The sequence below is a fragment of the Macaca fascicularis genome, chromosome 8, assembly GCF_037993035.2.
Source record: "Macaca fascicularis isolate 582-1 chromosome 8, T2T-MFA8v1.1".
NCBI classification, from domain to species: Eukaryota; Metazoa; Chordata; class Mammalia; order Primates; family Cercopithecidae; genus Macaca; species Macaca fascicularis.
In genome coordinates, this window is record NC_088382.1 from 2,794,849 (window position 1) to 2,866,937 (window position 72,089).

Sequence of the window (72,089 nt, forward strand, 5' to 3'; positions counted from 1 at the left end):
GTGAAATGAAACCTAGCCCGTGCCTTGTTCAACCTGCCACTCAAAGTCGAGCTTTCCCACCACATATGGTCTCTGCTGTAATTTTCCCAGTCATAGGAAGCCCCCATTTCACAAAATGCTTGAGGGTCTCCAGTCATAAGTAATGAATTCCTTTCATATTTATTGGAGCATTTTCTCTGAAAAAATGCCAGTCATTAGCTGTAACTTACTTTCTGAAGCTGGACAAATCTGTTTAAAATCACACTTTCAATGCTGATTCTCAAACTCCTGGACTCAAGGGATCCATACAACTTGGCCTCCCAAAGTGATGGGATGACAGGCACAAGCCACCGTGCCCAGACTTAAATGTCCATTTTCATACATGTGTTTTATTGGTTTTGTGATCTCCAAACTGAAAAGGATAAAGGGCAGAGGGTGGGGGGAAATCTGTTACTGTGCGAGTATCTACTGGTGATACATATTTGATGTGTGTCTTTACTTAGTCCTTATAACTGACCTCCTAGATTTGCGTTGTAATGGCCTTTAAAGATGAATGCACAGACTCGATGGCATGAGGTGACACTGCCCTCAGCTGTTAAGGGCCAGAGTCCCATCCAACTAAACCTCAGTCTCTGTCATTTAATAGCACTTTTATCCCCACTAAATCATAATCTCCCACTACCCACACCATCCTCAAGAGATAACTTCAATGGATTTTTTCTAACATGTAAGATTGGACCACTTTTGGCAATCTGAAAAATCTTCCTGGAATTTTACTTCCTTTAATTAATTAATTTACTTTTAAAATTTAGTACTTTTTCTCTGGAAGACCCAGGGGAAAGCAATGGCTGAGATGTGAGGGAGCCCTGTGAAAAAAATCCAGTGTCCAGCACTGACTCAATTTGTATACCCTGCTGTGTCGGCCCCACTTTAGCCTCCTTTGTTTATCCTCTCTTGCTAAATCTTACACATTTACACTTTGTTTAGGCTGTTTTCCAGATTTGTATTTCAACCTCCCATCAAGTTCTGTGGGACTCTCTTAGGAACTTCCACTACTAGGACAATCCCAGGAGTCCCAGCTCGAGAGATTAAGACCTGTACTTATTTGGGAGGCTATTTAAAATGAATGCAATGAGCAGCATGTTCAGAACATACATAAAAAGAGCTACAAACTGAATGTAGGTGGTCGTCTCTGCTTTATCTTTTATTCTTGTAATTCTTCATTCACACTTTCTATATTTTTCTACATCTCAGCATACATCAGGATGTATCTTTACATATAGGACTATATCCTGAAACTATTGCAAAGAGGAAGCCATGTATTATAGCCCTCTTGCTCTTAATACAGCCTCAAGGGAGAATTTTGTTATCTCTGACCTGCCTTAGTTCCTGGGATTCAGTACAAGTACATATTGGAAACATAGTACATCCTGAGACTTTATAAGAAGCTGAAATATCTTTACCAGGAGAGAAAAAAAAAAAAAAAAAAAAAAAACTAAGCATACCTTCACCTTTACTTTAATTATTTATCTACAACAACACAGAAGAAGATATTTTGCTCAGTACCAAATTTATTCAAGGCAACATGCTCAGGTCTGGTCACAAAGAATAAATAATTCCTACCCAAGAATTTGCAGAGCAACTCTTTCCGCCCACCTCTCTGGAGAAACAGCTTGTTTTATCTAACTTGGGTTTCCACATGAGTAAGTCTGTCCCCATCACAGCATATGAAAATAGAAGTGTTTCTTGTTGGTTTCTCTGTATTTGCTGGATAGCTTTTTTCTTTTAAATAGTGTTGCATTAATCAAAATGCCTTCCAAGTTCCAACAACACATGACACAGTTGTTTTCATTATTCCACAGCTCATCTCCCAATTCCTTTCATACCTGAAGATTAAACATTCATTTTTTATAAGCATTCCAAGGTGGTGGATATGATATTGAATTTTTTTTCTTACTTTCAATCTACTATTCTGGGATATTTTCTTAGATCATTTCAATGAAAGTGTGATAGGCCCACATGCAATTTTGATATTCTTTATATAACCGTAAAACTTCAGTGAATAGTGATGCAAATTTACTATGCATCTAGAATATATTCAAAATCACAATATACTTTAGCTTAAATGCATGCACATGACTTATAAATAAGACATGCACAGAGTAAAAAGTCACATTTAAATTGCTCATGAAATCAGTGAAGAAAAGGAACAAAACTTTTAAGGCAACACACTTGGGTCTCGGCAACACAGCAGAGCCCTGTAGGTTCTGGGGAGGGACCCAGATGGCTAATTTGAAGTATTAAGAATAGGGAAGAAAGCAAGGAAAGAGAGCTGGGGACCATGGGGGTTGATCTTAGACCCACAAAAAGGAAGCAGCTACCTGCAACACTGTGTTTCCAGCTGTGGAGGCTACAGGGTGTGAGCTCAAATATTCTGAACACTGTAGGGTCACATCTAAGATGCAACTTGATAGAGTCTGTATATATTAATAAGGCTCCAATAAGACAGTACCTTCAAAGAGTCTTAGCTTTGAATGAAGACAGAAGGGGCCCTTTTACCCCAGAATAAATATTTAAAACAGATACGTTGTATTAGGAAATATTTTAAAAACATTCGCTTCCCATGCACTATACAAAATATGTTAGATTAATATATTAGTGTAGATTAGAAAGGCAATATAATTCTATTCATGTTTAGAGGCCTCGCCTCTGTTTAATGTTTTTTGTTGTTACTAAGGGAAGACTTTGGGGTGCTTTTATTCTTTTTTGTTGGTTGTATGATTATCTTTTGTAAGGTAGGTAACCTACGATAGAACATAAAGCCTAATGCAGATGTCTAGTAATAACACTCTTTCTTGAACTTGTTTACTGAATCAGCAATCAAACAGGGATTTTAATGCGATGAAGATATAAATGAGCAAGTATAATTCCGAGTGGCTGCCGAGCTCTTCCTGTAAGGCCGCTGACCTGCCATCATTTCTGTAGTCTGTGTAGAAGGAAAAATCCCACCAAAGTGGAAGAATAGAGTAAGCAAAAACCCAAGACTCTGTCATACAACCAGACTCAGAGAAGAAACACAGCAGCTCACAAGGGTCTACCTTCTACTATGCAGAAAATTCCTATTGACAAGCTAGATGCTTTTCCACCCAGACTGAATACCAGGCAAAGATGTCCACTCTCACCACTGCTATTCAACATTGTACCAGAAGTTCCAGACAATGTGACAAGGCATGAAAAAGAAATTAAAACTTAGGTATTGTGAAAGGAGAAGTAAAATCTCTTTATCCACAGATGACATGATTCTGTATTCAACAAATCACACATAATCTAGAAAAGATATCTATACGATCTTCTATATGAGTTTAGCAAGATAAGGCAAGTAAGATTGGTGTGCAAAAATCAATTGTAATTGTACGTCTCACAATGAACAGTCTGAAAACCAACTTAGAATAAAACAATGTCCTTCAAAATAGCATTTTAAGGAATAAAATATTTAGAAATAAATATTCCAGGAGAAACACAAGATATGTACACTGAAAACTACAAAACTTTAGTGAGAGAAATTAAAGGGCTAAATAACTGTGGACACACACACTATGTTCATGTATTGGAAGATTCAATATTGTTAAGATCACAATTCCTCCCAACTGGCTGTATAGTGTTGATGAAATGCTTATCAAAACTCCAGCAAGTATTTTTATAGAGCTTGACATGCTGATTTTAAGGGTATATGGAAATCAAAAGACAGAATAGCCAAAACTATTTTGAAAAAAACAAATTTTAGAAACGTGTACTACTTGATTTTTAAACTTTCTAAAATCTAAAATCAGCAGGATGATGTGATACTCATGGTAATGGCAGAAATTGCAATCAATGTAACAGAATAGAGAGTGGAGGTAAAAATTCTGGTAATTGATTTTCAGGAAAAGGCTCAAGACAGCTTAATGGGGAAAGGTTGGTATTCTAGACAAATAGATAATTCCTGTCCACAATTCATGAAATTTTAGCCAAATGGATCACAGAGAAATGAAACCCAACATAAACTATGGAGTTTTTACAAGAAAACGAAGGAGCAAATGTTTGTAAACTTGGTTTCAGTAAAGATTTTTTTATCTATGACACTAAAGCATGATCCATAAAAGAAAATGCTTGAGAAACTGAACTTCACTTAAAATTTAAATGTAAAACTATTCTTTTCCAAATACCTCACCAGTAAATAAAGGTAACACACACACACACACACACACACACTCACTCACATACACTTGCTGCAGATGAGAAGAAATTATTGAAAATCAGATAATACAGGACCTGAATTCAGAATATATAAAATATTATTACAATTTGGTAATAAATGAAAAGACAAACAACCCAATAAAAAGGGGCAAGATATTTGAATATATTATACCAAAGAAGTTATCTTCATGGTTATTTTGAATACATGAGAAGATGCTCAATGTCGTTAGTCATTAAAGAAATGTAAATTAAAGTTACAGTGATACGCCACTAGCAGTGACTAGAATGGCTTTAATGCAAAAGTCTGACAGTATGGCAAGAGTGCTGAAAAGCTGAGAATCTCTTACATAGTTCATGGGAGGGTACACAGATAAAGCCACTTTGTAAAGTATTTTGGAAAATTCTAAGCAGTTAAACATGTGTTTTCTATATGACCCAGCAATATTACTCTTACGTATGTATTTGAAAAAAATGAAAATACATTTCCACAAAAAGACCATAACTCAAATGCTTTGTGCTCTATCCAGAGAAGGGCAATAACTGGAATCACCCCAAGTAAGTGAGGAATTGGAAGACACTTGGTGTTGCATCCATAGAAGGGAATATTATCCAGCAGTCAGAAAGGGGGCTACTACCCTACACCACAACACAGATGAACCTCAAAGCCACAGTGCTAAGTAAAAGAAAAAAAAACTACATGTCTCATGGTTCCTCTTACAGAATAGATGTGGAAAACAAGACAAATGGAGGCAGAAAGCACATGGGTAGATGTCTGGGACTTTGGATAGACTTGGGATTAACTGAAAAAAGGCATGGCATGAAGAAGTTTTTATGGTGTTGATGGAAGTATTCTAAAACGGGATTGTTATGGTTGTGATTACCCACAGGTCACATGTGTCAGGGCTCCGGATTAACCTGCCTGGGGGAGTGCTTATGACTCATGGCTGACATCCTGCCTTGAGAAAGGAATCTTATCATGAATGCCTCAAATCTCTTGGTGAGTTCTTCAAATTGTCGTGCTGACATTGAAGAAGACACTGATTTGTTGCTAAGTCATGAAGTCTTCCGTTTCTGAATCATGAAGTTTTTCTGATTGTCTTGCATGTTTTAGCCTGTGTTTTGAAATCCATAGCCAGTGATCACGCCCTCTGCATTGTGTCCTCCAATGAAAAGGACAGCTCCAGTGTGGAGGGTGCCCTTCTCTTCTAAACTTTCCCATGAGAGCCTTCCAAGTTGTAGCAGATTCTGAACATACCCAGCTTTGTTAGTATGTCTTCCAGGGTCAGTCTTCACATTTGGCTTCCAATAAATTTTATCAAGTTATTTTTGCCTCAATTGCCTTAATTTCAGTATACAGTTGCACTTTTGTATACATTTACTAAAAATCTTTGAACTGTAAACCTACAATGAGTCATTTTTATTGTATGTAAATTATTCATCAATAATACTATTTAAAAACACATGGAGAATCAGAAATATTTAGAGAGAGTTGAACTTTCCAATGTCCAAAATCAACCAATGTGTTCTCTGCTTTGATCAATCATGCATTTCAACATCTACTTTTTATCATCGTATTTTCATAAAGCACCTTTATATGATAAGGTCAAAGCTTTGACAAAAATAAGTGGGCGTGTTTGTTTAAACGTGAACCAAAAATAAAAGTATTAAAAACACTTCAAAATGTCAAACAGCTGCATTAATAAAATTATTGACTCTTGTGATAAAAATTGGTTATATTTCATTCTTCACTAAACATGTTTTAGTGGCTATTAAAAGGTATCAGTACAAAAACAAGCTATAGGAAAAGGAATTCTAATTCAATAAATGGTGCTGGGATAACTGGCTAGCCATATGCAGAAGACTGAAACTGGAACCCTTCCTTACCTTTTGTACATGGTACCTTTTTGTACCATGTACAAAAATCAACTCAAGCTGGACTAAAGACTTAAGTGTAAAACCCAAAACTATAAAAACCCTGGAAGACAATATAGGCAATACCATCCTGAACATAAGAATAGTTCAAAGATTTCATGATGAAAATGCCAAAAGCAATTGCAACAAAAGCAAAATTCGACAAATGGGATCTAATTAAATGAAAGAGCTTATCCACAGCAAAAGAAACTATCAATAGAGTGAACAGACAACCTACAGAATAAGTGAAAACATTTAAGCTATGCATCTGACAAAGGTCTAACATCCAGAATCTATAAGGAACTTAAATTTACAAGAAAAAAAAACAACAAAAACAATCCCATTAAAAAGTGGATGAAGGACATGAACAGGACACTTGAGAAGAAGACATACATTCAGCCAACAAACATATTTAATTTTTATTTCCCTATAAAATGTTTATTTCCCTATTAAAAAACTGCTCAGTATCACTGATTATTAGGCAAATGCAATTCAAAACCACAATGTGATACCATCTCACATCAGTCAGAGAGGCTATTACTAAAATGTTGAAAAATAACAGATGCTGACAAGGTTGCAGAGAAAAGGGAAACTTTAGACATTGTTGGTGGGAGTGTAAATTTGTTCAGCCTTTGTGGAAGCAGGGTGGCAATTCCTCAAAGAGCTAAAAATAGAACCATCATTCAACTTAGAACTTCATTACCAGGTATACAGCCCGATGAATATGAATCATTCTACCAAAAAGACATCTGCACCCAAATGTTCATTGCAGCATTATTTACAATAAAAAATACATGGAATCCATCTAAATGCCCACCAATGGTAGACTGGATAGAGAAAATGTGGTCCATATATACCATGGAATACTATGCAGCCATGCAAATGAATGAGGTCGTGTCCTTTGCAGGAACATGGATGGAGCTGGAGGCCATTATTCTTAGCAAACTAATGCAGGAAGAGAAAACCAAATACTGCATGTTCTTACTTATAAGTGGGAGCTGAAGGATGAGAACTCATGGACACAAAGACGGGGGAATAGACACTGGGAGGTACTTGAGGGTGGAGGGTGGGAGGAGGGAGAGGAGCAGAAAAAATAACTATTGGGCACTGGGCTTAGTACTTGGGTGATGAGATAATCTGTACAACAGACCCTGGTGACACAGGTTTACCTATATAACAAACCTACACATGTGCCCCTAAACTTAAAATCAAAGTTAAAAAAATTTTAAAAAAAGGTATCAGTGTAAGTCTCAGTGTTTATTTCCCTATTAAAAAAAGTAAAAATAAGATTAACCAAGACACAGAAGTAATTTATCATGTACCAGAATAGACAGCATAGGTTACACTGCCATGACATGTGCGTCCCAAAACATGGAAAACGCCAACACAATTGTACTTTTCACTCATGTAATACTCACAGTGAATCCAGGCAGCTCTTCCTCATAACTTTCCACTGTATGAGTCACAGTCAGTGTCCAGACTGCTTCAGTCTTATGACAACTTTTCATCAATGTGTGCTTTTCTTAGCCCAGAATGGAAAAAGCCATGGGACAGTTGAATTTTGACAATTAAATGCTTCTATGGGAAAATAATTAATGTTGCTTCCATTTGCATTTCATTGGCCTACACAATTCCTATTTTTTTTCCTAACTTGCAAAGTGAAAAAAGAAAAATCATCCCATGTGCCTGAAGTAGGAGAGAATCTGATACCTGTGAACAGTCAACAATGTCTCCCCTGCAGAAATAATTTTTCAAAATGTATAAAAACAAAGTACATTTTCAAAACAGTAGCAAAATTTGACAGGACAGCAAGCAGTCTCTTAGTTATGAGTTAGTTTCCATGAAGTAAATATCCATCTATCAAATGCTCCGCGTCATGGATCCACAGCAAATGTTAGTGCTTCTGATGAAATGAAAAGAAGCCAAGGATCTGTCATCGGACGAGAAGGCATCACAATGAGTTATGATAATGCGTGTTTCCAGGTGCTTAGAGTTTGGACTCTGGTCAAGAACTTCCCTTGAGTTTCCCCCTATTTCTTCATTATTTGTATTTCCCCCCCCTTTTTTTTTTCTTTGCTTCAGCTTTCCTACAATATCAATACTATCTTATCTTCTAGAAAACTAAAGAATGAAAATGTTAAACTCTTCACATGGGCACTCTTCGGGGACAACAGAGCCCCACCAGCAGGCCTGCAGGGGCCCAGGAGAAAGCCCACCCCCATCCAGAGGCAAACGCAAGGACAGAACTAGCAGGGTGTCCACCCAGCTCCCACAGTTTTCGAGTGAGAGTCACTCAATAGGTGGTTGACATTTTGATGAAAAATTCTATGACTGTGCTGTAGATGAGGAGTATTGATAAACTCTACTCAGAAACGCAGAGTCGTGATGTCCTTTTGGTGCAGCAGATTGATTGGCCCTGGGTCCCTAGAAAAGAAAGCCTGAAGACAGTCACACATGCCAATGCATTTTGGGGTCAATTTCCAGGCATCTGGGAAAAAGGGAAGTGAGTCAGACAAGGAGTGAAGGCAGTCATTGCAATGTGAAATATCTCCTTTCAGGCACACAGGTCACCGTCCTTCATAACTCTCTGTCGAGACGAAAGGAAGAGTTGTTCCACTTGATTTTTTGGGTTTCAATATCTCAGGAGTCAGTGCATTCCATGGGTCAGTGAAAGCCCTTTGCTCATCTGAGCCGTGCTGCCGGGATCCTCTAGGAAGCTGAGGAGATGGAGGTCACATCCACAACGCAGAGTTAGGTCTGCATTCAGGAGGCTTTACCAACTCCATAAGGCTGGAGAATGAAAGATTCCTCACTGCCAGACTGCCGGACTGAAGCCAAGAAAGCCAGCAGTGCTTGGAGTGAGATTCTGGTGTCCACACCCCAGGGTGTTCCATGGAGCGGGCAGGCGGAGCTGAGGGAATCTAGGGGTAGGTACAGACTGGGTTTGATGTTTAGTTGTATCTTTCACATCACCAAATATTTAGATTTAACAGCAGGACTTTGATCCAATAGGAGGGAGAGATGTTTTGGGTGTGAAAGTCGGGTGGAAACAGGCCCAATGTCCGTGATTTTATCTGTCATCTTGAGATAACCACCATTATGGGGGTGTATTTCAGAGTATTTATGTAATGGCTTCAAATACAGCTTTAAGGTATAATAATTATTCCCTTAAAATGTGACATAAACATGCCAACTTCACCTACAATTTCAACTCAGCAAACTGTAAATTTGGGGTGATCTTCTTATTAGACAGAATATTTTTTTTCAATTTCAATTATTTTTAGTTTTTGTGCTTCTCTATTTTATGAGGGTTCTTATGGTAATCCTCATATCCTCATGCAAACTTAAATCTCTCCTTCAGTTTAATCCTTTAGTTGATGATTCGGAGGAGTAGACAAATCAGTGAATTTTGCTGCTTATGTAAATTCTCTTTTGATTCACCGCCACCTAGATATCCACCTAAACAATTAGTCATTGAGAATTAGGACATGGTCTTTATCTTGAAGTTTTACATCATTTTTCCCCTTAAGCAAAGACGTGAGTGATTTTCCAAAGTAGGTATTAGCCCTGCAGTGTATAGAGAATCTAGAATTCATGAAGGGTTTTGTTAGCTTACCTACTGAGAGAAAGGCATCCCATTTCCCATACTAAACTCCTCCCCAATAGTATATGTCTAACTTCAGAAACTAAGCAAGTATCTAAGGATGTCTTAATTATTTTCTCTTGAAAAACAATTATGTTTCATTACAAGGATCTTCTGGTTTAAATGCAGCAAAACAAAAAAAGTGTTTGATCGAAGCATAACTGTCATTCCCATAACCACACACTCCCAGATTGTACTAAAAACCTCAAAGACTATGCACAGAGAATCACAGAAATAAAGTTTCATTTGTCCTATGAGAAAATTTCTAAGATCAAATTATTATTATTCACAAATGTGAGAATAATGGTGACGATTGTTCTAATTTGTTCCTTTTATTAGTTCCACGGAGACATCTATGCTTACATTACGGAGTGTCCTAATGGTTCATATGGGTGTTTACCAGGATGTGACAAATGCATTAACCTTGAGGAAAAAAATAATGATTAAGGCAAATTGTATAATTTTCATCTTTATCATTACAATGCTGTTTGGGGGAAACAATTGCCTAATAATTTCACCCCAGGAGCAATCAAGGAATAACATGAGGATGACTAATGCTATGTTTAAAATGGGACTGAAAACGCCTTTGATGCACGTCTGCCTCCCTCCCTCACCACTTAGCCAATTATTCTCCAGGAGTAGGCACAGGAGTAGGCACTAGGGCTCTAACTGAGAGATGGGGCTGTGAGAGTGAAAACAGCTTAAAAGCTGGTAGAAGAGAGAATTCCGGTTTAGCATCAAATCCATGAGCAAATGTTGAAATCAGTGTCTGAAAACGTTAAGAGAAAATGATAGACGCTATGGGCTAAATAAGAGAACAAGCAAATTAATTCCATTTTATTCCTATGTGCCCCAATCTTACACAAAATTTAAGAACATAAAATCTTCACGTGCTGGTTTTAAAACACATGTGCAAGTTCTTTGACATGTCCCCCATCCAAAGGTCGAGCTGACATGGCTTCTCCTCGAGCCTGGGAGAGTCTTTTTAACTGCCTTGAGGAATAGAATAGAATAGAACAGAATAGAACAGAATAGAATAGAACAGAACAGAACAGAACAGAACAGAACAGAACAGAACAGAACAGAACAGAACAGAACAGAATAGAATAGAATAGAATAGCCTCTGTGTGACTTCCAAAACTAGATCAGAAAATGCCACTCAGCTTCTCCACTTTCCTTCAGAACCCAGTCACCACGGTGTGTGGAGGCCCAGCCCACAAGGAGGGGCTATTCAGGGGCTCTGGCCCCGCTGGGGTCCCAGCCAACAGATGGCAGGATGACTTCAAGAGAACTCCAACCACGTGTTCTTTAGAACCTGGGAAACTCAAGGTGAGGATCACATCACTAGCTAGACAGCATAGAACCATGAGAGATCATGGAAATGTGTGATTGGCTTGTTTTCTGCCCCTGAGCCCTGCGTGGGTTGTTATGTGACTATGGATACTATCCATAGGCCACTGTCTCCTGCTTCAGTTACGGGAGTATGAGGAGAGAGCCCTGAATGACTGGGTTCCATGAATTTCACCCCAATATTTATTTTTGTATGTAGATGAATGGTGATTTGCTCACTTATACTTCGGGTGAAAATTTAAAACAACAACAACAAGAACCCATGACTCTGTAGCTCTCTAGGGGCCATCAGAGAAAAGAGCTAGCAGACGTCTCTGGTCACGGCAATGAAACGGACTTTCAGTTCTCCTCAGAGATTGCTCAGTGCAATTCCTTCAGGTAAGACAGGGCACACGTCAGTTAGAAGCTCTTCATTTAACGAGCTTACATATTTGGCAATATTGCATTAATCCTCATCCTTCATAAATTTGTGGTGGGTGGAAAAAAATGAATGTACTCCACAGTCCAGCAGACACCAATGGTTGTCTTCACTGAATACCGTAATGTGGACTGGTTTGCTCACCCATCACAAGCTGTAATAATGAAAGCCTTAAAACTCTGGGCCACGTCCTATGGGAAGAAAGCAAAACCTTTGCACTGGGAGAAGATTGTGAGAGGGACACAGACCTATGATGGAGACAGGGCTTAGCATGAATAGTGGGACGTTCCTAGGAATGTAGTGGACTTCTAATTTTCTTGTCATCAAACAAATGTGCTTAAGGTAGAATTTGGACCCTTCGCCAGTTTCATATGCATAGCACAGATTGAAACATACTATCTTTCTTTTTCTTGTTAATTTTTTCCATTTCCAGAATGACCCAGAAATATAGGCTATTAATATAGTGAGACAACTCTTTCCCTACTATCAAGAGAAATTTAAAATTTTAGTTGAAAAACCTGGGCACAAGTTTGATACTGGCCATAAAACTGCATGTCTAGCACAGCCTCTATGGCAGGTCTCAGAAACGTGACCTCAGTCAGATTGGTTCTTTTTTGTTCTCAAACCAACTATATTTCTAAAGGTATTCTAAGTGGTTCCCAGTATCGATATCATAGACAAAAATAATAATAATTTAGATGATCAGTATAGAAAAGCATAGCATCTCTAAAGGAACTCTAATTTCTTACTCCTTCTTTCTTGAATTAATATTGAACTTTTAAAAAATACTAACATTGTAAATTTACTTATTGAGGGTCATAGGAGAAGAGAAAATCAAGTTCACCAGAGAGTTCTACACAAGAGTGAACTCTTACAATGAGTAAAGAAACAGAAGTCCAACAAAACTGAGATACACTGAGACAGATCTCACTGTTTATAAACTCCGAGGAAACAGTTGGAAAGAGCTGAATGTTTGTGATCCTCATCAAATTCATATGTTGAAATTGGCATTAGGAAGTAGAGCCTTTGGGAGGAGATTAATTCATGAGGGCAGAGCCTGTAAGGATTTGTTCCCTTATAAAAGAGGCCCCAGAGACCTTGCTTCTCCTTCAGCCATGAGAGGACTGAGAGAGACGGTGCTATGTCTGAAGAAGGAATTGAACTCTCAGCAGACACCAAAATCCACTGATGCCTCATGGACTTCTCCGTCTCTAGAACAATGAAAATAAATGTTGGTTGTTTACACACCCAGTTAGTGGTATTTTCTGGTAACAGCCCAAGCAGATTAAGATAAGAGTCCCTGGATGTAGCAGAGGGCACGATCTGTCCAAGCTCCACCCCTTCCTGCATATACGTATTGGCCATTTAACATTCAATCCCTTCCCACTGTAGGGAGGATGGGGCAAAGCTACCCCTCACCCGAATCCAGCTGAGGTTGTGCAAACACTGCTGTCCAGAGAGCCTCGAGTTAGCCCACTTGAGATGAGCAAAAGCGTCCACCGCACACGCTGACCCTCAGCCAAAACAGATCCCCAAAATAAATTATAATTGTTTTTCTTAGTTTTCATTTTATATTTTCATAAAAAATTTTTGAAATTATACTTTAAGTTCTGGGGTACATGTGCAGAACGTGCAGATTTGTTAACATAGGTATACATGTGCCATGGTGGATTGCTGCACTCATCAACCATAAATGTTTTAAGTCACTGACTTTAGGGTGATTTGTTTTAGAAACAATATTGTGTACACAGGTAACAGATAAAGTTGATTAATAAGGTATTAAATTGCCATGAAGAGGTTCAGTTACCATGACTGCTGGCTTCTTCCCTCAGTTAATCTCAGAGGAGTTGCTGAGCAAAATTCCTAGGAAATGGTGAAAAACCCATGAGTTAAAAGATCTGTTTCAAATTAGTGTGCTTGGTTTTTGTTTTTTGAGATGGAGTCTCACTCTCTCACCCAGGCTGGAGTGCAGTGGCACTATCTCTGCTCGCTGCAACCTCCGCCTCCCAGGTTCAAGTGATTCTCCTGTCTCAGCCTACCGACTACGTGGGATTACAGGCAGGTGCCATCGTGCCTAGCTAATTTCTATATTTTTAGTAGAGACAGAGTTTCACCATGTTGGCCAGGATGGTCTCCAACTCCTGATCTCAAGTGATCTGCCTGCCTCGGCTTCCCAAAGTGCTGGGATTACAGGCGTGAGCCACCACACTTGGCCAGTGTGCTTGTAATGGAGGGTGAATGTGGCATAGGGATGGAAGTGGACAGGCACAACTGTGGGAGAATACCCTAACAGGAAATGAGATGCCAGAGAGCCATCTTAGCTTCCTCTCACCTGGCACTTATATCTGAAACAAATGAGACTTAGACCTCAGGTACATAAGATTCTGAGTAAAATCAGAACCAGGCATGGTGGCTCATGCTTGTAGTCCCAGCACTCAGGGAGGCCGAGGTGGGAGGATCACTTGGATCCAGGAGTTTGAGACCAGACTGGGCAACATAATGAGACCCTTGTCTCTACAAACAATACAAAAATTATCCAGGCACGGTGGTGCGTGCCTGTGGTCCCAGCCACTCTGGAGGCTGAAATAAGAGGATTGCTTGTAATTTGAGGCTGCAGTGAACTATGATTGCACACTGCATTCCAGTCTGGGTGACAGAGTGAGATCACGTTTCTAAATAATAAAAATAAAACATAGAAATAAAACCATATTAGCTTAGACGATGAGCTGGGAAAGGCAGATGATGTGGTCAGATAAGTTTTAGGAGGTTAATTTCTCAACATTTCTCTTCCACACCCCATAGCTGATTCATTCAACTCTGAGTTGTCTCTCATCCTAATATTGCTTCTCCTTATGCAGCTAGTTTGAGTTCTAAACAGAGTAATTTCCTGGTGGCCGATGCTCTACACTCTAGAACCTGTGTCTTTCCAAACACAAGAAGGAGCTTACTGGCTTCTGTCATGTACATTACCTCCCAGAACAGCTGAAGGATGACTGATTGGAAACCAAAGTGAATGTTAAATTGCGAAGCACAGATATTTCAAGACAACAACAAACAGCGTTAAGATCTCATCAGCAGCAAACATATGGGAACAAGGCAAACACTTTAATATGTCTAAAAAGATGCTAATTGATAAAAGAAAATATAATAAAATATGAATATAAAATGAGAAAACATATATAAAGGCTCATGCATTAATATTTAGTTTTAAAAATGTAATGGCAGAAACAAAGTGCAGAATAGATAAGATAAATAGTAATACATCTATCATAGCAATATACAAATTGGGAACCCAGAAAGGTAAAGTTCTTAATGTCCAGCATCCAATCAAAGATGGACAAACGCGCAGAAAAGCAGGACAATATGACCCACAAGGGTGAGAAAATCATTCCATTCAGAAAGATACAGAGAGGACACAGATCTTACAAGTAGCAGAAAAATATATTAAAACAGTTATTATAACTGCATTACAAATATTTGTTAAAAAGTAAAATGGGGTAATGAAATATGTCTTTTTAAAAACTCCTAACTGGCCAGACACAGTGGCTCACACCTGTAATCCTGGCACTTTGGGATGCTAAGGTGGGAGGACTGTTTGAGGCCAGGAGTTCAAGAGCAACCTGACCAACATAGTGAGACCCCCATCTCAAAAAGACAAAAAAAAGAAGAACAAAACCCAAACTGAATTGTTGCAGATGAAAAATACAATGCTGAAGATAAACGATATAGTGAATGAAATCAATGCCACACTGAACAGAACAGAAAAAAGATTAGTGAACTTGAAGGCCTAGCGACAGAAATAATCCACAATGAACCACACAGAGAAAAAAATTGTTTTTAAATATCAGAGAATCAGTGAGGTATGGAACAACATCAGACAGCCAAATATTCAGATAATTTGAGTCCCTAAAGATGGATGGGAGCAAAAAAGTATTTGAAGAAGTGATTGCAGAAAGTTTTCCCAATCGAATCAGAAGTATGAGCCTACAGATCCAAGAAGCATTAAAATCCTCAAGGTGCAAAAATATTTTTTAAAATGTTAATGCATCATTTAATCAGATTGCTCAAAGTCAATGCAGATAAATTCTTAGAAGCAGAAAAAAAAAATACCCTTTCTATATGAGCACCAAAGAGCAAATATGGAAGATTTCTCAACGAAAACAGTGAGACTGTGCAATTGACGGAGACATCTGTGAAGTCCTGAATGGAAGCCACCGTCAACCCAGAATTCTACGCCTAACAAAGATATCTTCCAAAAACAAAGGTCATATTAAGACTTTTTCAGGCACACAAAGTTGAATGATTTTATTATCAGCTCTATTTTATGACTTGCACTATTAGAAACATGGAATTCCTCCACGTAGAAGGAGAATGATACCAGAGGAAGTACAGATAAGCACGAAGAAATAAAAAGATCTGGGAATCATAACTGTATAAGCAAATGTAAAAAATTCTTTAAGTTTCTTTTAAAGGTAAGTTGTTTATATACAGATAACAATATAGTGGAGGTTACAACATGTAAAAATAAAGTGTATAAAAATAATGAAAAGATGAGGAGGAGACAGCTAGAGGCACATTATTTTAAAGTCCTTTAATTATATGTAAAGTGGTATGATATCATTTGAAGATAAACTATGATAAGTCAAAGATGTATATACAACCAACCTAAGGAAATCACTAAAAAAAGCAATAGAGCATGATGATGAATACAACAATAAGACATAAAAGGTAATCACAAAACTGTTTGAGTGATCCCATAGAATGTACAAAAAACAGGAAGGGAGGCCAGAGAAGAGATGGGACCAATAAAATTAATTTTGCAAAAATGTAAATTTAGCACAGCCATATCAAATAATCATACTAAATGTAAATGATAAATATTTTCCATCTAAATTTCAGATTGTCATACTGAATAAAAAAGCAAGACCCAATTATTTGCTGTGTGAGACAAGCACATTTCAGTATAAAGATAAAAATAGGTTAAAAGTACAATAATGTATCAATGCTCAATTCTTTTTCATTGGTGAGTAGTATATGATGATATGGATATTGTATTAGTAAGTTCTCATGCTTCTGATAAAGACATACTCGAGAGTGGGTAATTCATAAAGAAAAAGAGGTTTAATGGACTCACAGTTCCACATGGCTGAGGAGGCCTCATAATCATGATGGAAAATGAAGGAAGAGCAAAGGCATGTCTTGCATGGTGGCAGGCAACAAGCATGTGCAGGGAAACTGCCCTTTATAAAACATCAGATCTTGTGAGACTTATTCACTTTATTCACTATCACGAAAATAGCATGGGAAAAACCCACACCAATGATTCAATTACTTCCCACCAGGTCCCTCCTATGACATGTAGGAATTATGGGAGCTACAATTCCAGATGAGATTTGGGTGGGGACACAGCCAAACTATATCAGATGTACAACAACTTGTTTAACCATTCATCTGTTAAAAGATAACTGAATGATTTTCAGTTTGAGACTATTACAAATAACACTTCTATAAACATTTGTGTACAAGTGTTTATAAGAACGTAAGTTTTCATTGATACATGCAACAAATTGGATGAATGCCTGAGAAAAAAAAAATGCTAGGTAAAAAAAAAGGTAATCCCAAAAGGTTACCTACTGTATAATTTTAATTATCTAACATTATGGAGAGAGCAAAGTTACATGAATGGAGAACATGTTAGTGGTTGCCCAAGGTTAGAGATGGAGCAGGTGTGAGTGAAGGAGGAGGGTGTAGATTTAGAAGATCAGCACAAGGATTCTTGTGATGTAAATATGTAAAATAAAATTTAAATGACTTTTTTTTAGGTTCACAGGTTCAGAAAAGATTCCCAGTGTTTAAAAGGTGACATATATTGTTGCATTTTTTAAATAAAAAGGAAACCAAGAAATGGGCTAGTCAAGAAATACTAATGAAGTAAGCACATTTGGCATTTTTTCTCCAAAGGGAGATGTATTTTCATGGTTCATTTGTTTTTTGACGCATATAAAAGAAACTGTCATTCAATTTTTATGCTACAGTTGGATTATTTCACATAATTGTTCAGTAACTTAATAGTTTTCAATTTATTAACTGAAAATATACAGAGTTGTGCTTAAGCCATTGGAGACTACTGTGATTTCTGTATTTTCAGCCAATTTTCTGCTTGCTTTATCTATAAATATTGGTTCCAGGTAACATCTATACTCTCTCATGTTTTTTCACTTTTTAACCTTCTCACTTGTTTTTATCACACGTTGTTATATCTTAAATGTATTGCCCATCTTTATCTTAACAAACACTACTTGTTTTTTTCAGAAAGAGATTGAGGAAAGCTTTTTCCTAGTTTGTCAGTAGCAATAACCCTAGATCCCTGCATCTCCCACATGGCACCTGTGCGGTACATTTCAGCCTTGTGTTTATTCCCATACTTGTTCCTCTCTAGTGCTTGCATGTATTAAGAATTCAAAAGCACCTGTTAAATAAAAGGCTAAATGAATTAGTCAGGTTGAAATGTAAGAAACTTATAAAAAATGTAAAGTTTTTTTTTTTTTTTAAATCCATGTCCTGAAAACACATATTTGGGCTCAGTGGGTTTGAAACAGAAGCACGCCAAAGGAAGACAACTTTGAACTCAAGTTTCCATATCATAAAAGCATTGAACTTCCAGAGCTTTTTATTCCAATAAGGAACTGAAGGTACATAATAAAACAAAATGAAACAAAAAAACCCCAATAAGATCAATCACGTCTTTTGATCTGAGTTAAAAAGCAATCAGCAATAGGAAAATTGTGACTGAGTTTAAACTTTCTAGAATGAGAAACACTAAGCTCCCTAATAAGAACTGAGAGTTAATATGTTCTTAACCTTAATAAGTCAAAGTTGTTTGCAAAACTTAGTTTTGATGTTGACATTTCAAAAACGACCCTACTTATCAGAATGAAACTTTCTAAAAATTATTATTTAATATTCTCTTTTCTGAGACTGAGTCTTTCAGTGTCACCCAGGCTGGAGTGCAGTGGTGTGATCTCGGCTCACTGCATCTTCTGCCTCCCGGGTTCAAGCAATTCTCCTGCCTCAGCCTCGTGAGTAGCTAGGATTACAGGTGCCCGCCACCACGCCCCTAATTTTTGTGTTTTTTAGGAGAGACATGGTTTCACCGTGTTGGCCAGACTGGTCTTGAACTCCTGACCTCAGGTGATCTGCCCATCTCAGGCTTCCAAAGTGCTGGGATTACAGGCGTAAGCCACTACGCCAGGCCAAAACATTTATTTTTTTATAAAGCAATGTCATATAAAGTCAGAATGTATCAGTATCTCCTACACTACATATCATTTTCAATTTCATTAATATTACAAAAACAAAAATTATTTGCTGCTTCTTAAAGGACTGGGCTTAACACCATAAATTGATTTTACCATGTCTAAGATTTGGAGAAAAAAGAAAAAGTCAATATAATGAACACAATCTTATAAAAATGTTTAAGAAGTTCTAAATCTAGAACAGTATAATTGAGTTAATAACTTAGATGAATGCTTCTGAAATATTTTTCTTAAAGTCTCTTTATACTATAAGACAGACCACTCTCATCTTTGGTGGTCTGGAGATGGAAACACAAATGTCGATTTCTTTGAAGTTTCTGCTATAATTAACTAATACTTGTAGCGTAGTTTCTCCTAGAAATACTCTTTTCCCCCCCCCAAGAAAACGCGTCTCCAGAAATAGCCTCATGTTTATCCCCTAGCAAAGTGCAAACCTCTGCACAGGTACTCCACTCAGGGCACGGGTATGGTTAAAACAGCCATAAATCTCTATTGCGTGACTTTTCATATTATTCCACATGTTTGAAATGCTTTATTATTAACTGCAATTACATTGACATAGCATTAGTAGAGACTATCTCTCAACTGTCTGCATTATTACACATAGTATGTAATTCGCTTGTACATTATACAGTTGACTTTTGAACAACAGGGATTCAAATTGCATGGGTCCACTTATACGCAGATATTTTTAAATACACTGAAAACTATTTTGGAGATGTGTGACAATGTGAAAAATCTCACAGATGAATTTTGTAATCTAAAAATAGTCAAAAAATTTAAAAGTTAAATATGTTATAAACGCACAAAATGTATGTGGATGCTCGTCTATTTTATAATTTACTACCATAAAAGATACACAAATCTATTACAATAAAATCCCAAAACCTAAGACACATGTAGCACCATTCACATTCGAGAAAAATGTAAGCAAATGTGAAGACACAGTATTAAATCGTAACTGCATACAATTAACTGTAGTACATTGGGCACTACTGTCATCATTTCATAGCCACCTTCTGTTGCTATTGCAGTGAGCCTGTGTTGCAAATATCTAGTTAAAATGCCCTGTGACGCTCATCACGTCTGCATGAGCAGTTTGTCTCTTGGGTAAATTGTGTATCACAGTAAAAAGTGATCTCTCCTGGTTCTCTTGGATTTTTCGTTGTTTAGTCAATACCACAAACCGTGATAACACCATGGGACCCATACTAAATGCCTCTCGTGATGGTGGAAGTGCTCCCAAGAAAGCGGGAAAAAGTTACGATGTTACAAGAAAAAGGTGAATTGCTTGATACGTCCCGTAGATTGAGGTCTGCAGCTGCGGTTGCCCATCATTCAGGTAGATGATTCATCTTATCAACAGATGCTGTAAACGTATGGTATTGATAAATACAGTGCAGTACTGTAAGTATGCCTTCTCTTCCTTATCATTTTCTTAATAACCTTTTCTTTGGCTTACTCCATTGTGAGACAGTATACAATACTTACACAGCATATGTGTTAACCGTTTTTGTTATCAGTAAGGTTTCAGGTCAACAGCAGTCTTTAGTAGTTAAGATTCTGTGTAGTGAAAATTGATACTCGGATTTTCTACTACACAGGGCCTTGGCACCCCTAGACCCTGCGTTGTTCAAGGGTCAACTCTGTTAGCTTGCTAGGGCTGGCAGAGAAAAGTACCCAGGCTCTTTTATAACATAAATTTTAAAGTGAAATTTCTCCCAACCCACTACATTCTGGTGTGAAAGCAGAAGTCAGCTCTTGTTGTTTTCATGCAGCAATTGAAATTTTGGATGTTTTCATTCTGTTTCCTGGGTTTGGACCTCTCCTTCATTCTTTTGTAAATGACTTTATTGATATGGAGTTCACATGCAATACCATGCACCCGTTTGAAGTGCAGACGTCAGTGGTTAATGCAATGTACACAGAGATGGGCAACCACCACAGTCAATTTTAGAATTTCACCAGCCTCAGAAGAAACCCTGTGTCAGTGAGCAGTTGTTTTCCTTTAACTCACCAGCCCCAGGCAACTGTGAACTGCTTTCTCTCTTCATAGTCACTTATCCTGGACATTCCATGTCTGTGGAATCACACAGCGGACTTCTGTGCCTAGCTTCCTCCACTTCGTCTAATGTTCTCAAGTTCATCCACACAGCAGCACGTGTCAGTAACACTTTATTCCTTAGTACGGGTAAATAATATTCTGTTTACGGACAGATAATATTCTGTTTATCCACTCAACTGTTGATAGACATTTGGGTTGTTCTCACTGTTTGCCTTTTATGAACAACACTGTTCACGAACATTGACTCATGGTTTTCGCGGACATGTTTTCAGTTCCCTTGGGTGTACACCTAGGAGTGGACATGCTGGGTCATGGAACGTTTATGCTTACAAGTTTTATGAACTGTCAAAAAGCTTTTCAACAGGACTGCACCGTTTTACAAACTCACCTGCCATCTGTTCACAAGGGTTCTGGTTTCTCCATGTCCTCCCAAGCTTTGCTGTTAGTCAGTCTTTTTGATTAGAGTCCTGCTAGTCGGTGCAAAGCAGTGTTTGATTGTGACTTTGCCCTGGTTTCCCTAAAGGCTAATGAGGTTGAGCATATTTGCATGTGCTTTTTGGCCATATCTTCTTTGAAGAAATGTTTCTTCAGCTCCGTGGACAATTTTTTAATAGGCTTTTTTTCTATTAATGTTGTTTAGTTACAAGATTTCTTAAATATTCTTTATACAGATCCCTTATTAGATAGATGATGTTAAATACTTTTTCCCATTTTGCGGATTGTCTTTTTACTTTTTTGATGGTGTACTTTGAAACACAAAATATTTTTGATTTCAATATTTGCCCAAATCTAATTCATCTAACTTTTTCTTTTGTTGCTCATGCTTTTATTGTTATAATTAAGAAACAATCTGCTAATTCAAGATAGTGAAGATTTCCTCCTACGTTTGCGTTTAAGGGTTTATATATTGGGTCTTATGTTTACATCCTTCAGCCAGTTTGCATTAATTTCTGTATATAGTGTGAGGTAGTGTCAATTATAACTTTATTTATTTACTCATTTTTGCATGTGAATATTCAGTTGTCCTCGAACCATTTACTGAAAAGAATATTCTTTCCCCCATTAGATTGTCTTGGCATTCTTGTCAAAACTTAACTGATGCTAAATATAAGCATTTATTTCTGAACTCCCAATTATTTTCTATCTATCTATCTATCTATCTATCTATCTATCTATCTATCTATCTATCTATTCTATCACCTATGTATCTATCATCTATGTATTCATCTATATCTATCTATCTATCTATCCATCTATCTATCTATCTATCATGTCTCTTAGCACATGCCTTTGATTATCGTAGCTTTGTAGTGCATTTTAAAGTCAGCTGATGTGAGTACTTCACCTTGGTTTATTTTTTAAGTACCTGTGTGTGGAGGGGGTGCAGGGAGGGGCTACTGTGGGTCACTTGCATTTCAATATTAATTTTAGAACAACCTTGTTAATTTCTGTCTATGCTGCTGCTGAGATTTGATAAGTATTGCATTTAATCTGTAGAGCTATTTGGCAAGTACTCCCATGTTCACTACTTTATGTATCCACATCTATGAATGCAGGATATTGTCCCACTTATACATATTTTTTAATTCATTCTATAGTAACTTATAGTTTTCAGAATGCAAGATTTGAACTTAGTTGGTGAAATTTATCCCTTCAGGTATTTTACTATTTTTTATACTGTTGTGAACGGATTTTTTTCTTAATTTCATCTTTAGATTATTCATTGCTAGTATATAGAAATTACATATTAATAACAGTTTGTTATTGTTAACAAACTTTAATAACATTTTAAATTAATAACAGTTTTAAATAGCAGTTTGTTATTTTGAACACACTGTTACCTGTTAGATCAAAAAAAAAAAAAAAGAAAAAACAAAAAAAAATTATTTCACGGTTATTTTCCTCTTCTCAACAACCTTCATTTCTTTATGTATATCTGAGTTTCTGACCTATATCATTTTCCTTTTTTTGAAAAACACATTTTATAAATTTCTTCTCAATTTCACCATTACAAACTGTGATACTTTTTTTTCCTTTTTTAGTTAAAACTTAGTTATTTCTTTATGGTTGATTTAAAGAAGTGGAATTAGAACACTTTTGTCAAAGGGAATAAAAATATTTACAATATTTCATAGAAGTTGCTAAATTATTTTTTACTAATAACTGGATAGATAAACTGAAAGGCCCAGAGGAAGTTGGTGGACACAGAAGGCTATAGGAAAATGAGTCCAATTGGACCAGCCGGTATTCAGTGCCTAGCAGGTTTGGTCCATGTTACAGTAGGTCTTAAAATCAAGGCACATGTTTCAACTGGAAATAGAAGGAAAAACAAGAGACATCATGAGTGGGAAAATTGAATGATAATAATATGTTTGAAACATCATCTAGCAGTGTTATGGATTGAATCTGACAGAAAGTCAGCAAACTTATTAGCCTTTGGATCCAGTAGGCTTTTTTCTGTACACCAGGTTGAAGAAAGCATTCGAGTTCAAAGTGGACCTACAGCATGCTTTAAAAGGAATGTAAACAACAACACTTAGTAAAAATCCCTTGCTGTGGAGACTTTAATATTTGTTCCTTTCATGCTGAGCATGACATTCCCTGCACAAAGCTTACGGTAATTAGCAGTGTCATGATCTAAAATTAAATTTCCCTTTCTCCACTCCTAAGAACATCTTTATGAAGTTAATAAAGCTACTGCAACTTTCTTTTCATTATTAGAGTTAGCATGGTATATCCTTCTCGATCCTTTTACTTTTAATCTATCTGTGTTTTTATATTTAAAGTGGGTATCTTCTAGAAAACATACAGTTAGGTCTCTTTTTCTGTTTTATTTCATCTTGTGTAATCTCACTATCCATCTTTTAATAGGTGAGTTTAACTGTTTAGGTTTGAAATTATTGTCTATGTGGTTAGAATACTATCTACCATATTATTGTTTTCTATTCATTGCATTTCTTTTTCTTTATTTTTTGTCTCTTATTGTTTTCTGTCTTCTCTGGTTTTATTTCAGAATTTTATATTGTTTCTTTTTTTCTCTTAGAATATACATTATGCGTCTTTTTATTTTGTTATATGTTTCTGTGGTTGCTCTTGAGTTTGCAATATACGTTTACAACTAATCGATCCCGTTTCTAACAACACAATACCACTTCCTGTGCAGTGCAAGTATTCCCAACTACTCCTTCCTTTCATATTTTAACATTGCTATCATTCATTTCAGGTATCTATAAGCGATAATCACCAAATATATTGCTATTAGAGTTATTTTGAATAAACTGTTATCTGTTAGATCGAATAAGAATAAAAAAATAAAGATTTCATTTCACCTTAATTTTCCTCTTCTCAACACTCTTCATTTCTTTATGTGTATCTGAGTTTCTGACCTGTACAATTTTCCTTCTTTTTGAAGAACATCTTGTAATATTCCTTACTAGCCAAATCTACTGGTGACAAATTCCCTCAATTTTTGCTTGTCGGACAAAATGTTTATTTTTTCCTTCACTGTTGAAGTATACTGTTTCCCAATAAAACACTCTAAATTGGTTTTAATCTTTCAGCACTTCAACTGATTTACCCCATTCCCTTCTTGCTTTTGTGATTTCGCAGGAGAAATCCAATGTAATCCTTATACTTACAATCTATAGGTAAGGTGTGTTTTCCCTTCTGGCAATTTTGTTTTGTTTTGTTTTTTAAGATTTTCTCCTTGTCTTTGATCTTCTGAACTTTGAACATGACAGGCCTCAGTAAAGATTTTTTGGTGTTTATCATCTTGGTGTTTTCTGAACTTCCTGGATCTTTGCTTTGGTGTCTATCACTAATTTTGAGACATAGTCATTATTGCTTAAAATATTTCTTCTGTTTCTTTCTCTCTTTCTTCTCCTTCTGGTTTTCCCATTAAACACAAGTACACTTTGTTTTTAAAATTGTCCCACAGTCTTGGATATTCTATTCCACCTTCTTCAGTCTTTTTTCTCCTTGCATTTTGGTTTGGGAAGTTTCTATTTACCTATCCTCAAGCTCACGGCTTTCTTCCTGAGCTTTGTCTAGTCTGTTGATGAACCATCAAAAGCATTGTTTATTTCTGCTACAGTTTTTGTTGTTGTTGTTGTTTGTTTGTTTTGAGATGGAGTCTCGCTCTGTTGCCCAGGCTGGAGTGCAGTGGCTCGATCTCAGCTCACTGCAACCTCTGCCTCCCAGGTTCACACCATTCTCCTGCCTCGGCCTCCTGAGTAGCTGGAACTACAGGCGCCCGCCACCACGTGCTGTTAATTTTTGTATTTTTAGTAGAGACAAGATTTCACCATGTTGTCCAGGCTGGTCTCAAACTCAGGTGATCCACCCACCTCAGCCTCCCAAAGTGCTGGGATTACAGGCGTGAACCACTGCAGCACCTGGCCAGTTACAGCTCTTTTTAACTCTAGTATTTCTTTTGAATTCTTTCGTAGAGCTCCTTTGCCTTTGTCTGCATTGCCCATCTGTTCTTGCTAGTGCTCACTTTTCCATGTCAGCCCTGGGCACATACTCATTGCAGTGATTTTAAATTCCTGGTGTGTGTCTGCCCCATAGCTGAGTTCTGATGCCTGCTCTGTTTCTTCAGACTGTGCTTTCCATCTTCTAGTGCACCTTGTAACTTTTTTGTTAAAAGCCAGGCATGATGTACTGGGTAAGTGGAATTGGGGTAAATGCAACTGAGGTCAATAGGTGTTTGTCTTGAGATTGTACCTTTCTATGGCAGGAGTTAGACTTTGTTTACTGTTTGCGGCAGCTGCTGGCGTCAGCAGCTGTCATTTCCTCTGGTGTCTTTGTTCTTGTCTCCCCTGTTTTCTCTGGGTTTTCCTAGAGACTTCTCCCGAAACTAGGTCTGAGGATGCGATTCTTTCAGATTGATTTCCCCTGTTGCTGGTTCCAGTGAAGCATTTTTCCGCAGTTAGATGTGATTCTCTTTATCTGCCTCTCAAATTCTTGTGGTAGCGTTTTGCCCTGTGATTTCCATTGTTTGTTGGATCTAGCAAGAGTCACTGATTTTCAGTTTATCCAGCTTTTTACTTGTTGTAGGGATGGCACTGGCAATGTCTAAGCTGCTTTCCTTCCAGCCTGGAAGCAGGAAGTTTAAGAGCCGTTTTATGAATTAGTCTGAGTACACTCAAGAGTGGGTTGACAGTAAAAACTCTGTGGTTACGTAGGAATTAAGAGGTCAACTCCTTCGGGGCTAAGAGCTGTAGAAATAAAAAGAACTTTTAAGTTCATCTAACCTAATTTCTTTATTATACAAATGATTAAGATTAACTGACCACTTCAAATGAGACACCATGTTTTCTGTGACAGAAATAGAGTGTAACTTAATTTTCTGAACTCCTTGATCATAACCTTTCAGCCACACCAAAACAGCTCTTTCCATCTTAGGTTTCTGAAAGGACTTCTCACACCTGCAGGAGAGCTGTAACTCTAACAATTATATGGTCAAAAAGGCAAAGAAGAAAAGCGTGAGGAATAACTTTAGAATTTGAAAGTGGGTAATCCTGGAATCTAAGTATCTTGAGTGAGATCATTAGAATTAGTTTTCTTTTTTTCTTGTAAGTCTGACAAGTGGGTCTTTGAATTTGACTCCATATCAATCCCTGAGCAACGGGAGGTAATTAGAGCTCAGGCTAAAATTCACCAGCTTGAATAGATGAATAGGCATAAACAGCAGAGTGAAAATCCCTTGAGAACATGTGGTGGGGTACAATTTGACACACAGGGAAATTTTATATTCACATTCTAAAATGAATTAAACAGCCCAATTTCTCTCCCTCTGTGTCTCCTCTCCTTTGTTCCCCTTTGTCTATTCTTTGTCTATGAAGAGTGGAAGGAAATATCGCCATCCTCAAGCACCCATATCACAAGACCACACAACATCTGCATCCTCTTATTCTGATAACACATCTTGAACGTCACTTAGAAAATGTAATTTGTCTGAGTCATAGCTCGTGTCAATACACATATGTTACAACAAGCAGAATGCTTTTTTCAGTTTTTAGAATAATAGTTACATCCAAGGTCATTTCTTTACTGCAGATCTGCACATCCTCTCCATAAGTCTTTGTTACATAATGATTAAAAATAGACTGTTTTCTGATGGTTAATAGCACATTTTGAATTCTTTTTTCACAGTACAGTATTTTCCTGATAAAAATATAATACATTTTATGTTGTAATAATTAGAATTCATGTAAAGAGGAAATTGTAAAGAGGATATTAGAAATGATGCATTATTCAAACATATACAATTAACCACTGGTAACATCTACTTTGGTACAGTTACCTCTACTTTTTTTTAAGTATACACAAGCAAACTCAAAGGCACAAAACCACACATTCTGCATTTTATTTTTCTCCGAGTTCATCCAGCACCTACCAGTTGATTGGTCTAACCTTTATCTTTTGCCTTGCACATTCTTGTTTTTCTATAGAGATAAATTTTGCTACCTATACTTACACAACAGCACTTTCCATTGAACTATGACTCTGACCCATTTGCTCTTGGCTTCCTGGGTGTAAAAATCGAATCATCCCCACCTGTGCAGTCTCACTCTGACCACAAGTCACTTGAGGATGAACCCAGGTAAGTAGAAAGGGGGGTAGTTAATGAAGAGTGTGATGACCAAGTAGCAAATTCTCCTGTAAAATGATGTGTGCTTAGTTGACAAAGACATCAGTTGAATGATACTGTGTACCTGAGTCTATCTATCTAACTTTATCTATCTATCTATCTATCTATCTATCTATCTATCTATCTATCTATCTATTTATCTGTCTGTCTATCTATCTGGATCTTACCAGCACTTTCCTGTGTCTTTGAATATATTTAAAATCTAAAACGTTTTATTTAAATTTGTCTTCCAACTTATTATTTTGATCATTTTCAAACAAGCAAAAAAGTTAAATCATAGAATCAACAAATATGCTTTTCACTTAGATTAAACAATGCTTAACATTTGCCACGTTTTTGTTCTGTCTCTCCTCTGCTCCTTTTTCTTTGTCTCTTTCTCTCTTATCATTAATAATTAAATTTTTAAATAGCAGAAAATATTTTACTAATGAAACTCCACATAGTATCATCTCTTAAAAATGAGAGCATTGTCATAAATAACCACAGTACCATTTGTGAAATCTAAGAAAATTAATAATAATTAAAAATGTAATATATTTAAATATTTTCTTTTGAGTTAATGATATTTCTTGTAAATTACATCCAAAATCTAATACTGGATCACACATTGCCTTTGCTTACTATGTATTTTTACTTTATTTTAATGGCAAATGTTCTCTCTGACTCTGTTTTTCTGTTTTTTTTGTTTGTTTGTTTGTTTTCACAGTAACAGTGTTCAAAGATTGAAGATCAATTGCTTTGTATAATTTTTACTTATAAAAATAAATTCACATTTGCCATATTGATTAATAGTTATAGTCACAAAAATATTTTTGGCAAGACTACTACTAAGTGATTCATTTTGCTTTTATTTACTTATGTGATGAGGCAAATAATATTATACTATATTAATCCACTGATTGGGTGGCTGTGTTTCCACCCAAATCTCACCTTGAATTTTAATAATACCCATATGTCAAGGGCAAGGCTGGGTGGAGACAATTAAGTAATGGGGGTGGTTCTTTCTTGTGCTGTTCTCATGATAGTGAAGAGGTCTCATGAGATCTGATGGTTTTATAAAGGGGAGTTTCCCCGCACATGCTCTCTCTCTTGCCTGCCACCATGTAAGACATGCTTTGCTTTTCCTCTGTCTTCCACCATGATTGTGAGGTGTCCCCAGCCATGTGGAACTGTGAGTCCACTAAACTTCTTTCCTTTATAAATTACCCAGTCTTGGGTATGTCTTCATAAACAATATGAGAATAGACTAATATACCCACTAATAGTGATTAATTTGATCTCTTGGTTAAAACGGTAGTGAATCAGTCTCTCCATTTCTCACTTCTCTCTTTGTAATCAAGAACTTATCTGGGAATGGGTGCAACTGACTTTTACCCCTGAAGGCTGATGTGGGTGCTCGCTTGCTGAAGGTCCTCCCTCCCAGCAGCAGTGACCAATGTTTGTTTCTTCTGATTTTTAAAGCTCATCTTTCTGTGTTTCACCTCTGTCTGCTTTGTGCTCTCAAGAATCCATTTCTACCTATCTTCTCCCTTTCCAGAGAATCCTTGGTCATTCTATTTACATAGAACGTGGTCCTCCCTCTTGCAGAATAAACACTCACTTTAATTTGAATTTCTTTGATAGAGACATTGAGCCTTTTTTTTATTTTTTTATTTATTTTTATTTTTATTATTATTTTTTTTTTTGGTATTCTTGTCAGCATCTGAATGTCTTCTTTTGAGAAATGTGTGTTCAGGCCTTTTGCTCTTTTTTAAATAGGGTTATTTTCATGTCATGGAGTAGTTTGAGTTCTTTGTCTATTTTGGATATTAGCCTCTTAATTGATAAAGGTTTGCAAGTATTTTCTCCCAATTTGTAAGTTGCCTTTTTACTCTGTTGTTTCTGTTCCCTTGCAGAAACTTTTCAGTTTGATGCAATCTCATTTGTCTATTTTAACTTTCATTACCTGTGCTTTTGTGTTCTTGTCCAAAAAAAATCACTACCCTGACCAATGTCATACATAGAGCTTTTTCTTCCTGCTTTATTCCAGTAGTTTTACAGTTTCAGGTCTTATCCTAAAGTCTTTAACTCACTTTTAGCATGGTAACTTATAATCAATATTAATATATAGATTATAGTTAACAATAATGTATTGCATATTTCAAAATAGCTAAAAAGGGGGATTTAAAATGTAATTACCACAAAGAAATGATAAATATTTGAGGTGATGGAGATTTAATTAGCCTGATTTCATTATTTAACATAGAACAAACAACATCTTGGAGAATATGCAATTAGTTTCACCTTCCTTTTATCTGAAAGATAGGTGATTGTTCAGCTGACAGCACAATGAAAACCAATTGCTTCAAAGAACAAAACACTTGTAAAGGTAGGACCAAGAAAATGTACTTTTTAAAACAAGGTTTCCCTTGTGCAGTCATACTTTATAACACAGCAATTCATGTCTATGTTATTTTCTGTTTTCCTGTAAAAGTCGTAAACAGAATTTCAAAACAAACTCAGAATTATATGTTTCCAGAGATTTGCAGTACTTGAAAGAGCACACATGTATTGAAACATTGCATTGTGTTACATCAACATATACAATTATTACTTGTCGATTAAAAATAAAACTTTAAATAAGAATAAACAAACACTTCCTCAAATTCACAGTCTTCTCTAACTCAGTCCTCTCTATTCTCTTCTCAAACAAACTCGAAAATGTTTTCTACAACTGCTGTTTTTCTGCGCCTACTTTGGCCTAGTCCCCAAGCCTCTGCAATCTGGTTTCTGCCCATATGATTTCCTTACGTAGCAGAGTTTCCTTGGGTGGAGAAGGAGCTCTGGGAGCACAACTGTCTTTTATCTGTTTTGGTTCTGAGGCAGGAGACTCCTTGTTGTTGAGTCTTCATCATCTCATAGAAACTTTTTGTGCGTCTAAACCTCATTAATTAATCAGCACTCTTCCATCAAATTTTTCTTAATTCTTAAGTTCTCAAGCTTCAATAATCAGCTAAACAATCATGTTTCTCATGGCACGTGTGCTTATTTCATTCTCTGAGAAATGTGTGTTTTCACCCGATAGACTGAGGAGTTCATATAAGAAGAAGCTGGGGGTGGGAGGGATGGTAGAAAGTGGTGTAAACACAGGCAAACTCTTTTCAGGTTTTCCTCTGAAAACCTTTAGAAGTGTAAAATTCTGAGTTAGTTTTAGAATTCTGTTCATAGATTTTATAGGAAAAGGGAAAATAACATAGACATGAATTGCTATGTTATAATGTACAACTGCACGAGGGGAATCTCGTTTTAAATAGTGAATTTTCTGTTCTAGCTTGACCTGTGTGTTGTCCTATGAGGCACCTTTTTCCCATTGTGCTCAGCTGAACAAGCACCTGTCTTTCAAATGGAAGGAAAATAAACCAAATTACACATTATCCTACTGTTGTTTATTCACAAGACATTTTTTTCTCCCACATTTGTACTATTTGGCTTTCCCCCCAGCAACATCTTCTTATACATTGGTAACTGCAGTTTTATTAATTAAAAATAAGTAAACCAGTTGTGTTCAATCCATTGCCAACCAGCAGCTTCTCAGAACCCCATTTTTCTCATTATGCAAATATTCAAGTGCCTAAAATCATGATAGAATTGACCAATAAAACCAGAAACTCTTTGAGTAAAGCTCCTTAATGTGGATTAAAAGCCCACAGTGTTTGGCTGGATCGTAAACACTCTTGATTTATCTGCTAGACGGCGAGCTCCACTGAGCTCTTCAGCTGTGGAATGGGATCGACGTTGCTCTCAGCACCTCTGCTTTATTTTACAACCTGTTTCCTTCTGATGGCTGTTCATCGTGCTTCACTGTGGGAATTTGTGTAACGCATTTCATTTACCTACCATGTTCTCAGTTCCCTGAGGACAGGCAGGGGAATGTGTCTTCCTTGGAGTTGCGCCTTCTGTGTCTGGAACAGAGTGCAGAACAGAAAAAGCTGTCAGTGCCCTCATAACCCTTCGAGGTGGTGAATCTTAATGTGTGCACCTGACTTGGCTGAGGGCTGCCCTGATAGCTGGTGAGGTACTACTGCTGGTGGTCCATGTGGTGTTTCTGGAAGAAATCAGCATTCCAATCAGTGGACTGAGTGAAGAAGATCCCTGTCCCCGTGTGGGCAGGCATCTCCACGAAGGCCCAGGCCGAAGAGAAAGGTGGAAGAACGGTGAATTCACGCTCTCTCCTGGTGAGCTGGGACACCCACCTTCGACTGCCCTGGGACATGGGTGCTTCTTGTTGTCGGGCCTTTGGTCTGGACTGGAACTACACCACGGGCTTCCCCAGTTCTCAGGTTTGCAGGCAGCTTACCATGAGACTTCTCATCCTCCGAAACCATGGGGGCCAACCCCTCGTAGTAAATGTTCGAGGCTTCTGGTGCTAATAGGCACCGTGGACCAGCTACGGAGGCTGAAACCCTGATTTCCTTGCTGCTGTGTGACACCCACGTCAACCTCGTCCTCGAACTTTGGGAATGCTTTTGGGGACGACCGTTCTGAAGAACACACATTTTACAATTGCTCTGCGGAGAAAAGAACGCTGGCTTTTCAATCACTTGATTGAAATCCAGTATCTAACTGTTACTATTAGAAGTAAAATATTTGGCATCTTTAACCCCTGCCTATATCAGTTTCTTCATCTGAAAAATGGATTTAATGCCACTTTTCTTGAGTTGTGGAAAAGATTAATAATGATGATGCATAGAAACTGCCAATCACAGCACCAGACACATCTTCAGTCATCAGCAAGTGCACTGCCACACCCCCACCTCAGGTGTGCCCCCGTCTCACGCCCTCTCTTAATCCCGAATTGAGATTCACATGCAAATATCTCTCATTCCTGTGTTGATGCTCTTTCCAGTTCTGCACGTAAATGAAATAGTTTTTAGACAAAATGAAAAATGAGGAAAAATAGTACATTTTGATAATGACAAAGTGTATGATGATGACGTTTGTGCACACCAGTGGGTGTGTCTATAGTGTGTGCGGTATGTGCGTTGTGTGTGTATATATAGTTTACTGAAAGAAAGGAAAACAGTTTTGGTTAGAGAAGAAATCAAAGCAGTTTCTCCATGGAACACAGTATGGACTATATTTCGTAGCGATTTTTTTCGCCCCACCCTCCTCATGCCTCCGGTTTTCTAGTCGACCCTTTCCTGCCAGGGACAGACCCTCCTGCCCCCTTTTGCCACCAGAAAACGCTGCAGAGAACCCACCAGCTCCCAAATGCTAGGAGACAGTAACTACTGCCTAAACACATGCATGCTGAAGAATGCTATTTTGAGCGTTTCTTTATACATAATTTTATTTTTGAAATACGGGTATAACATGAAGGATACACTTTTACAATCTGTCTTTTGTGTGTGTTTGTGGCAGAGTCTTGCTATGTCACCCGGGCTGGAGTGCAGTGGCGTGATCTCGGCTCACTGTAACCTCCACCTCCTGGGTTCAAGCGATTCTCCTGCCTCAGCCTCCTGAGTAGCTGGGAATACAGGTGCCCACCACCATGCCTAGCTACCAATGTAGTTATTTAAAATGCATATTTTCTTGGGCCCTAAAACACTGGCTCATAAAGGAACATAGTAATGATACAGGAGTGGGGCAAGGAAGTGCTGGGAGGAGAAAGACAGGTCCCTGGCCAGGGCTCCACCCCAAGCCTGCACCCACAAACCTAGGTGAGGACAGGCACTCCTGCCTTCGCACCCAAATGTTGCATTTTCAAAGACCGCCCTGGCCGGCCACACCCCCATCTGGTGCCTGTAATACCCCGAGACCCCCCGAGACCCTCACAGGCAGAGACACAAGCCGCTGGACATTGAGAGGACGGCAACAGCGGAAGAACACACAGGCCGCTGGACATTGAGAGCAGGTGGAGAGAAGCAGGCTGGCAGAAGAGCACACTGACAGGCACCGGTAGGCACTGGCAGGCACCAGCAGGCCATCGAGGGGCGGAAAGATGAAGGGTTTGGCCGCGGTGTTTGGAGGGGAGCCCAGTCACCCAGCAGCCTGACTCCAGGGGAAAACCACCTTCCCACTGCATCTCCCCTCTGACTCTCCCATCTGCCGAGAGCTACCTCCATCCCACAAAATCTTGCACGAATTCTCCAAGCCCAGGTGTGATCCAATTCTTCTCATAAACCAAGGCAAGCAACCCGAGGTACAGAATGCCCTCTGTCCTTGCTATAAGGCAGGGGATCTAATAGAGCTGACTAACACAAGCCGTCTACAGACAGCTAAACTAAGGGCACCCTGGAACCCACGCCCACTGGAGCTTCAGGAGCTGTAAGTATTCACCCCTAGACGCTGCCGTGCGGTCGGAGCCCCACAGCCTGCCGGCCTGCACGCTCCTCTAGAGGTCTGAGCACCGGGGCACCAAAGAAGTGAGCCGCACCCCCACTGCATGCCCCGCGAGGGGGACAAGGGAACGTTTCCCATTTCAGTAGGGTTAGTGACTGTTTGATGATCAAACAACTGATTAACGGATGAATAAAAACATTTATTATTTGTTCACAGAACATTTTAATTCTGATTTTTATTAACTCTGTAATTATGCTTTTGTGATTCAGTTTACACTTTTAGTAACCACATGGTGTAATGTCCCATTGAAGTATTTATTGCTAAATTGCGTTTATTGTTAAACACAGATTTTTCTCTATTTAAGCCTGGTTTTAGAAATTATTTCAGAGAGAATTGTTGAAACACTACAATGGGAAACTAGAGTAATTTACCAATTGCGTTTCATTTTTCATTCTGTATTTATGTATTTTCTAACTCATTGGTGTGCGTTTGTCTCTTGGTGGTACTTCCTTCTGTCTGGAAACCTTGACCACCTTTATGTCATGATGGCTACATAAAAACGCGGGATAACTGATACACAGCAAACACTTTATGATCTGGAGGCTCCCAGGAATCTCGTGTCCCACATAGTCCACTGGAAGATATGTGGACAAGCAGAGAGATCAGAATTGTCTTTGACTGACACCAAGAGCCAACTGCCCATCCCCAGGCCAGACTGCAGTGGCCTCATGATGTCAACACAGACTCAGTCCATCGCTTGTGGGGTTTGTTTTTCATCTCAGCAGTCAATCATTTGTGCAGTTGTGAATTTTGCACAGATGGTGGTGCTGACCCTGGATGGAAGAGGTGATATTTTCCAAACTTGTCTTGCTCGTATGGTTTTGCTGTTGTATTGTATGTTTGCACTTCTCCCTAGGGAATGATCTATTCTCACCTTTGAAGGGCTTCCTCATATGTTCTGTGTTGTGTTTAGTTTTGTTTTTATACCATGATTCTTCTTTAGCATTGTGAAAGGCAAGAAAGAAGATTCTCAGTTGTTTTCATGGCTTTTTTCTCATCTGCACACCAAAACACTGCAGAAAAGTCCACCATTGCCATGAACGCCTGTAAGAGATTTCGGTAGTAGAAAGTCACAACAATGGGCCAAAACTGATTGACCCAATAACTGCTATCTGCTTACAATTTTAAAAGAATTCATATTTTTAAAAACCTTAAAGATGTAACACAGTTTTAATTTGCAACTTACAAATAACCTTTTTGACAAATCACTAAATGAATGAGATAAAACTGGTTTTGAAAGCTTGAATATCCTCAGAGTTGGCCTCTCTAGAGGGATAAGATACAAAACTGCAACACATCTACAATATTTTCTACAATCAATATAGAGCTGTGTGACACTGGAGGAAAAAACATTAAGAAAAGTTCACGTTTTTAAAGAATACATCATTTAATGAAGAAGGTGATTTTATAAAAAGATAACTATAAAAAATCTGATGTCAAGAAAATTTGATAGAAAGAAAACAAGTTGATCGAGAGGGACTTCTGTTCTGGAGATGGGTTTGGGGAGTAGCTTTTGAAAATAACTCAAAAGACAGAAGCAGAGCTAGTTCTCTTTTGTAAAATCATTTTATTTCTCTTCTTTATATGGCAACAAAATCTAGTGTTGATTCCCATTCCTTGACTTGCTCATCAATCACAAGTCTGTAGATAAAGTACAGATGTTATTACGCCTTGGTTTGCTAATTTGTACACACATACACACCTCTTAGCCTCCAAGAAGACACCTAAGATTAATGTGCTGCATTTCATGTGATGTGCTCTACACACTAAATACCAAGCATACAACTAAATGGGTGCTTCCATACATTAGATTCCTACCTAGAAAAAAAAAAACACCAGAAAAAATGGTGCAGAAACAAAAAAGCATAATTTCAGATTTAAGACCATATTTTATAATCTTCCAATGTGTCTGGTAAAAAAATTCCCACTAAGTCCAAAAATGGATTGTTCCTTTAAAGAATACCACAAGTGAAACATTCTTAATCAAGAAATTCTTGCAAGGCCCATCGCAGTAAAATAAAACATCTTATTACCCTATATTTTTGTTGTGTTTTTCTCTTCTACCACGGAGTTTTAGAAAGTGTACAAGAACGTGCGGGAACAATGTTACATCATGGGTGTAGGCAAGGCTGAGGGTCAACATTGAGGTTCACTTTCTGGGTTCAGCAGAGGGCGCTCCGGTACTCACAGAGCTAAAGCCGCGGACCAGAGGATGAAACTGCTGTGCTTGAGGAATGTAGTTCTCATGGAACCGGAAAGAACTGAACTGCAATCTAGCTAAACAGGGCAATGATTAAGTACCTGTCTTTAGTCTGCATCATTCATTCGACTCATATTCATAGAAATGAAGCAAGTGCAGGGTAAGTTTTCTTGTTTGTTTTCATGAGAACGCCAGGGAGTTTGCCGTTGCTACTTAACAAGGGCGAGGGTTTCACTGCTGCAACTACTGTCATCTTCCATAAAATAGAATAAAAAAGAAAGCTGAATTAGAGTTAAGAGCAGCAGGTAAACCCCAATGCCTTGTGTCAAGTCATGGCTCTGCCAATTATTTGTTGTGTGGTTTAGGAAAAAATCATCCCACTGAGTCTCAGTTTTATTTTCTTCAACATGAAATATCTAAGCATTTAGGTTTTAGGAATTTGATGTACTTATACTTAATACAGTACCTAAATGTCAGCTGCAATGGATCACATAGTTTGTATTTTGTTCTCTTCTCTCTATTCTTGCAATAGATATGACAAAGTACAGCCAATTTCCAGTTATTTTGCTGCGATTGTAAATTGTTGAGAATGGTTTGCCTCTAATTGTCTTTTTGTAATTGGTTTAGCTTTTCACATTTCCTTTCAATTCATGCTTCCATCATTCCAATATAGCAAATACTCAGTTCCACAGACATACTAGGGACTCCCATTTCAGATTTCATGAGAAATAGTTCACACACATACACACACACATGCACACACACACACACAGTGGATCTCAATTTTGTTTTATAGATTGTTATGCTGCTGAAATAAATTATTCAAACTAAACCACTAAAATTATCCACTGACATTTCCTATACTTATGGCCTTCTCTTCTTTCTCCTCTTCTTCCCCCTAAAATAAACAGAAGAATATTAGGTCACCATCTTCACTCTTTGTTTCAGCATTCACAAGACACTGCAGAAAAGGCCTGACTTGGCAATAGATTGATTACACTCTCTTTGGTCTGAAGGGCAAAGGTGAGTCTATATTTTGAATTTGGGGATTGAGAGTACACATTTATCATATCAGTTATTATGAATTGTGAAAAGTCTGAGATTTTACTTTACTTGTAAGCTAGCAGTTTAGACTACCATGGTTTCATGGACACTGGCAGAAGACATGAGAGTCCCAGGTCAGAGACAAGGACTGTATTACTCACAGCAGAGCAATGAGCTTGATGTCTGCATTTCCCCCAACTTTCCTTGTTTCCCAAGTCACATGGGGAGGTGTGAAGGTCGACCCAAGTGTGAGTTGTTCTCCCAGTGGGTTTATCTCACAAATGAGCAACCCCAAATTTAGGAAACTTCAATATTTTAAAGGTAGCTGCCCAAACTTTGCCTTAGAAAGGGACATTGTCTTCATTATCTTCATCAGAAAACAAATCTGCCCTCTGCCTGGAAGGAAGATGCTGTTGCTATTGTTGTATTTCAAGGATACCTGCTGTTTAAATGCCCTTTTAAAAGATAGTCTGGAACAATATCTTTCACCTGCAGAAATGTGAGAGACATTTCCAAGGAGAATTACATATGCATAGTTCTGCATGCATCAATTTTCAAGTGTGCGTACATCCTAGATACAATGTTGTGTTACGGTAAGAAGATCCAAGCTCGTTGCTGTTTGCATTGATGAGAGATCTATTTAATAGTTTAAATATGCTATCAATGGAATAAATGTAAGAGTAGTAAAGGAACACCCATGTTCATAATATTTGAGTATATCATAATTTGAGTATATCAATCATAATTGAGTATATCAGCAATTTAGGAAAGAATTTTCACAGTACTATTGTTATATAGATGAGTAATCACTGTTACTTTTGCCTTATACATGAGAAAATTTCATATTTGTATGATTAAATGATGCATAAATGTAGACAAAGCAGCAGCAAAAAACCCTACAAATATCCAGATTTGGTTTATTAATTTTTTCCTGCATTTTTACACTTAAAAATATTAAGTGTGTAGCAGACTCTGGCAAGCTCAGCGCTCATTACCATGAGGTCCCCAAACCAGGTAGTAACATCAGTGTCTCCCAGGAATCTGTTAGAAATGCAGATTTTTGGCCTCTTATCATTGGCCTAGATAATAGCAAGCTAGCAATTGTATACTTTCTATTGCCTGTCTTCAAGAAAGTTACAGTCTAATTAGGGAGGGAGTTTTTCAAGTGAACTGCCTATTGCCATACATTACATCAGTTCCACAACAAGGCTTGCTACTGGGTACAGGGGGAGAACATTGAAAAGGCACTTGCCTGAGCCCTGACATGGCTGGAGGGAGAAAATATCAGAGGCTTCCTAAGAAGGTAAAGCTGGTCTGATCAGAAACAGGGGCAAAAAAGGTCAGGTCAAGGTCAGATCATGTGGGCTCTGCTACTGAACTTCATCTTTATCTATGGACAGTAAGTGGGTTGAGGAGTTCAGGCAGGAAAAAGACATAAACTGAATTTTTTTGGAGAAATGGGGGAGATAGGTGGTGAGCTGATACATGGTGATGATGATGGGCATAGAAGGAGATAGAAGTGAGTGAAGAACTATGGAAGTTTATGACTTGACATGAATGGATTCTGGCAGCGAGGGAAAGGAAGGTGGAAGACGCATTTCTAGCTTCCCCATGGACACAACCGCATGGATGAAGGTGCTGTTCAACTTGGTGCCATCTTGCTGCATTTTGGCCAGCACTATTTTGGAAACTTCGGGATTTCAACTTTAGTGTTTCTTCTGAATATCACACACTTCCTCCTTGAGGCATCCTTCCAATAAACAAAAGGAATAGATGAAGGGTACAATTTTCTGAAAGATACCAACCCCATAAGTTGGAAGTGTTTAAGAAAATATTTTGAGGCTGGGCATGATGGCTCATGCCTGTAATCCCAGTGGTTTGTGATGGTGAGGTGGGAGGATCACTTGAGCTCAAGAGTTTGAGACCAGCCAGGGCAGCAAGGTGAGACCCCATCTCTACAAAACATTTTTGAAAATGTAGCCAGGCATTGTGGCATGATCCCAGCTACTCAAGAAGCTGCGGTGGGAGGATTGCTTGATTCCAGGAATTTAAGGCTGCAGTGAGCCATGTTCATGCCACCACTCTCCAGCCTGGGCAACAGAGCAAGACACTGTCTCAAAAAAAAAAAAAAAAAAAAAGATTAAAAAAAAAAAAGAAATAAAAAGAAAATAAAAGAATATACTATAATTTCTTTTTTTATCAACTCAATCTGGAAATAAACTTGAATGTGGAACTCATATTCATAGTCAATTCATGAATATATACTTCATAATAGTTAAAGACTAACAACCAAAAAACTATGGGCAAAATTACTGTTCAAACTTTTAACATTCAGCGAACTACATATGTTTTCTTCTCACTTTATCTTGAAGACCATGATTATAAAGTAATTTTAATAAGAATCTGTGGAAAATAAAGCAAAATAATTTAAAAGTCATGAATAATTTCATGTAGTGATTAAATATGCTTCCCTTGAAAGAACGTTCTTCACTATGAGAGTTAATGGAATGCCTTTCATTTCACAGAATGTGTTAAAATACCCTATATGTGAAGAACAACCCTGTTGTAATGAAGAAAAATAATTAAGAGCTGAAATTTTATTTTGAAACACTGAAAAGGCCAGAGAAAATGAGTAATAAGAGAAATGCATGCTGGTATTTCATTGAGTATGATTAAAGTACCACACTCACATCATTCATGGTTCTACTAATTTGATTTGCAAGCAATTGAAGTAGCAAAATGGAAAACAAAACAAAATAAAACACAAACACATACACACCTCTGACTTTACAGAGTTCAATAAAAGGGAGGCAAGATTAACATTCATCTTTAATACAAGATCTGTGAAAAGGAAAATATTTATGCATTGAATTCTTGGAAGTGTTGAACTTGGCATGTCTTATTTTTCTAGGTCTCCCAAGCAAAAATACAAGGTTCATATAATTAAAACAAATTGCTAAAATCTATACATTTAAGCTGAGGGTAAAGGCAATACTGTGCATTGTATTTCATTGAATAAATATTTTATATTTTCAATTTGACAAACTACTAACAGTGTAAATTTGTGCAACGATTCCTTCTTATATTCAGTTCAAATACATTATGACATCCAGATTTTTTCCACGGGTATCTTAACCAGTATACTAGCAAATCTCTCCTATCAGATGATTAGCTAGCTATTAGGAGATCTATAATAACAATTTATTGTTTTCTATTCATTTAAGTTGAGGTTAAAGGCAATGCTGTGCATTGTATTTCATTGAAGAAATAGTTTATATTTTCAATTTGATGGATAAACTACTAACAGTGTAAATTCGTGTGATGATTCCTTTTTTTAATTCAGTTCAAATACCTTATGACATCCAAATTTTTTTCATAGGTATGTTAACTATTATACTAGCAATTCTCTCCTATCAGATGATTAGCTAGCTATTAGGAAATCTCTAATAAAAAATTTATTTTTTTCTAAAGAAAAAAAGCTTAACTTTCTTATTTGCTAACTTCAGTTCCCATCATTCTTTTTCACTCTTATTAAATCTATGGCCTCATTGTATGCTGAGTAAATTATCAAAGATAATTTATTGGTTTGAAAATTCTAAGATAGAAATTATAAAGCATGATTTGGTAAAGTTTTCAAGCAAAAGTTTTATTTTGTTTTTTCTTTCTTTCTTTCTTTCTTTTTTTTTTTGAGACAGAGTTTCACTCTGTCATCTGGGCTGAAGTGCAGTAGTGCGATCTCAGCTCACTGCCACCTCTGCCTCCTGGGTCCAAGCAATTCTCATGCCTCAGCCTCCCTGGTAGCTGGGATTATAGGCATGTGTCACCATGCCTGGCTAGTTTTGCAGTTTTAGTAGAGATGGGATTTCACCATATTTGCCAGGCTGGTCTCCAGCTCCCGACCTCAAGTGATCTGCCTACCTCAGCCTCCTAAAGTGCTGGAATTTCAGGCATGAGCCACCACATCTGGCTCACTATCTTTTTCTTTTTCTTTTTTTTTTTTTTTGAGTTCAGTAATGCATATTAAGAATTTCTTAATAATGAATTTCCTCTGTAAATGTAATTTTAAATGTTTAGCTATTGCTTCTCAGTTTTCAGAATTTACATGAGAACTTCCTCAACAAGGAAAATTTGAAATTAAAAACAATATCATTTACATTAGCATTCCCAGAATAAAATATTCAGATATAAAACTAACAAAATATATAAAATACCTATATGAAAAAAAACTACAAAAAGTCTGTTGAAAAAATCAACTAAATGAATGGACTTCAGAATTAGTGTAAAGCTGCAATAATCAGGACAGTGTGGTATTGGAGAAAGAACAAACAAATCAGTCAGTAGAACAGATTAGAGAGCCCAGAAAGAGACCCACATACACTCAACTGGTTTTTGACAAAGGAACAAAAATAGTGCAATGGAAAGGGGATAGTCCATTCAAAAAAAACAGTGCTGAAGAAACCGGACATCCACATGCAAAGAATGTGAATCTAGAGACAGAAGTTACACCCTTCCCAAAACATTAACTCAAAATGAATCACAACATTTGGGGCAGCAAATTTTTTCATGCAGCCCTTTCACTACCCATAACTTCTGCTGCAGTCCAGACCCTCACAGTCCCTTAAAGGATCCCCACACCCAGTCACCACCCCAAAAACTGGACTGTTTGAAATATTGATTTTTAATGAGGCAAAAATTTTCATTTAAAAAATGAACACTGGCAGGTGCCTGAAAGAACTTTAGATTATAAAGCACTTAAAATATATACCTATACGTGTATATATTAAAGCTTAAATGCACTAGTACCAAGAAACCTTAAGGTACATTCAACAAGAACAAACTCAGGATAAGTTTAAAAAAAAAAAAAAAAAAGTGCAGTGTTCAAATAAACTTTACAAAGCACTTTTTACAAAATTTCTAATATTCTTAGAAGACATTTGAACATGAATGGCCTTATAGAGAAATTATCTTAAACACTAAAGAATTTCCTTTGATATTAAAGCAATTATTCCAATGTTTATACAAGTGTTATACTCTATTGATGTGATTTTATTTGTTTCTTTTAAAATATGATCACTTACATTAGTTCATGGCTAGCTTATTTGTTTTATGTTTACTAACTAGATTTTCATTTTGGGGCCAGGTCCAGTGGCTCACACCTGTAATCTCAGCAATTTGGGAGGCTGAGGCAGGTGGATCACTTGAGGTCAGGAGTTCGAGACCAGCCTGACCAACATGGCGAAATCGTGTCTCTACTAAAAATACAAAAACTAGCCGGCCATGGTGGCGCGTGCCTGTAATTCCAGCTACTTGGGAGAATCACTTGAATCCGAGAGGCGGAGGTTGCAGTGAGCTGAGATTGTGCCACTGTATTCCATGTACTCCAGCCTGGGTGACAGAGTGGGATTGTCTGGAAAAAAAAAAAAAAGAAGTATCCTGTGAGTATCTGAATGACATGATTCTTAACATCTAAGCACACTTATTCATGAGTGCTAGACTTACGTAGGAAGCCATTATGCATTTTTCTCCATATAACTGTCACTGAGCAACTCCTTGTTTTATTGAAAGATTATTAGGTAAAGCTCATTCATTTATTCACATGGTTACTTAGTAAACACCAGTATGACATTTACTTTGTGCCAAGTGCTGTCCTAAGCACTTCGCAATCTCAATTTATTTAAGAAGATTAAAGAAGCATAAGTATACACATTTAAAATATCAGCCCAATAACAATTATGTGCATCTACCCTAGGAAAGACATTCATCAGTGGCTTTCAGTTCCTGGTAATCTGTAATAATTTCACGTAGCAATCTGTAAATTACTGGTTTAAATCTGCTGCACATCCAGATTGCTGCGTAGTTGGTCTTCCTCCCTGCCATCTATTATAATTACAGCTGACACAGCCACGAGACACAACCTCCTTCGCATATGTTGTGTATCCAATTGCTGTGCTCAGTAGTAATCCAAACATATCATTAGCAACTTAACGGCACAGCTCAAAGCTCAACAAACAAAACAGCACCGTTGATTCCCCAATATAAGAAAATTTGATGTTGCAAGAATATTTGTTATGATTCTTCAAATTATAAGTTATTTTAGGGACATAATATTATTTCTACCAAATGGTAAGGCGAAAAGGGCGAAAGTTAGATTTAGATCATCCACATTCATAGAATAAGAGAGTTAAACTACAGCCAATTATATTTTATGAGATCCTACACATCTTTATTCCTATATTCTTGTCTGTATGAAAGCAGTTTGGGAGTAACATACGAATCATTCCTTTAGATTATCTTCTCCTTAGTTTTTTAGGTATGGATTTTTTCCCTGAGGTTTATATGCACAGAAAACCATCATCAAACCTATGTATGTATCTTTCACTAGTTTAAAAATGAAGAGCTGTGGTTTGTGGATTCACTACCTTAAATTTTCATTAAAAAAAAGAATGCTTTTTTTTTTCATTGCCAAAAGATTCATGATGAATGTGATGGAGAATGATGCTAAGCATTTTATTATCAATTTGCACATTTACTTGGCTTAAGTAAACTTACTTATCGTGAAAGTCTATTGTCCTAACAGATTGCCAGAATCCTGTTTTCTACTTGTCTTGAAAATGTACAGTTCCTATGAAAAGCTTTCAAGTAACATAGGATAAATTAATGATCATTTCCTGTCTTTAACTGCTACTGGATTCCAAAACCAAGTTATTATTTATCACAATGCTAGCAATGACAAGCACTCAACAGATATTTTAAAATTAATGAATAGATAAAAGTATCAAAAAACTGTATATACAGAGCAGTAGCTACGACATAGTTGCTTTTTATGTTATTAATTATCGTCTCAAATTTGTGCAAATTATAACTTCAGAGAGATCAATTATCTTCCTTGCCTAAGGTCGCAAGTATCAGGCCTGGACTTGCATTCCGAATATTTGTGAATCCATAGCCTTTCTTCCAGCCACCACACTGTATTCACTACACGTCAGTCCATATCTTACTTTTCTCATGTGAAACTCCCAGTTAATTTTAACAGATTTGTAAAATAAAAGCCCTGGTAGACAAACGGGAGAATAAGTTCTATCTCAAGGCTTTCCCTCATACAGGGAAGTAGACGACAGTGGAAGTACATGCATTTAAAACATTCTAAGGGCTGGGCACAGTGGCTCACACCTGTAATCCCAGCACTTTGGGAGGCCGAAGCAGGTGGATCATGAGGTCAGGAGTTTGAGACCAGCCTGGCCACATGGCGAAACCCTGTCTCTACTAAAAATACAAAAATTAGCTGGGCGTGGTGGTGTGCGTCTGTAATAGCAGCTACTCGGGAGGCTGAGGCAGGAAAATCGCTTGAACCCCGGATGCGGAAGTTGCAATGAGCCAAGATCATGCCACTGCACTCCAGCCTGGGCAACAGAGTGAGACTCTGTCTCAAAAAAAATAAATTCTAAGAATCACATGGGGAAAACGAAGACTATGCAAGTGAGACCAGCTGCACTAAGGCTGGGAAAAGGGGAGTGAGTCTCCTTTGTCAGAAACTGGAACATAGTCACAACTTTCCATGCATAGTGATGGCAGGACCAGGCTACTCTCAGCCTCAACCACCTTCTCCCGAGCCCCACCCTGAGAAAGACACACATTCATGAAAAATGTGTGGGGAGTGCCACAGGACCACGTTAAGAGCCCTGAACTTGGAGAGGTGAGGGTGAGAATGCAAACAAGACAAGGAGGTCACTGAAGAGCAGACTCTGTGCAAGCCCTTTGCTCCTGGGTCATCACAGTAATTTGTGGAGTCACTGGGTGAGAACCCCGCCTGGTGATCAGAATCCTACACCACGACACGGTCAGAGCTCACTGGGTGGAAAAGATACTCCACAAAGCAGTAGGCACAGAAGCAAAATCAGAACATCTAGGAGGTGTTTGCTGCAAAATCTAAAATGGACATGAAAGCTCCATGTTGGAAACAGATTTCTGGCCCATGGATGAGAGAGAAAAAGGGTCATTATTCCAAGAGTGCCCATGTGCCCTTGAATAAGTTTTGGATCACTGAATTGGTAATGTAACTTTACATCAGTCAATACCAGATTAAAATGTAAAAGCGAGGTTTCTTCTTAACAGCTTGTGCAGAGAGGAGATCAAAGAATAAGTCGACCACAATAGATTTTGAAAATACTTGGCTTTTATTGAGTTCTTTTGTTCGAAGCTATGACAAAAGCTCCCAATGTCGGAGTGATGAAAAGAGTCTACAGTATGAAGAAAAAATAATATGAACCCTGCTATATTTTTACTTTATTTTATTTATTTCTTTTCATAAATTTTTATTTTTTATTTTACTTTTCCATAAGTTATTGGGGTGCAGATGGTATTTGGTTACATGAGTTAGCTCTTTAGTGGTGGTTTGTGAGATTTTGGTGCACCCATCACTCAAGCAGTATACACTGCACCCTAAGGTCTTTGATCCCGCACCTCCTTCCCATTCTTTTCCCCAAGTCCCCAGAGTCAATTGTATCATTTTTATGCCTTTGTGTCAAAAAATAGATTTACTGTTGGGGAAATTTTTAAAAAACCTTTAGAAAGTTTCTATATTGTATTTTCAGTAACATTTAAGAAAACATGTATTTGTGAATAAGAAAAATGTCAATGGGCTGAGATAAAAGGACTTAGCTGAGTAAGATTCAGGCAAAATTAAAAACAGCTTGGTAAGAAATCAAAATTACAAGTAATGGTATTGAAATCAGCATAAGAAGGATTAACAAACAAAGCCACCAATTTAGTAAAGTATAAAAGTTCTGGTGATTACAAACATGAGATGAGAGTCTAGAATAAAAAGCAAAGGACACTGATTAGAGCACAGCCCATAAACAGCTGAAAGAACGGTCTAGAATCTGGGTCAGTTTTATTCCTAAAGAAAATTTTACAAAACATCGTAGAAATAACAAAGACAGTTTCCTGGTATAAAGAGAATCTCTGTAGCTCAAAACGGATCACTGATACTAAGAAACACTTATTTTAAATAGTCAACAACAACCCCAGGTAGTTCAAATAGCTAAATACCTTCCAGCAAAGTAGCTTTAATTCCAGCAATAATCTACAGCTTGAAAAGCAATCAGGACTAGAAAGCATCAATAACGACTAATAATGATGAGGAAGCCATTGGAAGTCCCCTAAATTGGTCATTCCATTTTGTTTTCATCTCTGATTACACACACTGGCAAACAGAATTTCAATGTTCCTTGGAGTTGCCATGACTAAGATGTTCAATACCTTAACTATATTTTACTCACCAGAAATATAACTTTAGGTGGTCCGGGTTCTATCGATATAGTTCTACAGCTCCCGGGCGGGGGGGTGGATTCTTGTCAAGATCTCTGAAGGGCCTGAGATTTTACCATGCTCACAAGTTGATGAGTTAGCCTTCCAGTTCCATGGTGCTGGCGGCTCCTGGGCAGGCATTCCGCACCATTGAGCAATCAGCGTCAGCTTCATGTTTGCAATGTCACAGCGTCGCGTGTGAAGTGGGTTTGCATCACTGCTGAAGAATAAGGCCAGAGATTGTGCATTAAGAAAAATGAAATTATTAATAAGAAGTTTTGGGAATTAATAAAATTTAATGCAAAGGCATTACTATATGCAAAAAATGCAAATAAAACAATATAATAACAGACCCATTTATATTTCTTTCTACATTTAGAAAAGATGGAATATTTTGTGACTCTGCTGAGGTGAATTACTAACTTTTCAAAAAAAATAAAAAGATAAAATTGGGATTTTATTTTACACAGCACACAAAAAACTGTGAGAAGTTGATTAAAAATACAGAGAATTGCAAGCTTAGAAGCCCCCACACTTACGCGATGGAAGCAGAACTGTCCTGACATGTGTTCCAGATGCACAGATTATCTGTGTTACACAGTAGTCAGCAAACAAGCCAGACCTCTGGCCTGGGCATGACTACATGTCTTCTGTCTTTTAAGGTAAATCACTGTACAAACATCCTTTGGAAGAGATTCCGGACCAAAAGCTGCCCTTGCGTCTGCATGCCGTGTTGGCAGAAATGCAAAGACCCGTGGAGAGTTGTCTCACAACATTTGGAATTGTTGTTGAAGAAACATGTAAGATTACTGCCTTCCGAGCACCCCTGCGCGTTAAAAATATTCCTTCTTTCCAGATTATTGTTCTTCCCGCTGTCTGCTCCCTGTCCCGCGGGGAAGCCGTACTCCTGTAGAAGCATGTGAGCCTGCTCAAGGACTGACTGACTACACAGGACATCCAAGAGAATTTGTTCAGACTAATTATTAAACTTTAATTGGGAGTTCAGTAAAATTGGATAAGAGTGCAAAAACAATAGTGTCTCTACCCTCCATAAAAAGCCAGTTTAAATTGGTGGTTATCAAAACAAAGACTCCATTCACAATAAAGTCAGAACCACCTAAGAAAATTCTAACAAAAGATGTACATGACTTTTATGTTGGAAACTATGTATTTTATGGGGGATTAGACATCAATTCTGAATGTATTAGGAGACTTTTCCTGCATCTAGAAAAGAAAAAGAAAATATAATAAATGCTCCTCAAATTAATTCAAACATTCCAAGCAATTCTGTTTGAAAGCACAGCTGACTATTTTTCAGGGACATAATAATAAGATTAATAGTTAATCTTCACAAGGAAGCATAAATGACCAAGAATATTTGGTACTAACTTGAAAATGAAGAATAAGGATAGAGACTGTACACTAAGAAAAATGAAATTATTAATAAAAAGTTTTAGGAATTAATAAAAATTAATGAGAGAAATATATGCAAAAAACAATATAAGAACAGACCCTTTTATATTTCTTTTTACATCTAGAAAAGATGGAATATTTTGTGACTCTGCTGAGATGAATCACTAACTCTTCAAAAAAATTGAAAGATAAAATTGGGTGTTTATTTTACACAGTACACAAAAAAACTGTAAGAAGGTGATTACAAATACATAGAAATAGTATAACTTAGATTTTTTTTGAAAATATAGAAACATTTAAAAGTTTTGATATAGATGGATTGTTTTTTTTGAAAATATAGAAACATTTAAAAGTTTTGATATAGATGGATTGTTTTAAATAAGATACAATTTAAAGTTTAAGGAAAAATGGATAAATTTAACTATACTGATTTACAACATCGGTAGGAAGGAACGCCAAAAGTAAGTCAGGCCAGGCGCAGGGGCTCGCGCCTGTAATCCCAACACTTCGGGAGGCCGAGGTGGGTGGATTGCTTGAGGCCAGGAGTTTGAGAGCAGCCTGGCCAACATGGCAAAACCCCATCTCTACTAAAAATACAAAACTTAACTGGGCATGGTGGCGGACACCTGTGGTCCCAGCTACTCAGGAGGCTGAGGCAGGAGAATTACTTGAACCTGAAAGACAGAGGTTGCAATGAGCCGAGATCCCGCCATTGCACTCCAGCCTGGGTGACAGGGTGAGACTCAGTCTCGAAAAAAAAAAAAGTAATTCAGACAGCAGTTACAGGATTTTATAAATTTAAATAGAATTGCATGAGAACATATCTTACAATTCAGCAAAATGATATGCAATGAATTATGTAAAAAGATAAGAATCTCCTTAGGAGTCAGAAAACTGTAAATCAAAATGTCAATGACACACCATTTTAGAGCCAACAAATGGGCAGAATATAAATTTTCCCTGAAAATACTAAATGCTGGCAATCATGTGAGGAGAGACTGTTTTTAGAAACTATTAATAGAATGTAACCTGTTACAACGTCTTTGGAAATCAACTTGGCAGTATTTAAAGATGTGAAGATGTACACTGTCAATACACAGATTTCTATTTTCAGGTATGAGTCCTAAGTGACACATTGACATGGAGTCCTGAACACTGATGTTTGTGGTAGCATTTGGTTCAGTCGCCAGAAAACCCTAATATTTCACCAGATTGACAAAATGGATAAATTGTGATTCATTCATAACGTTTAGTATTTTGGAACAGTTTCAATAAATAAATTAGCATGCATAATTTCAGTTTGTAGAAATCACAAAATCATCATGTTGAATATAGCAAAGTACAAAATTCTACATACACCATGAGGCCATTAGTGTAGAAATAAAACACCAACGTACACATACAAAGCAAACCTGGAGTACAAGATTGTGGACATAAACATGAGAATGACATGTCCCAGCTGTCAGATCAAACACAGGTATGTGGGTGCAATCAGCCTCTAGTTGTATTGTGATGTTTTATTAACCTTTTTCTCAGATTTTTTTCTCAGAAAGAAATCTGAGAAAGAAATGTTGGAAACTGTCTAATCTGTGTGATGAATACATGGTTATTCACTACATAATATTCTACACTTTATAATTAAAATTGTGAAAATAACATGCTTTCACAGATTGAAAAACCATGAAAACATATATTAAGCTTTTACAATTCCATAGAACATATATAATAATTTGCTTCATGTAATGACTCAGATAGAAAACAGGAAAGCAATTTGTCTCATTTCTTGAAGAAGTGATGACTGATATAATGGATTAGATGGTATCTGCCCAGGCCTGGTGCGGTGGCTCACGCCTGTAATCCCTGCACTTTGGGAGTCCGAGGCAGGCAGACCACGAAGTCAGGAGTTCGAGACCAGCCTGGCTAACACGGTGAAACCCTGTCTCTACTAAAAATACAAAAATCATCCGGGCATGGTGGCGGATTCCTGTAATCTCAGCTACTTAAGAGGCTGAGACAGGAGAATCGCTTGAACCTGGGAGATGGAGGTTGCAGTGAGCCAAGATCGTGCCATTGAACTCCAGCCTGGGCAATAGGAGCAAAACTCCATATCAAACAAACAAAAAAAAAGGTATCTGCCCAAAATTCATGTCCAGCTGGAACCAGGGAAGGTAACCTTATTTGGAAACTGAGTATTTCCAGACATAATTATGTTAAGGACCCTTGAGAAGAGGTAACTTGGATTTAGGATGGACAGCTAAATCCAATGACTGATGTCCTATAAGCAAAGAAAAGGGACGTGAGTCACACTGAAGGTGGTGGGAGGATGGAGGCAGAGGTCATGGAGGATGCCTCTAACAGCCAGGGAACAGCCAGGATTTCCCCCAGAGGTGGGACAGACGCCTGAGCAGGTGCTGCTTCGGGGCTTCCAGAAGGAACCAGTCCTGCTGACAACTTGATTTCAGACTTCTGGCCTCCCTGAAATGTGAAAGAATAAATTTATGTTGTTTTAAAATACCCAGTTTGTGGTAATTTGTTACAGCAGCCCCAGCAAACTAATAAAATTTGGTATGCATTGAATTATGGGGAGAAAGAATACACATAAAATCCAAATAGATTTTCTGTTTGCTTGGCATAATAAATGGTCCATCACAACCACTGCTACTTTTAGAAATGCTGTCAATATATTTCTTTACTTCTTAAAATGGAAAGTTTGAATTTTAAGGATTTCCTTGAGTATACATATAATTCTAGTATTATTCTAGATATCGAAGATGCATGCATCAGACGTGATGAGGTGAAGATTCTAGCTCCATCCCACCCCTCTGAATTTTAGTTTCCAAATTCATAAAATAATGCTGTTGATAGAGTTACCCTAGAGAGTTGTGGTCTAAAGTCACACAGCTGGTACTAGAAAAATTTAACCAAAATATTTACAATCCGCATGTCCATGTTGTCTTAGGCACAGCCGTCCAGCGATGTTTCATTATGTTGCTCAGATGTCTCCCCAGGATGTTTAATAACAAAACACTGTGCTTATCCCTGGCTTCTCCACCTTTTCAAAATACTTCTCAGTTGGTCATTTAAAGATAGTTTCAAACTTCTGTAAATAGATCTTACACTTAAAAAAAATTACTAGTACTACTACTACTAATATTGTAACAAAGCCAAACACTTATAGAGTGTTCACTTGTGCTGTTTTGCAAATGTAATCTCAGTTAACTCCCACAACAACCGTACGAGGCAATAGAGATAATAATGGTATTGGCTGTAAGTATTTTTGGAGATTAAGTGGTAGTGAGTGTATAATATTCAGAGGAATGCCTAGTATACATCAAATGTAATATCCAGTAAATCTTAGCCCAGACTCATGATGCACTGAGATTGCCCAATGGTCGGTTTAAGTGACTGAAGTGAGTAGCTCATTTGTAATTTATACTTACTAGTTACCACACTAAGTTTTAAGGATCAGATTTCAAGTTCTAATGTAAGAATGGAGGTTAGTGTGCACTTGCAAAGACAAGAGAAAGGCGACAGTATTCACAGGGATGTCCACTCCTGCCGCCTGTGCTTTGCAGATTAATATACCGTGCAGGAAATGGAACCTGCTGAGGTACTGCCTTGGGTGCAAATAGCCACAAATGCTTTCTGCCCCACTGGTGTGAAGAACACTGGGTGATATGGTTTGGCTGTGTCCCCACCCAAATCTCATCTTGAATTGTACTCCCATAATTCCCACGTGTTGTGAGAGGGTCCTGGTGGGAGATAACTGAATCACGGGGGCGGTTTACCCCCATACTGTCCTCATGGTAGTGAATAAGTCTCATGAGATCTGTTGGTTTCATAAGGGGAAACCTGTTTGCTTGGCTCTCACTCTCTCTCTTTGCCTACTGCCATCTATGTAAGATGTGACTTGCTCCTCCTTGCCTTCTGCCACGATTGTGAGGTTCCCTAGGCATGTGGAACTCTATATCCAAATAAACCTCTTTCTTTCGTAAATTGCCCAGTCTTGGGTATGTCTTTATCAGTGGCTTGAAAATAGGCCAATATATTGGGCATAACGTGGTTTTTTTTTTTTTTTTAAAGAGTTTCTATAATTTTAATTTCAATTCTGAGGTACACGTGCGGGAAGTGCAGGTTTGTTACATAGGTAAACGTGTGCCATGGTGGTTTGCTGCACCTATCAACCTATCATCTAGGTATTACGTCCAGCATGCATTAGCTATTTTTCCTGAAGTTCTCCCTTCCCCCACCTCATCCCCAGACAGGCCCCAGTGGGTGTTGTTACCCACCCTGTGTCCATATGTTCTCATTGCTCAGCTCCCACTTATAAGTGAGAACATGCAGTGTTTGATTTAAGCTCTCTATTGCTTAATTCTGAGTATGTGTTACGGTTTTGCATGGGTCATGATCGCATTTTCCGTTTCTTGGGTCAAAATATCAAAGGCTTTTCCAAATGCAGAAACTGACAGAAAACTCTAGGACAGCCTGCTGTGGTTAGGAAGAAGAAGCTCCAAGAATTCACAGTGACAGAGAATATTTTGCATAACAGATAGAAAAGGTTTTCACAGAAATAAATTGCTTAAAACTTTCTAAACAATTTACAGAATGCATGATGGGGACTGAATAAAAAGGACCATGAAACTAAAACCAGACAGGTTTGCACAGCTCAAATCCAACGAGCAGGGGCACCATGATCTTGCACTCCCAGTGGGGTCAGGACAGAGAACAGTCATTTCATCATATTGCTTAAGAGATGAGGCCAGTTACATAAAAAAGAAAACCTGAAGACAGCTACTGTTATCCAACGTAATAGGTTTTGGTGAACTCCTACTGTTATTATAATTTTTTGGTATACAAACCAGTAAAATGAACTACATACAGTCCTAATTACAAAATATCTATTCAACCTTTCTCCACCATTTCTTTTCCCTTCATGAAGTCCAACCAAACTTTATTCTAGCTATTGTATTTATGTGTATACAAACGAGAAAATTCTACTAAATTTGACTTCTGCTACAGTGAAAATTCTGGTAGAGTCTGTGAAACTAGATTTAATGAAACTTATTGTATCCTTTTCATTTTGTATACAAATATTTTTGTAAAATTTTAGCTTTCAAAATCTTAGCTTTATCATGGCATGCTGCAAAGTAGATGATACTGAACAGAGAGCAAATTTTATTCACATTTATGTAAAACATGCACACAGTGCCCCCCACAGGACCATTGGCTAGCACTCCTGTACCATTTCTAAGACTTTGATAGGAGAGTATCTGAAAAGTTGACCTAAAAGATGGGGAAGAGGATAAGTAACTATTAGCTAATAAATAGGGAACATGTCAGTTTGTGGAGTTCGAAGTAAAGGAAAATATCTGTGTTGGCTGTTCTGGTCCCCAGATATAGCCTTAGACCCACAAGAGCTGTGAATCCTTAGAAATGACCCCATCCTGGAGAGAGCATAGTGGGAGACCTGGAACAGAATCTAGGTTGACTTAATTATGTCGAAAAATACAGGCAGGTTTTTTTTTTCTCTGTTAAAGACACCATTTTTGCTTATTCATAGATTTAATCCTTTATGGCCTAAGGGAAAAAACGTTAAGCCCTAGGCTAACAGGAAATAATTTATTTCTGTGATTTTATTAAAGTGTTGGAAAATAAACATTCTGAGAACTAGGGGAAAAGAAAAAAAATTGAGCTATTTAGATTTGAGTGGAAAGCAGGAGTTAGCTTATAATTACTTCAAAATACATAGTCTGTTATATAACATACACTTACCAATTGTTCCCTGTCTCACAATGAACTGAAGGACAGAAAAGAAAAATGAGATTTAGGTTAAGACTAGGAACAAGCATCTTAAAGCACTATTAAAAACAAAAAACAAAGTTTCTCAAAGGAACACACAAATTACTTTTCAAGGAGTATATTAGTCCGGTCTCACACTGCTATAAAGTAATACCCGAGACTGGGTAATTTATAAAGAAAAGAGGCTTAATTCGCTCACAGTTCTGTGGGTTGTACAGGAAGCATGACTGGGGAGGCCTCAAGAAACTTACAATCATGGCAGAAGGAGAAGGCACACTTTTAAACACCCAGATTTCTTGAGAACTCTATCATGAGACCAACACTAGTCAGATGGGGCTAAACCACTAGAAACCGCCCCCAAGATCCAATCACCTCCCAGCAGGCCCCACCTCTAAACTTGGGGATTACCATTTAAAACGAGATTTGGTTGAGGACACAGATCCAAGCCATATCAAAGAGTGTTTTACATAGAATAGTGTTTCCCTTGTCTAATATTTCTATACATTTGTCAGTGTGTTACACGTGTGAACATGTAATATCCCACATAGTTCATCTCACAATATCTGCCAAAAGAAGAGGCCAAAAGTTTGAAAATTTCCGCTGAAACTATTTGCCATTAATTGTCACAACGAAACAAACACAGATGTGCTAATCCCCACAATCTCTGTGCAATCTTAGTTTCCTGAAACACAGTTTCTTCCCATTTGATTTTAAAACCTCTGTTTACAATTTCTGACAAATACAAACATGTTTATCTTACATGTGTTTACATTTGGATACATACATTTAAATTATGACAGCTTAGCATTTTCTCTTGAATTATAAACAATTCCATGAATACACCACTCTTCTAAAATTAAACAAAATAATCTTGGCCTGTTTTTTAGTTGCCTGTCAGCTGATAAAAAGCAAATACAGGCTGGATGCGATGACTCACGCCTGTAATGGGGGGCTGAGGCAGGAGGATTGCTTGAGCCCAGGAGCTCCAGGCTGCAGTGAGCTGTAATCACGCCACTGCACTCTATCCTGGGCAACAGGGTGAGACCCTGCCTCAGAAAGAAAAGTAAATACATGTGGCACACACCTGTATAAAGTCACCGGACTCATTTTCTGTAGCTAGAAACAAGCATAAAATTTATACCTGCTTTTCTGACTTTAATAAACAAAAAAACTCCAGGAGATAAGATCATCCATCTCACTATTATTTTCTGCCTTTTTCTTAAAAGTCAGATCTCCTTTTACCTGAGCCAAGGTGAGTGAAGACTTCCTGCTAAACTCAGATGGCAGTTACTACAGTGATTCTCCCTGAGAATCTTACAACCTGGGGTAGAAATTTGCTGGTCTCAGTTTATTCATTTATATTTAAATAATGAGTTCATAGAAAAGCAAATTTAAACATGTTATGCAGCATATTGCATTACATTTAATAATACAAACCTTACCAAAATTACTAAGTAATTTCAACTGTAATCAAGCAAGATTCAAGGGATGAAAGCATCAAACTTGATTTTTGTCTCTTCTTACCTCTTTAAAATTGTTCCGGTAAAGCCTGTTCTTTAATGACTCCCATCATTTCCAGGGCATAAATAAATCTCTTTTATATGTCCAGGGCGCTGTCTAACCGAAGATGTTGGATTATTAAACTCCCTTCATCATGACCCCAATTCCTGACTCTCAGGAGTGCAGTTGGAGCGAGCCTTGGAGGGTGCAGGTTTTCCCTCTCATTTTGCCCACTCTCCCCATTTTTCATGGCTTTGCTTTTCCTCCCTGCCTCACATCTGCAGGTTTTACCCCATCATGACCTCTGGAAGGAGAGGTCACATGGAGTCTGCCCCTGTGCCGCTGAGTTCCTCAAAGATGGACCCTGTTCTTTCCTTCCCTTACTTAGGCTCTTTCCTATCCTGCTGACAGTGGCAGGTGCCCAGTCTCTGTTGCTCACAACCTTCCCTGTTGCTCTCTTCTTGCTGCCCCACAAACTTAGGAGAGTTCAGAGTGGTCTCCCATAATCATATTATTATTATGGGATCCCATGCTGGACGTTAATCATAGTATAATTTTGACTCTAGCCGCCGTATCTTTACTGAGCCATCAGCGCTGGTGGCAGGAAAACCAAACACTTACCTGTGTTTCTCAGGCATGACTCGGACTTCAGTGGATCCAGAAGTGGCATATCTGTCTCTGAGAGCTTCTTAAGTATCTCCTTCTTGAGGTGGATCTGCCACTGACACCAGTAATAGTCTCGTGATTTAACTTTCCTGACCCTTTTTACCTAAAATATGGAGGAGAGACTAGGTTAGAAGCAATCTCGCATCTTTACAAATATTGCATGTCTGTATTTCTCAGCTGAAAGAGAAACCAAAATATTCAATTTTAATGTCCTAATATATATAGTAAAAGTTGGTGACTTCGGGGCACAAAAAGAGGAAATAAATCATTCATTTCTCTGAGTTACGACAAATATTTCTCAAAGGCAGTTTATTTGGGGAGAAGGAATTCAGGGAGAAGGCTCCAATGAACTACTTCTGAAAGATCTTTAATGAACAGAAGAATTAAAATTAATATGTGTTATCAATGCATTGGTTTTATTAAACATAATTTAAGATCGTTGGATTTTTTTCAAAAATACCAAAAATTAGGCATTGTTTCTCCAAAAACAGAAGTAAGTTATGGTAACAGATAAAGAGTTCCATGATTTAGAGAGTAAGGGATAGGTAGAGAACTAGAAAGAAAACAAAATATCAGTAAAGAGAGTAATTAGATATTTTATGGAGAGGAAGCAACACAGTGATGACTATTTGGTGCAGAAATACTGGAACAAGGTATGGGTAGAGGTTCTTGCTTTGCAGAATAGACTGATGATGGGTGATACCTTCACAGATGTTCTCAAAGCCCCCTCCCACTGCTGACCCCACATCGAGGAGCTCAGCCTCCACTTTTCTCAAACTCATCCTTCCCCTAACTCCTGCCACCACATCACTGTCGAAGACCCCTGGCCTAGAAGAGCCTAGCTGACCCCTCAGGGCTCTGCCTCACCCAGCTCCGAGAACGCAGCTGTGTTGCAGCACACTACTTTCAAATCAGCATTCCTAAAACACATTTATTACAACGTGTCCTCTTGTAAATTCATCAGTGCTTCTCGGCAAAACATTTCTGTAAAAATGCTCTCCACGTTCTCCCTCTACCCCTTATTTTCCACAATTATCTTCTCCTCCCCTACAGGCAGAGGCCACCAAAGATCAGCCCCGCATTTTACTAAACACTATTTTTATTTATCCAATCGCTGTAAAACAGTAACAACGATATTGACCCATGCATTCCACATAACAAAATCCAGTATGAGAACTACCTGGGGGCCCCTTTGCCTGAGCTCACAACATGGTACCACAATATATGGCATGTTAGAGATTAAGAAAACGCAGGAGCAAGTTCACTCTGACCTTCCTTTGCCTTTCTCCCCAAAAGCAGGCCATAAAGGAATTTTCTGACCAACCTTGCCTGAAATACCCTCATTCCAGATGGGTCCTGCCCTATACCCAGAAGCCAGGGGAACTTTGAACACACAGGCCCTGCTAAAGTCACCCTAGTTTGTCCAAACCTGTTCCCTCATGGTTGTCCTTTCTTCATTGAACCAAAGCATAAACATGCACAACTTTCCCTGGGTCTTTGGGTTTCATTTCTAAAGGCTCCCATGTCATATAAAATTTTGATTAAATAAATGTGTTGGGCTTTTGGGCTTTTCTCTCATTGATCTGTCTTTTGTTGTGGGATGTCAGTATGAACCTTGCAATGGGAAAGGGAGATTTCTTTCTCCCTTACACATATTAGCATTCAAATCTACTGCATTACCGGGTTTGCTTTTGAGGTCAAATTCAAATATTACCTCCTTCTTAAAACTGTCAGTGATTCACACACTTCCCTGGTCAGAAGAAATTCCTCACTCCTCTATCCTCTCAATGCCTGTAAGGATATCTTTCCTCTCTTCTTCAAACTCTCTAGCACACAATTTGTGCATCTGGCTTTTTATTTACCAGATTTAAAAAATGTAACAGTAGTTCCTAAATAAATATTATTGGATTAAATGTGCTATTTGTACTGGTACCACGCACTAAAGTATTAGACTGATGCAAATGTACTTGTGTATTTTGCCATTGTAATTGCAAAAAACACAGTAATTTTTGCACCAACCTACTACTAAAGCATATGTTGTGAAGTGTGTGTGTGTGTGTGTAGTATGTTGAGAAAAATCTAGCAACTTCCTTTAGTGATCTGTTTTTAATAGAAATTGGGTTTACACTCCCAATCCTACTGACTCCTGCTTCTAATCAAATCGTAAAATAGAGACAGATTTGGTTTTTGGAAATTTTTCTTTCAAATATGTGATACTTCAAAATGAGAAGAAAAGATAACTCACAGTTATGTAGGAATGGCAGAGCCTCTCAGCCTGCAGGCTGCTGCTCCCACGCACCTTGTGCTTTGCCTAATTCATACCGTATAAGCGCGCAGTGATGAATATGCATTGTTTCTTGGTGAGCACAGGGTGGTCCCACAGAGGAACACTGATTCTTGTTCTCTAATTTGCGCTGTGCTCTTGAAAGCGTTTAACACGTTCCACACCTTGGATTATATCCTTTTCCAAAAATAGCTTTAAAAAATACATTTTGCTGGAAGTATCCTACATTCTCCTTTTATACATAAAAATAAAATAAAAATCTGAGCCTTCATGGTATTCTGCAATATTTTACGTAGAACTTTGTACTGTTGTTTTCAACGTTCAAATAATGGGAGGAAATTTACACCTGGACTCCACAGTCTCCCATGGCTTGTGGAGAAAGGATTTGTAGCAAATCAATCTATGACCAGAAGATAGATACGGGTACATTTTCCTCAATTTGAGAAGCAACATTAATCTACTGTCAGTGGCAATGGAAAAACAATGCAGAGAAAGATTGTGGAAGACAAAGCCAGAGGAGAACAGGAGCTGGAATCCTCTACCAAGGGCGGCAGCTCCGATGTGGGATTCATTAATGCAGTTAGAGAAAGACAATGCTTTGTTTTTAGTCTGGCATCCCCCGGTGAAGACAATTTTGTATGGGATTTAGCGTTGTCATCAGACTTCTTAAGCCCTGCAGGGGAATTAATACCGTATTAGGGGATTCTTCTGCAGTTTTTGCCTCCAGTGTTGTTTTTTTAGGTGAGTTTCAGGCTCCTTCCATTCTAATGAAGGCTTTAAGAATTCTCTTGGGAGCATTGTAAGTTAGAACTGAAACTTATGCAAATATTTTTCCCTGTAGCAGTTTGGGTGTACTACAGTCTCTAGCTTCCAGTCTTTGCTCGCTGAAATGAATGTTTCAACAGCTTCATGCCAGTCTGGTCACCACAAAACCCTAAGTTGTGTGTAATATTTTATGCTAGTGATCAGTTGCATGCAACACAAATAAGACTGTTAGGCTCATAAAGTTGTTCGGCTGACATAGTTCAAAGGAACCTCTTCTAAAATAAAACCTTTCTTAAGGTTAAAAATGCATTTTTCATAGTACAGAAAAATAAACAATAACTCTGTGAATGCTATTATTGTTGACTTTAAAAATCACACATTTTTGTCTTTGATTTTTATCATGCCCTTATTTGAATATGACAATATTTTCTTGATTAAATAGTCTTGGCACCCTTATCAAGCATCATTTGACCGTGTATGTAAGGCTCTATTTCTGGGCTCTTCTCTCCCATTGGCCTATATGTCTGTTTTTGTCAGTAACCACAGTGTTTGATTACTACAGCTCTGTAGTAAATTTTGAAAGAAGGAAGTGTGAGCCCTTCAACTATGTTCTTCTTTTTTAAAATTATTTTGAGCTGAGCACAGTGGCTCACACTGTGGGAGGCCAAATTAGGGAGCTCACTTCCGCCTAGGAGTTCTAGGCTAGCCAGGGGCATAAAGCAAGACCTCATCCTTCCAAAAAAAAAAAAAAAGATGTTGGCTATTCAGGATCCCCTAATACTTCATACAAATTTTAGGAAAATTCATTTCTATTTCTGCAAAAAAATGCTGTTGGGATTTGTACAGAGATTGCACTACATTTGATCTTTCTGGGTAGTATTGGCATCCTTAACAATAGTCTTCAAATTCATGGAAATGATATTTTTTCCATTAATTGTGTGTCTTCTTTATTTCCTTTCGGCAGTATTTTGTAGTTGTGGCTGTGATATTTTTAGAAGTTGATTGACACTGATGAGATGCACGTGTTTTAAACTAAGAAGAAAGCGGCTCAGTTGTGCTGTCACTAACATTTTAAGCCTTGGCTTTTTTTATTTACGGAGTTGATAATATGTTTTTCAAAGGATTATAAAAAAGATAAAATGAGATAGTTTAGACTAAGCACTTATCATACACAACTTGGCACACAAATAAGTAAATTGTTGTTGTATAATAATTGTTGATATATTTGTTGTTGACACCAGTAATTAGAATTTTAGTTATTTTGGTTACTAAAGCAAGATTGAGCAAGATTAAGGGCAACTTTTTGTTTATTATTTAGCTAGAGAATATAGTAGCATAAATGTATCAAACAACTTGAAATACAGTTTTATAACAATAATGAAAATATCACTTTTTTAAAATTCTGACTGAAAGTAAAGAGATTAAAACACCAACATATGTCACTGTGAATTCAAACAAGAACACAAGAACATGCACTTTCTTTAGGCCTATTTATCATAATTACTCAGGAAAGTTCAAGAGAATAAACAGTGAATATAGCTCTAAAGCAGAAGTTTCATTTACACATAATATTTTAGACAAAGTCCAAATGAGAAACAATACATGTTTCCTTTGTACTTGCAGCAAGTCAGGTAACTTCTTAGCGATCTATACTCTCCTTGATAATATTTTATAGATCATAGATTTAAATTTTTGTTATTTATTTATAGTCTACTACCATTCCATTATGTTTCCGTCTTGGAATCTCTAGAACTAATCTTTTAAGAGAAGATGATTTCCTTAAGAAATGGTGAAAAGCAGTATGTAATATACTGTATGTCTTTGCTGATTGCATTGCAAATGAATAACATAGAGTTACACCGAAGAGGTTTTTGAAGAGACAATCCATGCAATTTTAACTGAAATAAATATCTCAGTGTTAATAAAAACAATATGCAGTTTGTTTGCTACGTATTTTTAATAATACCCACTTCAGTAGTCTTGGCCAGATTGCAGATGTATACATACATTTCGTGTGTGTATTTTTAACATTGGTAAACTATTAAATTTATAAAGAAATGCCAGTCTGATTTCCTATTATCAATATAATAAAGTTTATATATAATGGTCAAAATAGCCATTTGTTTCTTGTAAGGGAAAATGTGAAAATTAATTCTTAATATAAATTTTCCCAATGACTTATATACAGATAAATAAAATTTATTTAAGATTTAAAACTAGCACTGCCCTCCTTGCTGCAGGATTTCCATGCACCTGCTATAAAAGGGTTTGGAAAGGGAAAATTGGGTAAGTGTTTTACCCTTGAAAATTGACAGAATTAATTTAAGGGAAAAGGAAAATCAGGCATCCTGTTTTGGATTGAACTATGTCCCTCAAAAAGATATGCTGAAGTCCTAATTTCTGGTACCTGTGTATGTGACTTTATTTGGAAATAGGGTCTTTGCAGATGTAATCAAGTTAAGATGAGGTCATTCTGGAGTAGGCTGGGACTTAGCTCCCATCACTGGTGTCCTTATGAGAAGAGATACAGAGACAGCCAAAGAGGGTGCCTAGTGATGATGGCAGAGCCTGGAGTGATGCATCTACAAACAAATGAAAGCCAGGAAATGCAGGCAAGAACCAGACAATTGGAGGGAGGCTGGGGCAGCTTCTCTCCCAAAGCCCTCACACAGGAACCACACCTGTTGATATGGTTTGGATCTGTGTCCCCACCAAAATCTCATGTCAAATTGTAACCCCCAGTGTTGGAGAAGGGGCCTGGTGGGAGGTGACTGGATCATGGGGGAGGATTTCCCCCTTGGTGTTCTCATGATAGTGAGTCATCATGAGATCTGGTCATTTAAAAGTGTGTGGCATGTCCCCACTCACTCTCTACCTCCTGCTCTGGTCCTGGAACATGTGCCTGCTCTCTCTTCACCTTCCAGCATGATTGTAAGTTTCCTGAAGTCTCCCCAACCATGCTCCTATACAGCCTGTGGAACCGTGAGCCAATATAAACCTTTTTTCTATATAAATTACTCAGTCTCATGTAGTTCTTTATAGCAATGTGAGAGCAGGCTAATGTACCTGCCCACACTTTGATTAGGGGCTTCTAGCCTCCAGGACTGTGACAGAACAAACATTTGTTGTTTTCGACTCACCTAGTTTTTGCTATTTTATTATAGCAGCTTTGGGAAAGTAATACACATAAAATCAGAGTGGAGGAAATCTTAGATTTACTAACCAATGAGAAAAAGAGCAGGTTAGGCTCCAGAGACCCCAGACTCAGAGGGCCCTGTGGATCTAGCAGCCTTGCTTGCACCTGATAAGCTAAAATTTATCATGGTTTTCTTAACACAGTGGGAAAAAGGCCAATGGCATCATCAAATCCCACTTCCTAGCTTAGCAACATCAGTGAAATCGCATCACCTTTGACAACTCCAGGGAAACACATTATTTTATTACATGGATTGAGGAATGCTAAGACAGTCATTGAAACAGGCTGTGCATCAAGTCACATAATTCATCACTGCAGCCTGTGGGAGGAGCAGAGATCTTCCTTGCAAAGTTGTATGGTACTCATAGAGGCAAGTACTGTCATTAAAAATAATGGTGGCAAAAAATGGGCCAATTTCAGAACAATAACTTAATGTAAGGTCATTGATGATTTCAGTGATCATTTATAATTGCACACAACTTTTCTAATCCCTTGAATATATATTATCATGTTTGATTCTCATGGTGAACCTGCAGAAGAGAAACCTATACTAATCCCTACTTTACAATGAATTTGAATCACACATTAAGAGGCTAATACAGGTATATGAAGTTATTGTAATGGCAATTAAAACTACTAACATCTGTTTCTGATTCAGTTATGCAAGAACATGATGAATTATCAAAATGTAGCATTTTCCCCAAATTTGCTCCTTTAAAAATTTACCAACTAAGCTTATTCTTTTCACATAAAATTCACATATACATATAAAATATTTGTGTGTATATATGAACATAAATATGTATATATGCATATATATATAAGTACATACACATGTATATGTACTTTTGAAGGTATCATGTAAAGTGTGTTCATTTTGATTAGCTCATATATTTATCTTGGTTCTTTGCATAAAAATAAAATCTAATTGCTTTTGCCATTATATTGTTCTCTATTGGCATTCCTCTGGGAACTACACAACTTTTTCCTAAAGATTCTATTTCTGTTCCTGAGATGTAGTAATGTGCTCATGAATTCAGCATTCTCTCTGATGGTTTCATTTGTATTTCTACTTTACTGCCATTGGAGGTTAGCACTCTTCCTTTATACTTGGGTTGGCAAGGAGTTCACAGAAAAAGACTCTCCCAGCATAGAAGGACCTCTGGTGGCTCCACAGCCCCTCATCTGTGTCCCTGTGGCCAGCAGGCAGCCCTTACCCATTCCAACTGCCTCCATCCTCATCCTCCTCCAAACCCACTGTTCATGGTCAGCACAGCTAAGGGCTCACTGTAGAACTTTAGGCAACATTCAGATTATTGCAGGTGCTTTTCAACAGAACATTTCCAGAAAGTTTATTTTTAATTTGCTCATTTCCATCTTCAATTATCAAAAATTTGCTTGTGACCAAATCTGGAGGATGCTAGAGCCTTGATCATATATTTGGTAAGCTGTTTATAAAGATGTCTTGGAAATTTGTTTAGGATGTCCAAGTTTTACTAAAAAGCAGAAAACATTTTCCAGTATTTTTCATAGATAGATAGATAATAGATTATTTTCTAAAAGTAAAAATAAAACTGTATTCTTCGGGGTTCTCTAGAGGGACAGAACTAATAAGAGATACCTATCTAGTTCATACACACACTCACACAAACACACACACACACACAGGAGTTTATTATGTATTAACTTACAGCATCAAAAGGTCGCACAATAGGCCATCTGCCAGCTGAGGAGCAAGGAGAGTCAGTCCGAGTCCCAAAACTAAAGAACTTGGGGTCTGATGTTTGAGGGCAGGAGGCATCCAGCATGGGAGAAAGATGTAGCTGGGAGGCTAGGCTAGTCTTGTCTTTTCATGTTTTTCTGCCTGCTTTATATTCGCTGGCAGCTGCTTAGATTTTGCCCACCAGATTAAGGGTAGATCTGCCTTTCCCAGCCCACGGACTCAACTGTTCATCTCCTTTGGCAACACCCTCACAGACACACGCAGGATCTGTACTTTGTATCCTTCAGTCCAATCAAATTGGCACTCAGTATTAGCCATCACAATAACCATACAAATAAACTATGTGATTTAAATAGTTTGTATGTTGTTGTTTAATTGTTTTGTGTCTTGATTTATTAAGAAAATTATCACTAGGAGATCCAAGGATTCTACAGTGGATGGCAGAGACGTAAGACGTGTTCCTCTATCCAATGCAGTAGTAAGCTGTAAGGACGCACGTGCATTTCCTATGCACTGTGTGAGAGTAAGATACTTAAAATGTTTATATCTGCATTCACTTTCTCTGAAATGTCTCCTAACATGCTGGTAACATAGCAGATGAGAGACAGAAGCGGAGAGTGAGAGAGAAGGCAGAAAGAAAATTCTGAAAGTAGTTCCAAAAATCTGTTTCTATTGTGCTTTTGTAAGTAGACTGTGGTACCTTAGCTTGCTTTGTTTTTCTTTTAGAATTGGAATAAGATATTTTTGAATGCTGTACTCCTGCATCACTAAGTAGAACAAGGCATGCCTGTGTGAAGCTGTTCCATTTCACACATAATCCTGTAAACATCAGAGATGTGCTGTTCATGGATCATGAAGCAAGAGCTAGCAAAATAGAATCTTACTATGACACCTTTCTATTCGCTAGATCAACAGATCTTGAGAAGAATTTGGGTAAGGCTTATTTATGGTAAAATATATTTTTATTTGAAATTATAAAAACAGGCCTTGCACAGTGGCTCATGCCTGTAATCCCAATGCTTTAGGAGGCTGAGGCAGGAGGATCACTTGGGACTAGGAGTTTGAGACCATTTCAGGCAACATAGTAGGATTCTATCTCTACAAAAACTATTTTTTTTAATTAGCTGGGTATGATGGCTTGTGCCTGTAGTCTCAGCTACTCAGGAGGTTGAGGTGGGAGGATTGCTTGAGGCCAGGAGGTTGAGGCTGCAGTGAGCTATTCTGTCTTATGACAAAAAAAGAAATAAATTGTAAAAACATTCACATAAAATAAATGCTAAATGATAATACTTTTTATTGACCTATGACCTCAGACTGTTAGCAGAAAGGCAGGTGGGGGGAGACAGAGAGAAGGTAATTAACTTGTCGTCAGATTGGTAAAAAATAATCAGGAATTGCTTAGACTATTCTAAATATGTAAAAGATAACCAATAGAAAAATAAAACACAGGTAATGTTTATAGCTATAAAGACATGTATTGAGTATCATAAAAACATTTAATAGCACTATCAGCAATATAGAGCCTAGATGTCTATTGGCCTTTTGTTGTACTAACCACTATAATACGAAAATAGTAAAACAAAACAAAACAAAACCATATAGGATATAGCCAAGCCTCCTGACACAACAGCTGTACTGGCATTTTTCAAGGTTCTGTAGCATTTTATATGTTAATAGAACGATGCACAAGGCTTTCTGAGTGAGGTATACACAGTATCCCTTAATTTTGTACAGTTATTCACATTTCCATCTTGGAGTCTTGAAGAGTGGTGAATATACCTTACGGTAAGTCAAACCCATCTTCATCTCCAGAGTTGGGCATGATGGATTTCAGGCTTTTCTCAGCTCCTCGGCAAGCACATGATTGACCTGAGGGCATGATGCCCTGTGAGCTTGCTGGAAGCTTCTGAGGAAGTTACTACCAGCTCTCCTGGGAGAAGTTCTGGAAACAACTTTCTTTCTCTAGATGGAGAGAAAGAAGAAAGCTGTAGTGGTATTGTTACTGTGAGCCATGCTACAAACTCAAGGGAGGGAAGAATTTGGATGAGGTTTAGGATGAGGGTGCCAGAGCAGAGGCATCCTGGGTCGCTGGTGGCTTTGCTGAACTTCTAAATCAACTGACCTGGGGCCGGCATCCTCCAGGCTGCCAGGCGTGGGAGCACCTGCCTTTCCTTATCATTGAGGAAGCTGGAGCCAAATTTCCTGCTTGGGGCAAAACACATTCTATCTGACTCATTCAATGAGGAGTGTAAAACAGTTATTTTAAGAATTAGAACATCTTATATACACTTTTATTGCATTCTGGAAAACATTTTTATTGCCTATCACAGTGGAGTAAGGCAAGGAAAAGATCTTTAAAGTGTGTTTTTCAGAGATAGAAATTTTTTCCCTCTGTTGTATCTGTCATTATATACTGATAATGACAAAATGTCAAAAGCCCAATCGAACCTCAAGAATTTCTCTTTGAATTCACCAGAGCAATAAAGCATGTACGGCTCTTACATTAAAGACAGCTAGTTTGAACAATGGAAATTTAGATATGGCTAGATTTGATGCTTGACATGGTACAGATTTTATAAAAAGAATGAAAGATCGAACGTCTAAGCCATAAACACATAACAAGTTTTTTTCAAAAAACAAAAAGAAAAAAATGCTTTAAATGTATTTCTTCAGCCACCAAAAAAAGGCCTTTAAGCTATGTGGAAAATAAGTATGGAGAGGAAGCAAGTCTGCTAACAGTAACAGTGTATTTTTCTTTGAAAGGTTAATGCCAAGGTCCCAAGGAGATCGTTCCATTTTAGAATCAACATAAAACTTCACTCACCTTTTGGCGTTATTTTACTATCTTCTGTGAAAGAACTTGATTGAGAGCCCTTCATCCTGTGTGTTTATTAACTCTGACCCTGAGTCCTCTCTTCTTCCCAGCCTGGACTCCAGGGTCATGCTTTGCATTCCTTCCCCACCCATCTGCAGTCAAATTGTCTCTGCATTTCTTTACCACTTCCTCCTCATGAGACTGAGGTCTTTTTTTTTTTTATTTTTTTTAACAAATTTTACCATTTAAATATTTTTTAGGTGTAAAGTTCAGTGCCTTTAAGTAAATTCTCACTGCTGTGCAGGCATCGCCAGTGTCCGCATCCAGGGCTTGTTCATCTTCCCCAGCTGAAACCCCACATCCCACCCCCGCCCCAGCCTCTGGTAATCACCCTTCTACTTTCTGTCTGTATGGATTTGATAACTCTAGGAAACTTACATGGACAGAATTACACAGGAAGTGTTCTTACAATGTCCTCATGCTTCACCCATGTTGCAGCACGTGTCACAGTTCCCTTCCTGGTTTTTATTTTTAATATATTTTTTTGAATTGGCACCAGTTTTACGTAGCTTTATATAAGGACACAGGACAGGAAACAGCGTATAAACGTTACAGCATCAAACACATCTTCATCAGGAACCTTCCAACCACCTAGGCATGGCTTCCCAGCCCGCAGAGGACATACTCAGCTATGAGTGATGAGAGTAAGTGGGAGCCTGTGGACCGCCCCAGCAGGGGAAGCTCAGCATAGCAACGAAAACTTATAGCAGCCCATAAGCATGGCTTCCAAGGCCCTCCAAGGACACCACTGGGTCTTAGAGCTAACCCACAGGAGCTTATGCTTTCTGAAAGTCTTTTTAAATATCCTGGACAGAAAAATGCTCAGGACTTGCATGCCTGCTTACACCTCTCAGTCCAGAGGCAGTTCACTTCCAGGAGAAGCTCCATCCTCTTTGTTTCATAGCTGCAGACACGGGTCCTTTTCCGGAAGGTTGGAGAAGCACCTCTCATGCACACTCATTGTCTCCCTGACTCTTTCATGAATTCCCACGTGATGACTGCTCTCAGCATTTGCCAAAGTCCCCGAGGGGATCCCTAACAGGTGGGCTGCTCTTGATGTGACTTTTACAGAACTATGTATTTTAGTTTATCTGAAATTTCATTTTGACTCTAGTATTATTGATGAGTGTATTGTCTAACTTGAGATTGTTGAGTGTATTACAGATCACTGTATCTCTGATTCAATTTTCCTATGTTCAAAGAACATCGTTAGTGTGACTTAAATCCTTTAAATCTGTTGAAATTTACTGTGTGGCCCATAATACGATCTATCTTTGTGAATTTTCCAGAGGTATTTGAAAAGGATCTATTGGTTGGAGCACTCTATGGCATAAGACACATTCTCCTTCACAACATAAAGTGGAAATGGGAAAGTGACGTGTCAGAAAATTAGCAACTCTGTAGAAGAAGATGATATATTTGAGAGATCAAATTATGAATATATGCTTTCAAAAACAAAAATAGAGGACCAGATGCAAGTGAGTACAAATTTTGCAAGCAGCATGATTAGGGGAAGCCGTGGGATAGCTAGGGGATTTGAAGCTAACTTCCCAAACATATAAGTAGTCACTGGTTGTGTACAAAACTGTTCTAACAGCAAAAGTAACACCTGAAATTCTGATTCTCGTATTTTAATAAATTGTGAAATGGAAAATAACAGCTTCTTCCTGTATTTCTCCTCCTTCCATTGACATTTAGAAGTGGAAATTCTCACAGACATCTATTCCGTGCAAGGCCAGTGTGAAGCAGGAAACGGAGCTATGGAAAAATGAACAAAAATCAACTTATTGATGTTCCAGTTGTTAACAGCCTAGAAACTCAGCAGTGTTTTGAGGGAGATCTGAGATTATACTGCTCTATGAATTTGATTTGGTTTTTGTCTTGAATGGCGTTTACTCTGAAGGAGTCAGAGTAAGTTGTGCTTTTGTTAATAATGTGGGATGCTAATGTCTTTAATGTCAGTGAGTGTCGCCATCTCAGGTTCTTCTGTCAATACCACATATTAATGAAAATGTGGCGCCCATGGAAATGAGTGTGAGAGAATGTGCAGGGCAGACCTTGTACACAAAGGGTGGTGCACAGCATCTGAGTACAAGCCAAGATCCATCAAAAAGAGAAGAGAGAGGTGAGATTAGAAGGAAGGAAATAACCAGGCCCATCAGAGAGCTTTTGAAAATTGTCTCATAACTGCCTTGAATGGAAATAAAAGATATATGAATTTAGTTTTCTACTAATGTCTCTTATTTTATAATATTCTACTTTTCCTGATTGGAGCATATGAAACTATCCAAATTCAAGCATTATAAAATTTAAAGATGGGTTATGTAAAAGTCAAAATCTTCCAAATTGCTGTAGCACCCTAGAAAGAATTAATATCTAACATTTTAAATATATATATTTTTTTCTTGTATACTTACAGGTATATATTACATTTTTTAATAAAAAGCAGATCATATCTCATACACTGTGGGGCAAAATGTTATTTTCTTTTAGCTATTTTACTTGCACATGATTTCATGTTAAGAAATATAGCTGTCCATAATTCTTTTTAAGCAGAATATGGTAGTTTTTTTGGTAAGAATATGCTTAAAATTTATTATGTTTTATTAAAATTTTTCTGATGAATATGTGAATTATTTCTAACACGTCACTAATTTAAACAGTGCTGCATTTTGATATATATTATTTAGACACTTAAGAAAATATTTCTAGAGGATAAATTCCTGGAAATAGAAATGTCAGGTTATACAGCAGATACTTTTAAGGTTTTATGAGACATTACCAAAATGCTTTCTAAAATGTAGTATCAATTCATTCTTCCATTAAGATTGTAGAAGAGTGCCTGTTTCTCAACAGCTTTCCAGCAAGGACACCATCATTTCTATAGTTAAAAAAAATTAATAGTCCAGAAGTGATACATTTATTGGTAAGTTATCAATTCTGTAAATTTTAGTAAGCTTGGGCATGCATTAATAAGTTAATAGGCTCCATTCTTTTTCAGTGACTTGCCTATTCATATCATTGCCAATGTATTATAATACTGTATTCTTGCCAGAAATCCAGATGTGATTTTGTTAACAGGATTTCCTAGGCAGTAGAATGAACCTTCTACGTGTCCACAAAATATGTAACACAGAACTGGCCAATATGAGATCTGCAATAATTATACTCAACAATTGTTGTAGATTTAATAATAATTAAGCATAAACATTTTTCTAATGGCCCTCTAACTTTCCTTAGAGTTGCTATATTGTTTTGTAAAAAAGTACTAACTATAGAATTTTGCCACTATTTACTTCCAGAAGAAGTTTATTTCCTTTATAAAAACTATTCTATATTCTAGTCTTTGGTTTAACCAACACAATTGTCTGAAGTTTGCAGAGTGCTATACAGATGTATACTTAGTAATATGAAAATTACTCCTAAAGGTGTCAAAGTATTATTGATGTAGTTTGTATATTTGTGCCCCCAAAATCTCATGTTGAATTACAGTCCTCAGTGTTGGAGGTGGGGCCTGGTGGGAGGTGACTGGATCACGGAGGTGGATTTCTCATGAATGGTTTAGTGCCATCTCCTTAGTGCTATCCTCGGGAGAGTGAGTGAGTGCTCTTGAGATCTGGCCATTTAAAAGAGTGTGGCACCTCCCTCTATCTCACTTGTTCCTGCTCTGGCCATATGACTGTCTGTTCCCCATTCGCCTTCTGCCATGATTGGAGGCTTCCTGAGGCCTCCCCAGAAGTCTTCTAGATGCTTACACTATGCTTCCCGTACAACCTGCAGAACCGTGAACCGATTAAATGTTTCTTCTTTATAAATTACCCAGTCTCAGGTATTTCTTTATAGCAATGCAAGAATAGCCTAACACAATTTCCTAGCAAAATTCTCCCTCCTGTGACAAGATAATTATGTTCTAAAGGATAAAGTCTAGATTTGTTCCAGGCCCTAGTCATCCATCTGGGTTATCCCTGTGTTATAGGACGAATCTGCTCTTTATATCTTTAAATGTCTTTCTAATATGCTTTTTATTATTCTCAAAATGTGTGTCTGTCACACACAACTCTTTAATGAACTGACCATCTTGCATTATGTACAAAAGTGTAACCACTGAACTGAACAGTTGTCATCAAAGAGTTTCCATGTTCCACCACACATGCTGTCCATTTAAAGACCCTTCTGTCCCAAGGGCTATGCCTAGAAACACATTTAAGGATTGGTATTCCCCAGAGTCACTGCAGAACAAAAACCCTACCAGCACTGGAGCCCAGCCTGGTTGGGAATTGATTTCAGTTATATCATAACTAGATTCCCCAAAGCACAAAAATGTTCAGAAGCTTAAAAACTGTCTTGATATGTGAGTTATAGTTTTTTTTAATTTTATATTTGCTTTCTAGAGTCTGAAAGGAATGTTAAATTTTTCTAGAAATTAGTACATCCATTGCTTACAAACTATTTTAAATAGCTGTATTTCCTCAATTTCTTGGGCTTGAGTTTTGTCTAGAAATTACAGGGAGAAAACTGCGAGTCCTCATGTGTGCAGTGGTCGGCCCTTTCAAGGAGTCTGCAGTTTGCAATGACGATCATCCTGCTGCGGAGACCAACAACAGCAAAATTAACACAGAGAGAGAAGAGCAGGGTAAAGTGGAGTCTTCAAAGCATTTGTATTTGTAGGATGTGACTGAGGAAGAGTTAACTCCGTAAGATAAGATAGCAGTTATCAAATCCTTGAAGGACTGGTCTGTTAGATAGGGATTCTATTTACCCTGAATCACTCAATCAGCTGGAACCAGAACAAGCAAGTGAGAGCTACTGAGAGATGATTTGAGTTTCATATTAGGAAGAATTGCACAGCAACGATCTCGAAGATAATATCATTGTCTTCAGAAGGTTTTTAGTCTTGTGTCTCTGCAGGTATTCAAGCTGAATGGCCATTGGGAAGAGATATTATTGGGAAGGATTGACTGTCAGATAAGATGGACTCACTGAATGCCTTAAGCACATGCCAGTCATTTTAAGGGGAGAAAGTGCAGTAAAAATGGAGGATCCTGTAGAAAGGGTTATGTCCTACATGTTTTAACATACACTCGAAAGCAAAAACACAGATTGATATCTACCTCAGTGCTAAAGGACAAAAACACACAGTGAAATCAAAGCACACCTATCACAAACCATATGTTACTCTCAGAGGCAAGGGCTGCTCCCTACCTCCTATCCCAGGTACTGTGTGCACGGCATTAAAGAAGAGGGGGTTCAAGTGTCAGGAACATGAGAATAAGATACCAGAAAATATTGGACAAATTTAAACAGAAAGGGTTTTCATTAATTTTTTTTTAATATTGTGGGGAAAGGTATATTCCTGAGCAATTT

The 72,089-nt window shown here is 37.7% G+C and overlaps 1 long non-coding RNA gene across 1 annotated transcript; it reads left to right on the plus strand.

The window, feature by feature from the left end:
* Positions 1-8,653: 8,653 nt before the first annotated feature.
* Positions 8,654-37,138, plus strand: LOC135964590 (uncharacterized). Its single transcript, XR_010577083.1, has 5 exons — positions 8,654-9,053; positions 10,952-11,098; positions 20,027-20,260; positions 27,374-27,525; positions 31,303-37,138. It is a non-coding gene; the product is annotated as an uncharacterized lncRNA (long non-coding RNA).
* Positions 37,139-72,089: the final 34,951 nt, after the last annotated feature.